Here is a 72,089-nt window from a genome sequence, read left to right as displayed (position 1 = left end):
GTGCCCGGCTGGAGGTGAACGGCCTTGGTTCCATTAAGTGGGGTGTTTAGCATTCATATGCCTGAGCATACTGGTGGTGGTTAATCTGGTAGTGATGGAACCTCTGCTGATCCTGGTGTGGCACCGGTTGCACACCCTAGTCCGTCGGTCATCCGGTGTTTCTTTAAAGAACCTCCAGACTTCTGAAAATCTAGCCCTCACCACGGGAGCTTGACTACGTGAAACATTTGGCGCTGATGCCCCAGCTCTGGCCCTGTCTCTCTGTCTGTCCCCACCACTGCCTTTTCCAACCTGTTCTCGTCGAGGACTCGCCTCCGTCTCAAAAGCACTGTGTTCACCCGGCCTATAAACCTAGCTTGGGTCTGTCACCTCATCATCCTCCGATCCCTCAGTCTGCTCCCCCCTCGGACTTCCTGCCCTGACAACAACTTCACCACTGTCTGTCAACCGTGTCTCCTCATCGTCCGACACCTCTTTACACACTTTTTCCACTACGTCAACAATGTCATCATCACCCACAGACTGCGACCGGTGGAAAACCTGGGCATCGGAAAATAGCTCAGCAGCAACCGGACAAGTGGTTTGTGACTCTGGGAAGGGTCCAGAAAACAGTTCCTCAGAGTATGCTGGTTCAAATGCCAAATTTTCCTGGGAGTGGGCAGACTGGGGGGAAGGAGGCTGAGGTGGAGGAGCTGGAGGAGTGCTGATTTCGGTGACATGGGTGGACTGCGTGGAAGACTGACTGGTGGACAAATGGCTAGAAGCATTGTCCGCAATCCACGACATCACCTGTTCGCACTGTTCTGGCCTCAACAGTGCTCTACCACGAGTCCCAGTAATTTGAGACAAAAACCTAGGGAGTGTAGCTCTGCGGCAATCCCATGCTCCCTCATCAGCAGGTGGTGTCTCACCCTGCCCAGGACCACGGCCTCTGACCACTGCAGTAGTTGGACGCCCTCGTCCTCTACCCCTAGCCCATTTTCAAAATTAAAGTGTAAACTGTAAATTTTTTTAGTGTTTTTTGTGTTTTAGTTTTTTTTAACAAAATGATGCTATCCTATTGCTATGGCTAGTTTCTAACCTACACTGACAGCACACAACAGGATTTTGTGCTGTGCCTGATGACTTTTAGTTTTGAAAAAAAAAAAAACGAAAAGAAAAAGCTGCCTAATTCAATCAAACCCCTAATAAATTGTCCCACTTAGGTGTTTGAAATGGATATGTGTGTCACTAAGAGCTAAACAGAACGTTCGCAAGACTCCTTGCAAATTCGTCACAATATGGTACTAGCTGCACTACTAGTGCCAGCAAGGCCAGGCACAAGCAAATCAACAAAATATATGTATATAACGCTATTGTAGCGCTAAGAAGGCCTGTTGGGTTCTCGAATGGCTAGTTTCTAGCCTACACTGATAGCGCACAACTGGATTTTGTGCTGTGCCTGATGACTTTTAGTTTTGAAAAAAAAAAAATAGGCAGACTGTGCCTAATTCAATCAAACCCCTAATAAATTGTCCCACTTAGGTGTTTGAGATGAATATGTGTGTCACTAAGAGCTAAATAGAACGTTCGCAAGTCTCGCTGCAAATTCGTCACAATATGGTACTAGCTGCACTACTAGTGCCAGCAAGGCCAGCCACAAGCAAATAAAAAAAATATATATATATAACGCTATTGTAGCCCTAAGAAAGTTTCTAAACTACACTGACAGCAGACAACTGGATTTTGTGGTGTGCCTGTCATTTTAAGTTTTGAAAAAAAAAAAAAATCGTCAGACTGTGCCTAATTCAATCAAACCCCTAATAAATTGTCCCACTTAGTTGTTTGAGATGGATATGTGTGTCACTAAGAGCTAAACACAACGGTCACAAGTCTCCATGCAAATTACTCACAATATGGTACTAGCTGCACTACTAATGCCAGCAAGCCCAGCCACGAGCAAACCAAAAAAATATATATATAACGCTATTCTAGCCCTAACAAGGGCTGTTGGGTTCTTGTAGACTCACTCCTCCCTAACAGTAAGCTAATAGAACACCCTAACGTTATCCCTGCAGCAGCAGCAGCTCTCTCCCTAACGGAATCCAGACAGAGAATGATGCGAGCAGCGCAGGCAGGGACTAGTCTATTTCAGGGTCACCTGATCAGGCCAGCCAACCACTGCTATCGACGTGTAAGTGTACCACGTCATGCTGGGTGGAGTGCAGAGTCTCCTGGCTTGTGATTGGCTCTGTTTCTGGCCGCCAAAAATCAAAACGGCGGGAGATGCCATTTTCTCGAGCTGGCGAAATATTCGTCCGAGCAACGAGCAGTTTCGAGTACGCTAATGCTCCAATGAGCATCAAGCTCGGACGAGTGTGTTCGCTCATCTCTACTGATCACCTCTTGGGAATTAATTTTAAACCTGTTGATATCAGCTCCTCCATCTTTTCTATCCTCAGCATATATCCACATTAATTCCATATACTGTACATGGTACTAATGCTTTCTCATTATTCAACACCATTATCCATCAGAGCACACTCTATATATACATTCATATTCTACGTTTTTGCGGAGCAATACATCAAGAGACTCTGGCCACCCATGTACAGCCACGATCGGAGATAGCTATTTGAAAATTTAATAAATTCTATAAAAAGTAATAAAAATGTCATACAGACCTAAAGATTGTAGCATTGAAAAGTTATCAAAAGTCACAACAAATGACACCACCAACAGCTCCATACACCTGAGTATGAAAAAGTTATCGCGAAAAGATGGCAAAATATATATATTTTTTTGTGCAGGAGGTTTTAATTTTAGTAAATGTATAAAAACATTATAGAAACCTATATAAATTTGGTATCACCATGATTGCACCAACCCATAATGTAAAGTAGACATATCTTTTGAGGCAAACAGTAAAAGCCGTAAAATCCACGTCTACAAGAAAACTGCATAAATTTTTCACCATTGTGACTGAATTTGGAATTTTTTTCCCACTTCCCAGTACATGCTGTGGAATATTAAATACCATCACTATGAAGGGCAATTTGTTACGCAGAAAACAAGCCATTACAGAGCTCTTTACATGTAAAAATTAAAAAGTTATCGATTTTTGATGGTGGTGTGTGAAAAATGGAAATGAAAAAATAAAAAAGGGGCAGGTCGTTAAGGGGTTAAAAAGCCCAACTTCTCTTATACATGAGTATAAAAAAAAGATAAACTTAGTGCTCACACTCAAGTGCTAACCCCCGCTGTCCTCTTTTTCCCTCATCTCCTCATCTGCTCCTCGGGTTTCCAGCAGTTCAGGCAGAAGCGTGTCTATGCTCTCTCCTGCACACACTATGATGTGACGGTGTGGCCATCCGGTTCACATAATAGTGTATGCGCTAAGAGGACATAGACGTACCTCTGCCCACACTGCCGGGAACCTGAAGACCAGAAGTGGAGATGCCGGTAGAAAAGGACAACGGGGATAAGAGGCAAAGGGTGAGTACTAAGTATATTGTTTGATGGGACACGGCTGAAAATTTCAACAAATAGGTGGCATGGTTGCTGTTGGACATTTCAATAGAAAGGGGGCATGGCAGGACATTTCATTAATGAGGTCAAGGCTGCAGCTAGACAATTTTCTTAATGAGCAGAAGCTACTGGACATTTTAGCAGCTTATACTTGAGACATTAATGTTTCCCATTTTTTTTTCAAAACTCTTTTTTGGAATGTTTCCAAAAATTTCAACATATGACATAAAAGATACATATGGTAACTGTACATATGAAAACAGCCTCTCTGGCAGGACATTGACACAGAGGTGTCCCAAGGTGAGACAGACAAGCATGTTAAAATAATCTAGTAACGGATAAATGTGAAACAGGAATACAAAATTCAGGTACTGATTAAGTCATGTGAAAACTGTAGTAAACATTTCTAGAAGAGCTGTCATAGGTGCTGTCTTGGTTAAAGTGGGTTTAGGTGAAAAGTGATGAGAAGGGGGATAAAGTGTCGGGGGGGACTCAGAATATCAATGGGACCATGTCTTTTGGGATTCGGCACATTTTCTATTGGCACAAGTCCATAAAGCGTGGCCAAAGTCTTAACAATCTGAGCATCTCTTGTATGACCTGGCACCTTTAAAGTAAACATGAGCTGCAGTGGCTGAGGCTCCCCCTGCCTCTTCAAATGGCCCTACCTATTCCACTACCTTCAAAGTCACAAGGTCATCTTTCTCCCTGTAAATGGAGGAAATGACACCACTAATACCATTACCAAATCAGTCCACACCATCTATTCTATTCTCCATCCTCCAAATAATGGACTGAAAGTTCAAGTTGCACTTACAAGATCTGGCCACTATTGGGAGCAATTTCATATAGCTGACCTTCGAAATGCTCCAATTCAGTCTTGTGGAGATGGACAGCTTTAAGATCTGATGGTGGCAACTGTCCCCCAGTATAAAGTTCTCAGCTGCAACTACTTCTCCTGGCCGGCAGTCCACGCCCTGCAACAACAGGTTGTGGACAAAGTCATTTGTGCACTGTGCAATGCTAATAGTTCTGAGGTGCAACTCACAAATGACACGTGGACCACTAAACATGGCCAGAGACATTATATCTCCTTAACTGCTTAGCTTAATGTGTCGGGGTCGTAATCGACAATATCCTCTTCCCTCAGATACCCCGAATTAGTGAAGCATGTGTGCGCATAGTAAGAAAAAGACAGACACAAGTTCTGTTTTAGTCTTAGCTCATGCTCCTATCTCGCCATGTGGAGAAACAGAACTGAACTAACTTTTATTTCCTGATACATAACTTTTTATATTCATACAAAGAGGCGTGGTTACATACATTAGAATCATTACAATTGGTGATAGCTAAGCATATATGTCTAGCCCCCAACCCCTGCTGATTGGTCCTCAAAACTAGGCCTTGGTTGCTATGCCAGGGGAATTTCCAGTCACCGTTGGTTATAGGGAATCGACCGTTGGTCCGGATGCCGGTGCTATTCTTGAGAAACATCTGCTTTTGATCATAAGACTTGAGTTTCACTGACAAAGCTATATATCTGGTTAGAACTGGTTTAAGGGAAAAGCTCTGTATTTCATAACAAACAGAGTACAAAAATATATAGTGCAAAGGGTACATGTATACAATCATAAAGCATGTAATTATCATAGACATATAATCATTATCTTGACCCTCACAAATGTAGTAGTGGTTGGTCCCACTAGGATTGTCAGACCATTGCTTCCAGTTGCCTCCTACACCACTTTTTCCTCTCCTGCTTTGTCATCCAGTTAGCACAGCACCCATTCAAGCACTTTAAGCAGCCATGGGAAACAGCAGTAGGCCATGTGTGAAACACATTTGTCTGGACAAAGACCACACATTGCTGTGAGCAATGTACTGGGATCCAGGAGCAGATGGATAAGTGTTTTCAACAACAGCTGGATACTTGTAGCAGTTTTGAGTAGAACCAGGTTGATGCATGTACATTGTATTGTCCATTTGCTCAACTTGGTGTCATGGGTGCTCCTGCAACCCATCTCCTGGATCTCAGGCGCACCCGTGCCCCTCTCTGCTGCTCCAATCCACCGGCAAGTCACTCACCTCACAGCCATCCAGCGTCAACTCCGGCAGCGCGGCGCACGCGGCCCCACCTCCTAGGGCACACTTGCACCAGCTTCAGTAAATTTAAAGGGCCAGCGCGCCATTAAATGGCGCTGGCCATTTTCAGAAGATTACTTAAGTCTGTCTCTTCCTACACTCCCTGCCGAATCTATGTGCCTATGGCTCCCTAAAGCTCCCCTGCAATATTCCTGAGTTCCTGTGTGTTCCTGCTCCTGAGTTGCCGTGTTCCCGTTTACCTGTGTCCCAATGTCCCGTGTTTCTGTTCCCATGCTCCTGTGTGTTCCTGTTGCCATGTTCCTGCCTACCTGTTCGTGTGCCTCTGTGTTCCTGTCTGTTCCTGTTTTCCCGTTCCCATCTGCCTGGACCTCCCGTTGCTGACCCCAGATTGGATTTGACCTTGCATCTCTGCTGCCTGCCCTGACCCTGTGCCTTAACCTGATCACGAGACTGTTTTTTTGCTAAGGTGCCTCGAACTCGGCTGCCACTGCGGGCCAGTTGCACCTGTGGAATGATCTGGTGGTACCCTGCCGCAGCAAGACCATGCTGCTTTGCGGCGGGCTCTGGTGTAAACCAGGTGCCACTTAGATTCCAGTGTCGGCTAGTACCACCTCCCGCGGTGGTCCAGAGGATCCACTGATCCGAATACTGACACTTGGTGGTGCAAAGTTTCCTGCCCAATTATGTGTGTTCGATTTTTTTTTTGCTACTCCTGCACTGCGGGGGAACCTTAAACCGGTATCCACCCACCATCATGCCTGATGTACTAACTAGGTAGAATTCTACTCAACATATTCTGGAAAGGGTGTGTGAGGTGCAGCAGGCATTTGTGTACTTATTGCTTCCAATATGCCACAAATACAGTCCCCTCTACCATCCCAAATTTTTCCCCTTCTTGAAGTAAGGACAGCTTGTTCTTTCCCATAGGCAGCCTGGACCACATAAGCCACTATATGCTCCAGTGCATGCACATTGACACATTAGCTAGTCCTAATACTCAACAGTGATGAATATTGAGTGGTCATCTTGGTGGATCCATGCTACAAGGATTAGAGATGAGCGAACATGCTCGTCCGAGCTTGATGCTCGTTCGAGCATTAGCGTACTCGAAACTGCTCGTTGCTCGGACGAATACTTCGCCCGCTCGAGAAAATGGCAGCTCCCGCCGTTTTGCTTTTTGGCGGCCAGAAACAGAGCCAATCACAAGCCAGGAGACTCTGCACTCCACCCAGCATGACGTGGTACCCTTACACGTCGATAGCAGTGGTTGGCTGGCCAGATCAGGTGACCCTGGGATGGACTAGCCGCTGCCCGCGCTGCTCGGATCATTCTGTGTCTGGATGCCGCTAGGGAGAGAGCTGCTGCTGGTCAGGGAAAGCGTTAGGGTGTTCTATTAGCTTACTGTTAGGCAGGAGTGATTCTCCAAGAACCCAACAGCCCTTCTTAGGGCTACAATAACGTTCTACTTTTTTTTTTTTTTTATTTGCATCTAGTACCATTTTGTGAGGAATTAGTAGGGGGACTTGCTACCGTTGTGTTTAGCTCTTAGTGGCACACATATCCACCTCAAACACCAAAGTGGGAAAATTTAGTAGGGGTTGGATTTCAATTAGGCACAGTCTGCCATTTTTCCTTTTTTATTTTACGTTTATTTTGTTTAATAACTCAGTGTCATCTCATCTGGCATAGTAGTGTGCTTTCATACTTGGCTAGAAAATAGCCATAGGAGAATCCAAACGGCTTACGCCTACAGTAGCGTTATATATTTGATTTCTGGTTGATCTGCTGGTGGCTGTACTTGCTGCAGTGCATCTACTAGCCAATTGTGAGCAATTTGTAGTGAGACTTGCGACCGCTGTGTTTTGCGCTTAGTGACGCACATATCCATTGCAAAGACCGAAGTGGGAAAATTTAGTAGGGGTTGGATTTCAATTAGGCACAGTCTGCCATTTGTCCTCTTTTATTTTACGTTTATTTTGTTTAATAACTCAGAGTCATCTCATCTGGCATAGTAGTGTGCTTTCATACTTGGCTAGAAAATAGCCATAGGAGAATCCAAACGGCTTACGCCTACAGTAGCGTTATATATTTGATTTCTGGTTGATCTGCTGGTGGCTGTACTTGCTGCAGTGCATCTACTAGCCAATTGTGAGCAATTTGTAGTGAGACTTGCGACCGCTGTGTTTTGCACTTAGTGACGCACATATCCATTGCAAAGACCGAAGTGGGAAAATTTAGTAGGGGTTGGATTTCAATTAGGCACAGTCTGCCATTTGTCCTTTTTTATTTTACGTTTATTTTGTTTAATAACTCAGCGTCATCTCATCTGGCATAGTAGTGTGCTTTCATACTTGGCTAGAAAATAGCCATAGGAGAATCCAAACGGCTTACGCCTACAGTAGCGTTATATATTTGATTTCTGGTTGATCTGCTGGTGGCTGTACTTGCTGCAGTGCATCTACTAGCCAATTGTGAGCAATTTGTAGTGAGACTTGCGACCGCTGTGTTTTGCGCTTAGTGACGCACATATCCATTGCAAAGACCGAAGTGGGAAAATTTAGTAGGGGTTGGATTTCAATTAGGCACAGTCTGCCATTTGTCCTTTTTTATTTTACGTTTATTTTGTTTAATAACTCAGTGTCATCTCATCTGGCATAGTAGTGTGCTTTCATACTTGGCTAGAAAATAGCCATAGCAATAGGATAGCATCGTTTGGTTTTAAAAACTCAAAAACACAAAAAAAAAAAAAAAACACAAAAAAAAAGTTAAAAAAAAATTAAAGCTATAACTCTCATTTTAAAAATGTTTAACCCGAGGGCTAGGGGTAGAGGACGAGGGCGGGGACGTGGGCGTCCAACTACTGCAGGGGTCAGAGGCCGTGGTCCTGGCCGGGGTGAGACACCACCTGCTTATGAGGGAGCAGGGGAACGCCGCAGAGCTACACTCCCTAGGTTCATGTCTGAAGTTACTGGGACTCGTGGTAGAGCACTGTTGAGGCCAGAACAGTGCGAACAGGTGATGTCGTGGATTGCTGACAATGCTTCGAGCAATTTGTCCACCAGTCAGTCTTCCACGCAGTCCACCCATGTCACCGAAATCGCCACTCCTCTAGCTCCTGCACCTCAGCCTCCTCCCCCCCAGTCTGCCCCCTCCCAGGAAAATTTGGCATTTGAACCGGCATACTCTGAGGAACTGTTTTCTGGACCCTTCCCACAGTCACAAACCACTTGTCCGGTTGCTGCTGAGCAATTTTCCGATGCCCAGGTTTTCCACCAGTCACAGTCTGTGGGTGATGATGACCTTCTTGACGTAGTGGAAGTGTGTAAAGAGGTGTCCGACGATGAGGAGACACGGTTGTCAGACAGTGGGGAAGTTGTTGTCAGGGCAGGAAGTCCGAGGGGGGAGCAGACTGAGGGATCGGAGGATGATGAGGTGACAGACCCAAGCTGGGTTGAGAGGCCGGGTGAACACAGTGCTTCTGAGACGGAGGAGAGTCCTCGACCAGAACAGGTTGGAAGAGGCAGTGGTGGGGCCAGACGGAGAGGCAGGGCCAGAGCTGGTGCATCAGCGCCAAATGTGTCAACTAGTGAAGCTCCCGTGGCGAGGGCTCTTGCGGCGAGGGCTAGATCTTCAGAAGTCTGGAGGTTCTTTAAGGAAACACCGGATGACCGACGGACTGTGGTGTGCAACATTTGCCAAACCAGGCTCAGCAGGGGTTCCACCACTACTAGCTTAACTACCACCAGTATGCGCAGGCATATGAATGCTAAACACCCCACTCAGTGGCAACAAGCCCGTTCACCTCCGGCCATGCACACCACTGCTCCTTCCCCTGTGTCAGCTGATAGTCAGCCCCCTGCCCAGGACCCTGCCACAAAAACCCCATCGTCGCCTCCACGATCCTCCACAGCATCCACCAGCATTCAGCTCTTCATACCCCAGACGCTGGAGCGGAAACGCAAATATAGTGAAACCCACCCGCACGCCCAAGCCCTTAATGTGCACATCTCCAGATTGCTTAGCCTGGAGATGCTGCCCTATAGGCTAGTAGAGACCGAGGCCTTTCGCAACCTCATGGCGGCGGCCGCCCCTCGGTATTCGGTCCCCAGCTGCCACTACTTTTCCCGATGTGCCGTCCCAGCCCTGCACCAGCACGTGTCAGACAACATCACCCGTGCCCTGACCAACGCCGTTTCTGACAAGGTCCACCTGACCACGGACACGTGGACGAGTGCTGCCGGGCAGGGCCACTATATATCGCTGACGGCACATTGGGTTAACTTGGTGGAGGCCGGGACCGAGTCTGACCCTGGGGCTGGTCATATACTGCCGACGCCGAGGATTGCGGGGCCTACCTCGGTCCAGGTGTTTCAGGCCTACTATGCCTCCTCCTCCTCCCACCCCTCCTCCACCTCCTCCTCCGAACTACCATCCGTGGGCACGGCGCCATCAGTCGGTAGCTCTAGGCACAGCAGCAGTGCCGTTGCTAAGCGACAGCAGGCGGTGCTCAAACTGCTGAGCCTAGGCGATAAAAGGCACATCGCCCAAGAGCTATTACAGGGCATCACGGCGCAGACTGATCTGTGGCTGGCACCGCTGAACCTGAAGCCAGGCATGGTTGTGTGTGACAACGGCCGTAACCTGGTGGCGGCTCTGCAACTCGGCAGACTGACACATGTGCCATGCCTGGCCCATGTGTTAAATCTGATAGTTCAGCGTTTCCTCAAGACATACCCCAATCTGCCAGATTTGCTCACGAAGGTGCGCCGCATCTGTGCGCATTTCAGGAAGTCCAGCACAGATGCTGCCACTCTCAGCGCAGCGCCGCCTCCAACTGCCCGCTGACCGACTGTTGTGCGACGTGCCCACGAGGTGGAATTCAACACTGACCATGTTATCCAGAGTTTACCAGCAGCGCCGAGCCATTGTAGACTGCCAGATGTCAACTTCCACCAGAACTGGTAGTCAGGTCAGTCAGCTTCCTCAAGTCTACAATGAGGAGTGGACGTGGATGTCTGATATCTGTCAGGTGCTGAGTAACTTTGAGGAGTCAACACAGATGGTCAGTGGCGATGCCGCCATCATCAGCCTCACCATCCCGCTGCTTGGCCTGTTGAAAAACTCTCTGATCAGCATGAAGTCGGAAGCTTTGCGCTCGTCACAAGAGACGGGGGAAGAAGATTCCCTTGTTGATAGCCAAAGCACCCTTAGGTCTGTTTCTCAGCGCATATCGGAGGAGGTGGAGGTGGAGGAGGATGAGGAGGAAGAGGAGGAGAATGTTGGCGAGACACAAGAGGGGACCATTGTTGAGTCCTTCACTGTTCAGCGTGTATGGGCAGAAGAAGAGGAGTTGGAGGAGTTGGAGGAGGAGGAAATGGACAGTCAGGCCAGTGAGGGGAGTGAATTCTTACGCGTTGGTACTCTGGCGCATATGGCAGATTTCATGCTAGGCTGCCTATCCCGTGACCCTCGCGTTCAAAGAATTTATTCCAGCACCGATTACTGGGTGTTCACTCTCCTGGACCCACGGTACAAGCAAAATCTTTCCACTCTCATCCCTGCAGAGGAAAGGAGTGTGAGAATGCATGAATACCAGCAGGCCCTGGTTCACAAGCTGAAACAGTATTTCCCTTCTGACAGCGCTAGCGGCAGAGTGCGTAGTTCTGCGGGACAAGTAGCGAGGGAGAGTAGGCGAGCAGGCAGCTTGTCCAGCACTGGCAAGGGTACGCTTTTCAAGGCTTTTGCCAGCTTTATGTCACACCAGCAAGACACTGTCACCTGTCCCCAGTCTCGGCAGAGTAGGGCTGATCTTTACAGAAAGATGGTGAGGGAGTACGTAGCTGACCATACCATCGTCCTAAATGATCACACAGCTCCCTACAACTACTGGGTTTCAAAGCTGGACATGTGGCACGAACTGGCGCTGTACGCCTTGGAGGTTCTTGCCTGCCCTGCCGCTAGCGTCTTGTCCGAGCGGGTTTTCAGTGCAGCTGGTGGCATCATCACCGATAAGCGTACACGCCTGTCGACTGACAGCGCTGACAGGCTGACGCTTATTAAGATGAATAAAGCCTGGATTTCTCATAATTTCCAATCTCCACCAGGTGAAGGAAGCTCAACCTGAATAATTGATCCACTCCTCCTCCTCCTCATTTTCCTCCTTCTCCTCCTCTTTGTACAGTAAAGCAGAGGAAACTGGCTATTTTTTGACAGGGCCCACTGGCTCTAGCTATAGTACTTTATGCATTTAATTTTTCTGGAGGGCCACCGACCCGGTCCTCTGTTTTAAACAATTTTTGGGAGTGCCACATACAGGCACTCAATCTATTCAATTTTTCTGGAGGGCCACCTACCTGCTCCTCTGGTTTGAAAACTTTTTGGGACTGCCACATACAGGCACTCAATCTATTAAATTTTTCTGGAGGGCCACCTACCTGCTCCTCTGGTTTGAAAACTTTTTGGGACTGCCACATACAGGCACTCAATCGATTCAATTTTTCTGGAGGGCCACCTACCTGCTCCTCTGGTTTGAAAACTTTTTGGGACTGCCACATACAGGCACTCAATCTATTCTATTTTTCTGGAGGGCCACCTACCTGCTCCTCTGGTTTGAAAACTTTTTGGGACTGCCACATACAGGCACTCAATCGATTCCATTTTTCTGGAGGGCCACCTACCTGCTCCTCTGGTTTGAAAACTTTTTGGGACTGCCACATACAGGCACTCAATCTATTCTATTTTTCTGGAGGGCCACCTACCTGCTCCTCTGGTTTGAAAAATTTTTGGGACTGCCACATACAGGCACTATCCAAATTAAATTGTCTCCATAGCAGCCTCCACACGTTGTCTCCATTGCTACCTCCAAAAGTCGTCCATATAGCTGCCTCCATACATCGTCCCTTTATCAAACGAGGTGTGTCAGGCAGAAATTTGGGTTGTTTTCATGGATTCCACATCAAAGTTGTTAACTTTGTCGCCACCCAGCTGTATTATCCACAAAATATACTAATAAACTTTTATCATTTACCAATATTATTTCAGCGCTTCTTGCGCATCTGTTTACATTCCCCTCACCCGCCATATCCCAAACTTATAAGAACGCTACTACACTTGATCTTATACAAAAGGTTCTTAGAAGTGCTGTTTGGGGAGTAGCCTAGAGACAGGGGCTTGGATTGGCGAAAGCTCGCCTGGCTGCGGAGCGCCAGCTCCATCCCAAGATCCAACTAACACAGTTTTAACTGCAGCACCTTTAATCTACTACTAGTTCACTGCCTCCATAATAATAATAATAATCTTTATTTATATAGCGCCATCATATTCCGTAGCGCTTTACAAATCATAGGAAACAAATACAAATGTAATGTAACAGAGCACAACATTTGTATGGAACAACAGGAGTGAGGTCCCTGCTCGCCAGAGCTTACGGTTTATGAAGATGATGGGGTAACACGAGGTAAAAGAATATTTAATGGTCAAGCCATTCTTCTTAGGGAATAGAACAAAATATAATAAATGGAATTGCTGTCGCTTGAACCACTCATCTTATATACCAGGTCCAGGGTGAATGGGACTGTAGAGAAGTCTGGTGCCTGTTGGTTGCTGGATAACAGATGGGAGGACGACACAGGACGGGTTAGTAGAAGAGTTAAAACTTCATGCAGTTAATGAGTGTTATAGGCTTGCCTAAAGAAATGGGTTTTAAGAGCACGTTTGAAACTTTGGAGGTTAGGTATTAGTCTGATAGTCCAGGGCAGAGCATTCCATAGAATTGGTGCAGCTCTAGAGAAGTCTTGGAGACGCGAGTGGGAGGTCCGCACTAGGGTAGAGGTTAATCTAAGATCACTGGCGGATCTAAGAGCACGGGTTGGGCGATAGACTGAGATAAGAGAGGAGAGGTAGGGGGGTGCAGCATTATACAGAGCTTTATGGATGAGGGTTATTATTTTAAACTATTCGAAAGGAGACTGGCAGCCAGTGCAGCTACTGGCATGAACTGTAAGCATACATGGTCCCCTTATCAAACGAGCTGTGTCAGGCAGAATTTTGGGTTGTTTTCATGGCTTCCACAACAAACTTGTTAACTTTGTCGCCACCCTGCTGTGTAATCCACAAAAAATACTGGCAAACTTTTATCATTTACCGATATTATTTCAGCGCTTCTTGCGCATCTGTTTACATTCCCCTCACCCGCCATATCCTAAACTTATAAGAACGCTACTACACTTGATCTTATACAAAAGGTTCTTAGAAGTGCTGTTTGGGGAGTAGCCTAGAGACAGGGGCTTGGATTGGCGAAAGCTCGCCTGGCAGCGGAGCGCCAGCTCCATGCCAAGATCCAACTAACATAGTTTTAACTGCAGCACCTTTAATCTACTACTAGTTCACTGCCTCCATACATGGTCCCCTTATCAAACGAGCTGTGTCAGGCAGAATTTTGGGTTGTTTTCATGGCTTCCATGTTAACTTTGTCGCCACCCTGCTGTGTAATCCACAAAATATACCGGCAAACTTTTATCATGTACCGATATTATTTGAGCGCTTCTTGCTCACCTCCTTTGGTTCCTCTCTGCCACCCATTGGTTTGAAGCCTGAGTCCATTTAGGGTATGTCGCCATGACACTCTCTACCCTGCCGCTGCTGCCTCTGCATGCCGTCCCCTATAGTGTCAGGGTCAATTATTGGATGTTTTAGATGCTATCTAGCTTCATTCTGTCACTCTGTCATGGCCATGCTGTTGCCCATAATTTTGGCATAATGGTGCGATTATGCAGCCTCAGAGGCATCCATGCATGCTGCCCCTGCTGTTTCCTGTCCATTTCCGTGGTGTTTCCATCCTTTTCTGAGGTTCCCAGGTGTTTGGCCAAGCTTCCCTGTGCAGAGCCTTGGTCCCCTTGAAAAATGCTCGAGTCTCCCATTGACTTCAATGGGGTTCGTTATTCGAGACGAGCACTCGAGCATCGGGAAAAGTTTGTCTCGAATAACGAGTACCCGAGCATTTTAGTGCTCGCTCATCTCTAACAAGGATATCATTAAAGAATGGCTGTTCCATTTCTGTTTTTTCCACTTTTTTATGTAAATAACTGCAGCTGTAACTAAGTGACCCTGGACCAGCAGCATCTGACTCTGCCTTGTTACTTACTTTTGGTAGAAAAAAAAATCGGTGAAAATAAATTTAGTCTGTACAGTATCCTTATCTTCCATTGTAAAGTAAGTATGTTGCAGGTGGGGAAAATCAGTGCAAGGCAATTGCTTGTGCAACACCTCTGCCAATGCATGGGCAACGTGGTAGTTGCGAAAGGGGCTATAGGGGGACTGTTCATCTCTCTAGGAAGCCTTTTGGTGTTGGAGTACTAAGTATTTGCAACTGTAGCTACTGTCTGGCAAGGGAACAGTTAACCCTGTGACATGTGAGTGTTCAATTATGTTCTTAAAATACAAGCTGAAAGCTGATTGGAGAGGTGCTACCACCTGACCAGTGAGTATATAAAACCCTGCTGGGTGGAAACACATGGTTCTTAGTTGAGATCATAGAGTCTGCAGACAGCCCCAGACCACAGGGTCTGTCTGCAACATCCACTTTCCTAATTCCAGGAACCACAGGTGTCTCAGGCCCTTGCCTAGAACCCAGGGGAAGTCTGGAAACTTAAGCCCAGAACTGAGATCCACCACCGGACTCTTTCCATCTTTTCCAGTACAGCCTGAAATTACTATCAGGCTGCATGTAACCTTCCTGTGGACTTGCTCCATGACTCTTCCAGCTTCAGAATCTGCTATTAATCGTTTGCCCGTTGTCTGCTGTTCAATAAAGAACTGTAAGTTGATTTGCAAAACTTTGAATCTGTCTGATCCCTGGATCCAGGCTGCTCACAACCATGGGCTTCCCTATGCATCACCCAGGGATTCATCCTACAGACAACTCAGGAGTTTTCCCAGGGAGAAACCATTGAATCAGCCTTTCCCTCCTTATTTCTTGCACACACCTTCTAAAGACCTGCAGGCTGTAGGTCAGCCCCCCGGTCCCAATACCAAGTACCGTGACCACAGTGTGCCCAAGGCCGTACTAGCTGCCTCTAGGCTCCCATGAAAAGGCTAGGCCTTGGTAGGAGATGTTGCAGTTGCCTGGATCCTGGTGTTGCACATGGCCGGGTGGAGAAGGAAGCTGGAGTGCTCTCCACCCTTCCCCTCTCCATAAAAAGCTGAGCCATCACAATGAAAATCCTGCAAAATATATGACATGTCCAATATTTTGCGACACAGAAGCCCGGCTCCTCATGGTGAGATGAGATATGATGTACTCACCACACCGTGACTGAGTGCCATAAACCTCTAAAGGGCTGTGATGTTGCCACACAATTGACGGGCCTCCATTGGATTGTGAAAGGGGCCTGATAGAAAGATACGATTTGTTGTGGTGATGTGGCGAGGCTTCCTGAGCTTGCATCAGCCTTCAAGACACAGATATATCTTAGTGGTCGAGGCTGGTGGTCTTATGCCATAAAGGGGTTCATAGGAACTTCCTTCACCATCAAGTATGTGTGAGAATTCTTCTATGTTACATTTCTTGGCCACAATGGGCCCGTTCTAATACCAGGGCCCCTATGCATCTAAACATACAATATATCTGCCCCTCATAAGGTGCATTTTATGCGTCAATATCTTATATATCATTGAGCTTCACTTCTTCACCTCTGTCCTTTGCTGCTTTAGTATTCGGAGATAGGAGTTCGAATTGTCATCTGACAATAAGACCAGCAACATCCATCTGGAATAATTCTTTATCCTTTTTTTTACAAAATTGATTGAGTTTAAAACAAAATACAATAATGGAGAAGAAAAGATTCATTTTTTCTGTTTTGCTTTTGATGTTTCTTTTAATCTTAGAAGATATAAACATGGATCAAATATAAATAACGAGAAGCCGATCCGTTTATATGATGAAACAGATGTGTCCAGGATATAATTAAAGATCTTTCTCTCGGTCTGTTTTTTTCTGTGTAGGAGCTGATGTATAAAAGCAGCGGCCGCCGGTCTCCTCTCCCCTGTGCCGGAGATCTGCAGGGAGCATGCCAAGTGCGAGGATCTCATCTGCTTCTTACTATGTCTCTTATTCACTTCTTACACTGTTATCTGCAATATCTAATGTAAGGGCAGCAGCTCCGTGCAGTCTGAGAGCCTGGAAGCTTGGGATGGAATTTGAGTATTATAAGAACGGAGATGTCATAATTGGGGGTCTGATTTCTGCTCATGAAACTGTGATGAGGTTACACTATACTCACATGCGTGACTATTGCCGGGAGTAAGTTTGTTTCTTTGTGTCACTTGTTATTTTCTGTGCATTTATACACATTTCAGGTTACATTATTTATGTTTTTCTTTATATTTTGTAAATAAAGACAAAACACTTTATTTTATAAAACCCTATAACATAGATTTTTTACATGAGGTTTTCAATACCAGTCTGTCGCAGATCTCTCATCTGGTATTTAAAAGTAATCTACTATCAAAATCCATCCTGATAAACCAGGGACATTACTCATGGATCCAGGCAATGTGACTGCGGTAATTTTCTTATATTTTTTAAGGGCCTCCTTCTATCTAAAGTCCAATTTTAAATTTATGACAGAAGTGTTCCTTTTTTACCAGAGACTTCCATGCTGTGTCTTTCTTATGGTAAGTGTCTTATCAGTTTATCATGCTTGATTTTGATGGTAGATTTATTTTTTTATTAATCCTGTCCCCTATACCTCAAACACATCTCACATCCTTCCTCACCAATGTCACTGATGAATCATTACTCCAGACCCTGATAATGTCTACCAGACCTCTGTAACTTCCAAGTGATCAGTAACCTACCAAACAACCCGGATCATTCTGTCTTGCAGTTATACTCGCTCTTCTGACCTTTCCTTTATTTCACCCGTTACCTGCTTCTTTAATAAAATCCAATCTATAAAACTTTCAACATTCTGCACCATTGTCAAGAAACTGTCAGAACCGGTCCATCAATCCCCAACATGACTTGGCTCAAGCCAGACTTATTTATTATATTTAGCCTGTGTAGGGTAGCCAGGGACTCTAGCAAGGAGTTTTCTTTAGCTGTGTGTACCTTTATGGCGTGGGATGCTTGTTTTATAAAATGACCTCGAAGCGTAGCTTTATGGGCACACTACAATATTGGCTCTGATACTCTACTATTATCATTAATGCGAAAATATTCTTCTAACGCTTGAGAGGTAGCAGGATAGTACTCAGCGTGATGTAATACATAATTGTTAATACGCCAGACTGACTTAGGGACACAATTGTACTCTTCTCTAAGGACCAGGGTAATAGGAGCTTGGTCTGACCACAAAATTGTCCCTATGGAGGCTTCTTCTACTAAATCTAATAACTATTTGTTGATAAGAAAGTATTCTATTCTAGAATAGACCTTATGAGGGTTGGAGAAGAAAGTAAAGTCCCTTTCAGTAGGGTGGTGAATGCGCCATATATCAAATAGTCCATACTTGAACAGAGTATTAGCGTAAGGGGTGGGCTCATGATGGATACTCCCTGACGTTGAATCCATTGACGGCCACACAACCTGGTTAAAGTCCCCTGTTAATATTAAAGGACCAATGGCAACTCTTGAGATTTTTGCAAGCACTTTCTTCATAAAACTATGTTGTCTAGAATTAGGCCCATATAATGAGACAATGGAATAAGGAGCATTATTAATAGAGCATAAGATAATGAGATAACGACCCTTCAGATCCGCAATTATGTCATGTTGAAAAAAGGATAAAGTGTCCCTAAAGGCTATAGTGAGGTCCATTTGGTTGGCATTGGGCATTAAGTAGGAAAAGTAATCGGTGAGAAATTCTATGGGGTCTTCTGGCTTGACTGTCTCAGGAATTCCCCTAAATTGCAGGTTGTTCCTGCGTGAGCGATCTTCAATATCAGCTAGCTTTGCTCTAAGGGCCTCCAGCTCTTCCTCTATTGAAGTTGTCACATCCAGACTTTCGTTTCTATATGAGAGGTACGGTCCCGCAATGAGTCAACTTCTGACCTGAGGGTTTGGATAGAAAGATGCAGCTCCTTGGTAATGTTGGCTTGCAAATCTGCAAAGTTTCATGGAATGCATAGTTAAAGCTGCTTGGTTTGAGTCCCCTTCTAAGACAGGCTGATTAACAAGGTTGTGTGTAGCCGGGGTTTCCCAAATACCTGCCGTTTGATGGGACCTGTCTGCTGGAACCAGCTGCGGGGTGGTTCTAAGCGGCGGTGTCGGATTTATCGGTACCTCTGTATCCAGCACCGACTCCTGTCCTGCTGGAGATGCTGGGCTACTGACTGAGGAGTCCATCGATAGCAGTGGCTCCGATAGTAAAAGTTCAGCTTCAAGTTCTGGAGGAAGTGAGGGAGGCGGCTCGCTGCCTAGCTCTGAAGAAGCTGCAGAAAGCACGCTTCCGGCGCCATCTTGGATTGACTCGGCCGCTGAGAAAAACTCTGTAAGATTCAGCGGGCTTTTCTTTTTCCGCCCTTTAGCCATATCCTCTGCTTACCCCAGGGTAAAGGTATAGGGAGTGTTAGGGTGAGAAATCCGCCTGAGGGTTGAATGTTGAGTGCCGCTATTGACCACCGTGCAACGGAGCCAGAGCCTCACACGTCTTTCTCCATGTGCAGCAGGACACGCCCTCCTTTAATGTTTTTTTATCCTAATCCTGGATTTTCCTGTGTTAACTTACATAATTTTGTTTTTGACTGGACTACAGGGGAATTAGTTAAAAGCGGTCCAGTGTGTTCTTCTTATTGTACTGCTTTGTTGAAAGGGTTTGCCCATGAATAAAAGTTCTCCAGTATTATTCACCTAGTGAATTTTAAACAATAAACTTTGCATATAACCCTTTATTTAACAATTTTACAATTGAACAATTAAAAAAAAGCTATTTTACTGCTCTTTCATCTCCTATAACACAGTGATGATCAGTGAAAGATCCCAGAGTATGAGTGCGGACTCTCTAAGCAGACACATTATGATTCCTCTGTGCTAAGAGATGCTGTGTGCTGACAATATGCTTAGACTATCAGGGTACAGGTCTATCTACATTTTCATTTAGCTTTTGAACATTGTACTAGTATGTGACACATACAAAAGAGAGATGAGACAGATCATAATTGAGAAATGATGAGCTCCATGAGATGGATATAAAACACAATGACACTCTCATCTCTGTTAACTCACCTATAACACAGACAGAGTCAGCTCTGCTATATGCCTCCCTTAGTTTTGGTTGCGCTGTTTGTTGGACAAGTTTTTGCACTTTCTATTTACTGCACTGACTCTCATCTCCAGGGATTCTCCAATACAACCCCCAAGACCAGTATACTTGCTGCTAACATTCCCTGGGTAAAGCATGCCTTCATTCTTTAGAAATTGGGACTAACTTCTATGTTTACAGGTTCAGTGTAGGACCATTTATCCAGGGATAGTTTCCAGTCGGTGCGACAGTCACTTAGGACTGAGGCTCCGAGGTCAGGAATAAAAGACCTTCCTAGTCAATATACAGGGCATTAACAGGGAAAGAAACCCTTGTCCCTGGTTTCACTACCACTATATCATACCTGTGACTGCACTTTCCCTATACATTTCCTGAACTGCTATAATGTCCTATGCATATCCTCCTTTATCTTGATTAACAACACTTGTAAGGATTTATGAGATAAGTGAACACCTGACACTACACTAAGCATTGATAGGGGTAAGTGCGTGTAGACTTTTGTTCTATAGATGTGATTTATTTATTTGGATAGAACCAAATGTCAATACATTTTTTAACAGGAAGTCTATTTGTGATTTTTGTAATTAAATTTCATCACTCGAAATCATAAGTGAGTTTTTAAAAAAAAACGATTTGAGTAAAGTCATGTTTTAGAACACCAGTTGTATTGTTCTCACCACATTTCATAGGTGTTTCTGATGGGAGTCCTTTTATTTCTCTCCCTATATATTGGAATTTTTACTTAGGTGAGAAAAACCTGATTTAATTCTATACCTACAAAATCCTTGAGTCCTAAACTGAGAGAAACAAATTTTCTGTTATATTTGATATCAGATACAGGACTGTGTGGAGGGGTAAGGAATTCTGCACTGTAATAAGATGGTCATTATATATTGTGGGATTTGTATTATAAAGCACTTTTTTTTAAAATTTAATCTGTTTTCTAGTGTTGCCGTTGAGAAGTACAGAGGCATCCTGTCATTTATTTTTGCTGTTGATGAGATTAACAGAGATCCCGACCTTCTCCCCAATATAACGCTGGGTTATCACATAATGGACACGTGTAGAGATCCAGTGAAAACTATTCAATCTGCCTTTCACATCCTGACAGGAAAATACAAAGGAGACAATGAGGTTCCCAGTTATTCCTGCACAGATGGTGGGGAAGTTGTTGGATTTTTGGATGATTCTACTTCTGGTTTCAGGCCGTTAGCTCAATTGCTAAGCACCTACGGGTACCCACAGGTAAGTGAACATTCAGGTAGGGTGGATAATGGATAGTTAATGATGTCACAGAGTTTCTATCTTCAGCAGCACACTGACATTGTAGGGGAACAAACTGTGTTACTTTGTTTAGCCATCATCATCATCAAGATGGAGAGTCCAGTCCTTTAGATCCTCTGCAGAGGTTGTGCTGTTGCTAACGGTAACACTCTATTTTAAAGTCTAGGATTGTGAACCCTTTGCAGTAATCGCTGTATCCAACAAGAATTCCTTCTACTGCTCTGATCTGGAATTTGGTGAGTTTTTCTTGTGAAATATATACAAGTGCTTTGGAACCATAAACCCTCAAATACTCAACGCTTGGCTTCTTGCCATGCCACATTTGGGGTTTTCTCTACAGTTCTAAAAAAAAAGTCTATTTTGTAAGTAGGAGGCTGTCACCTCTTCACCCTACCACAGTATTGTTCAGGTAATCAGTTGGCATGCATCTGATCATTTCAGTCAAAAGTTCTGTTCTTTCTTTCAGCTACCCCATGTTCCCCAGGTGTATAAGGCACAGTTCTGATGTTCCATCCCTTGTTGTCTCATGTAGGTTTCTATTTTGTGTCCAGTAAATTCCCCTCCATTATCAGTTCAAGAGGATTTCTCTGAAACGTATTGCTCGTCTTTCTTACATAGTCTCATATCTGAAACCTCATATTATCATAGTTTTTATGGTTGAAAAAATTCACATGTCCATCAAGTTCACCCAAGGGAAGGGAAGGGATTGGATGAGGAAAAGATTTAGGGGAAACAACACATCTTTGTTCTTCATCAGGTAAAAGACTGTGAACATTGAGTTGTCATCTATGAAGGTCACTATAAACCTGTGGCCACTGGATGTAGGCACTCTCGTAGGGCCGCAAACACTGTTGTCTTAGTGGATTTGAGCCTCTGGTTTGGCTTTCCTTAATAAGATAAAATATCAAAAGAAGAAGCAAAAGAGGAAAAGAAACACAAGGCTACAAAATGAGTAATGGAAAAGTGATAATCTTTATTACATATCAAAAGACATAAAAAACATATAAAAAAATAAAAGATAAATGCATCACAGGATGAGATACATAATGTACGCCAGGTAATAGGTCCTGATAAAGTAAAGTATCAAAAGAGTAGTACAGATAATAAGTAATATAAAGTCACAAAAGCACATATAATCATAGACACTAGTATACGTATACATGCTTACAAAAAGCAATAAGGTGAGGAGTGTACCATAGCTACCAACAGATGTATGTCCAAAGTGACAAAAAACATAACATGATCAGTGATAGATAAATAAATGCCAAAAAGTGGCGAAAATAATGTTGGAGAGACAATAACAGGACAGACTATTACCTGGCGTGCAACCCTGATGCGCGTTTCAACCGCAGCAGGTCTTTTTCCTTAATAAGTGTTGCCCTTGTAGCTTTAGATTTTTTGCAACTTTCACATCTAGCAGTAGACAAGTGGACACTACAAAATCTTATGTTATGGTCTGTCTTTGCAGCTGCCTGGATGTCTGTGGCCTAAATGCCTCATTGGGGTTATTTATCATACGGTGCTTGTGTGCTATTGGTTCTCTTGGCTTTTCTGCTGGTCACATGATGACTAGAAAAGGACAAACTTTTACGGGCGACTCTCTTTGGCGCAAAAGAAGTTGCAAATGTGCAAATGTTCCTTTGTGGTTCTAGGGTGATAGAACTGCTCATCTGCTTTGGCAATGGTAATCACTCTCCTTATGTTCAGGATGACATAAACTTTGCCTTGAAATTTGACAGTAAATCATTTTACTGGCGTTTCACAGATAATCTTCCCCCGTCTAGGTTGGGAAAATAAAGCAAGTTATGCTATGGGACACACTAAGATTCCATGCCCCAGATCCCTTTGCATTTATTCTGCTTCCATTTTTCTGGATAGATTGGTTCTTTGTTAATTGAGTCAAGTTCTGTAAAGAAACTGTCATCACTTGTCATGAGACTTGCTCTGGAGTTGATGCACCAGCCTTGTAATATCTGACTGTTTGTAACTTAAAAGGTCCTATTCCAGTGATTTATACATGAATCATAGATTGTGGTTTTGATGCTATGGGGGATATTTATCATACGCTGGCGCTTCTGCCTCTTGATGTATCGGGCTGCCAGCAGCGCAGCGTTTATCCTACGCCAGGCAGGGCCTAGCGTAGAAAAAAACGCAGCCGGCGACTTTTCACGTTTGAAAAGTCGCCGACAGCAGCGAGTGCGCAGGCACGGGGACAGTAACGCCCCGCGCCGGCCCACTCCCCCGCTCGGCCGGCCGCGCCCCCCCTTCACGCCCCTTCACGCCCCACTGGCGTGAAGGTGGCGGATTGGGGAAAATAAACGCAAAAGCTAGCAATATGCTTTCCGTATGGTACATTCCTTCTTTATGTGTTCCCACTCCTTACATCTAAAACATATGCAACACCCCTGCCAATGTATTGGCTAGGGAGTAGTTGTAAACAGTGCCCTCTCCAGGTTAGGAGCTGTCGGAGGGAGTCATGAACCTTCTAGAAAGTTCTAACACTGGGTTTTGGGTTATTAGGTAATCAGCAGCTGTAGATCCTGCGTGACTAGGCAATGGTTAAGTAGATGTGAATTATCAGCCAATTGTATTGCACCATGTACTCTGGGGTGTGCTTGGAGTGTTAACCACCACCTGACCAGGTTAATTAAAAAAACCCTGAACAGGGCGAGGCGGGTCCTCTGTCGAAGTCAATCAGTTCCAGAAAGAGCTTAGAGCACATGCTCTGACCATAGGCCTCTTAGGCCCTAGCTCCCATTAGAGAGCACATCCTGTAACACAGACAGAGTGAAGAGAGAGAAACAATGTTAGTCCACCATCAGTGCTAATTCAGCTAAACCCAGGACAAGAGCTGCAGCATCCACAACTGGACACAGCTCCATCCCAGCCTGCATCTACTACCAGGCTAGTGAACCAACTCCTCCTAGTGAACCAACTCCTCACTCTCCATGCCACTCCAGTACCAGTTCTGCTGTGAATCGTTCAGGCCCATTGTCTGCTGTTGTTCAATAAAGAAACGTGAGTTATTTTGCAAAACATTGGCTCTGTCTGATCCCTGGATCGCGGGCTCCCCATCCATCACCCAGGGACATATATCTTATGGACACACAGGGGGCTGTCAGACAGCCCTCCGGTCCCCATACCAAGCACCGTGACATCAGCGTGCCCTAGGCTGCAATCGTCAGCTACTCTGGTATTCTGGGCCCTGGCTGCCTCCAGGCCCCAAGAACATGCTAGGCCCCGGTGGGGGATGTTGCACATGCTCTTGTTTCCTTTTTGTTATACCTTGTCTCTGTAGCTTTAAGGGTTACTCCACTGTCAGCTTCAGGTCTTGTCTCCAGCACATTTATCAGTGCACTGTATGAGCCAAGTAAGAGAGATTACCTAAAGCATTGCATTAATATGCCACTTCATGTACTGTATATTGAGCCTCATCTGGTCTGTATTTGGTAATAATCTCCCACAGGTCATCCATGGGCAGTAACATCTCCATATTAAACCTCCATAGCTGATAGTTTTCATTGTTTAGCTCGGTGACTGTCTGTTTTAGCTCTGAGCTGCCGGCCATCCTTCTTTCTATATGTATAGACTGTGGGGCTCATTTACTAAGGGTCCAAATCGCGCACTTTCGTTGAGTTTCCCGACAATTTCCGATTTGCGCAAATTGCCCCCCGACTGGACCGGGTAAGTAAATGTGCCCCTGTGTCTCTTACTTGTATATAGAAGATGCTGAAATGAAGATGCTGTTGCAGTGTTTCTCTCTAGCAGCACACAGACATTGTAGGATAAGAAACTTATACTCAGGTTTAAGATGATTTTTTCAGCACAAAAAATGTGCTGAAAAACTCAAACTCGGCTTATAGAAAAAACAGGGGTCCATGCTTACTTGTCCACATATCAGTTGTGATGTGCACCATGCAAACAATGGCATTGCATAGTGCACACCTAATTTTCTCCACAGGGCGGGGCTAACCTGCCCAGAAAAGTAGTGGCTACTGAGAATGGCATATTGTGGGAGAGCTACCGCCATAACATTTTTAAAGTTGTCAGGAATGGTAACTCTATCAAAGGTTAAAAAAAATTGCAACCATCTCAGTCAGTTCTAGGGCTCATGGAAGTGATGGGTCAAACTTACGCTTTTTCTCCAAAGTTTGAGGGCATAGAAAGCTGCACGATTCCCAGAATCACTGTGAGCTGCTCCAGCACTAGTGATGTCAGAATTAGTGACAGAGAACAGCTGACAGGTTTCCTTTAACCCCTTCCCGACATTTGACTTAGTATTACTGCATGGCGGGACATGTGTTCCTGCAATATGCAGTAACACTATGTCATGCTTCTGGCCCCGGCTCCTCAACGGAGCCGGCGCCAGAAGCTGCGGGTGTCAGCTATATAATATAGCTGACACCCGCCTCTAACACCCGCGATCGGAGATTACTCCAATCGCGGGTGTTAACCCCTAGTACGCCGTGGTCGCAGGGGCATTTAACTGGAATCAGACCCCCCGCACTTACCGGGGGGTCCGCTGCTCTGACTGCCAGTGTCCCGGGGCTGTGTAATCCTATTCCGGGGAGCCGGGTCCTGCCTTCTTCTTCTGTGTAACATAATACAGTGTAATACATCTGTATTACACTGTATTAGGTGACGAATAGCTTGAACAAGCGATCACAGGATCGCTTGTTCAAGCTTACCTATAAAAGTGAAGAAAAAAAGTTAAAAACACTAATTAAACACACTTTTTAATAAAAAAGAATTAATTAAATATAGTTAAAGTCCCCTAAACACAAACATTCCCTATACACATCTAATAAAGTAAAAATGAAAACCACCAAAACCCTCTACATATTTGGTATTGCCGCATCCGTAAAAATCTGTATAATAAGTCAGAGACATTATTGGACCCATATGGTGAACGCTGTAAAAACAAAACCCGAAAAACTCGCTAAAAATGTACATTTTTCATAAAATCCCTTCACAAAAATGTTCCAAAAAGTGATCAAAAAAAGTTATGTGCACCAAAATGGTACCAATGAAAAGGACAACTCAACACGTAAAAAATAAGCCCTAAACCAGCTCTATCAACAAAAAGGAATTAAAGTTATATCTCTGAAAAAATGGCGATGCAAAAACAAATGAACCTGACGTTCAAAGCCCCATAACATCTTACAAAAATGAGAGTATGTTTAAAAAACCTCCGAGGCATAAAGTAGACATTCAAAGAATGTCAGTTATTAAGTTTTTTGCTGTTATGTGTGGAAAAAGTAGAACATTTTGAATTTCGAAAATTGAGAATTTTTCCAAATTATCACCAAATATCTGATTTTCTCATAAATAAATGCAAAACATACCACCAACATTTTTTAACTAACATGAAGGACAATGTGTCATGAGAAAACAATTTCAAAATCACTTGGATATGTTAGAGCGTTCCAAAGTTATAAACACTTATAGTGACACAGGGCAGATCTGAAAAAATGGGCCGTGCGAGGAAGGTGACAAGTGGCTTAGTCGTTAAGGGGTTTATGGTATTATGTGATGATATATATTAGGGTCTCAAAAACAACCACACGGGCAAAACCTGGCCTTGTCCTGTCTGGCTCTGGTTCCTTGCCCCTATGCTGCATAAGTCAAAAAAGCAGCTTTTGGACAGGGCACTCTACCCCATTTCCCTGAATATAAGACCTAGTACAATTTGTTTTGAAGCTTAGAAATATAGGGCCTCTCCTGAAAATAGGACCTAGTGGCAGTCATTACTACAGCTCCCCCCACACCATACATTAGGATAAGTAGATAATTTAGATACTGCAAGAGGTTGTGACGTGGGTGAAGAATTCAAGGGATAAATCACTGACTGTTGCATTGAAAATGCGCTATGAGCAGCTACTTGGACTAGAAGGGGCCATTGAAGGAAAGTGCTAATGCTAAACATAAGCCAATGGTGAAGAAATTCACCATGAAATTCTGAGTTTGGAGAGTTATAAGGATGTGGGAGAAGTTGTTAATTTTTTGTTCATGGGAAAATAAGACATCCCCTGAAAAAAGACCTAGTGCCTCTTTAGGAGCAAAAATTAATAAAAAACCACTTGGGCGCATTTACAAAGGGTCCGCGGACTGCACTATCATCAGATATTCCATCGACTTGCGATGTAGCATTTAACTGGGGATTTGGGTGCACGCGATCTGATTTTCGCACATCGGCGCTGGTTTTCTTGCGACACAAATTGGGGGGGGCAGGCCGTCGGACAATCCGACTGATTCAGACTGAGCGCAGGACTTAACATTTAAATTGTGTTGCAAGCCAAACACTTACATGCACCAGGAATAAGAAGGTGAACACCTGATTGGGGAAGCGGCAGATGCAAGATATTGGGTGCACAATCTAAGTGAATCGCGGCAGCTTTGCATTCTCGTCAGGGAAAGCACCTCGGGGATCGCACAGGGAAGTAAATGTGCCCCACTGTCTTATTTTCGGGGGGGAAACACTGTAATACTCACCTTTCCCAGCACCCTGAAGCAATTGCAGACTTCTTTTGTCGTTATTCCTGTGAACAGTAACTGTGAGACTGTGCCATCTGTAAATTGGCAGACGAGATGATGTCACATCTGAAGTCTTCATATTCGGCACATACAGCCCTCACTCACAGGAATAACGGAGAAGACTCCAGTAGCTTCGGAGTGTGGGGGAAAGTGAGTAAATCTTTATTTTTTTCCACAGCAGGAAATGGCTGCTGGCTGCTAAGGGGGCACTGCTATGGGGAGGCACTTTGGTCATATGGGGGGCACTCTGGCTGGTAATGGGGACACTTTGGCTACTATTGGTGGGCACTCTACTATGGGGGGATTATGGCTGCTATGGGAGAACTCTGACTATTTGCTGCTGTGTGGGGGCACAGTTGCCATGGTGGTGTCTCCGGTCATTTAACAAAATGTTCGGTTGTGTGATTGCCCTCAGGGGGCTGATTGAAATACAAATGCTGTATAAATGTATCTACTAAACACATGGAGTAGATACATTTATACAGTAATAAAAAGACATTCGGCCACTTTAAGTCAACCACGAGGCTGATGTGGCCCCAGGTCAATGAGTTCGACCCCCCCTGATGTATAGTGTTTTATTCCCACAGATCAATTATGAAGTTGATGAGCCAAACTTAAAAATGAGTGTCTTATCTCCGACTACATATCGCTTTATTCCTGATAATCAGGCTCAGTATGAAGTTCTTGTTAAGTTTCTGAAATTCTTTAAATGGAATTGGGTTGGAATCATCACAGAGGTAAATAAGGAAACAGGTCTAAGTGAACTGCGGAAACTGATGGCTGAGCATGAGATTTGCATTGAGTTTATAATATATCTGAGTGACAAAAATGTTTACAGTAAGATGTCTGTGGTGGACCAATCATCTACAAATGTTACACTGATCCTAATCCACTACTCAATGTTGTATGCACAACTATTTGATAATTCTAAAGTTCTGCAAGACAATATGACGATCATTTTCCATGAGTCCTGGGCCACCAGATTCATGTATCGGCCGATATATCTGAACTACGGTTTAAGCTTTAAAGTTTACAGACCAATATTACCCAAAGTTCAAATATGGATTAACAATGTGACTCCATCAACCCATCAGAATGACCCCCTGCTGCAGGAAATCTGGTTCAACGTTTTTCTATGTGCGAGTAATGATCCAGTAATGAATGAATATTTGAAGTCAGCGTATAGAGTTGGGAATCCACTTAACTGCACGGAGACACGTTTCATTCCACCATCCCTGTATAATACCAAGGATACGGCCTTGTACTTTACATATGTATCAGTGTATATTCTGGCTCATGCCATACACAAAATGAATTTAAGGGGAAAAAAAACAAGGTCATACAAAGTACAAAAGAAGGTAATGTATAGAAATGCAATGTTTCTGTGTATTTCATTAAAGGGAACCTGTGACCAGGAGACCCATTTTTAGCTCTCCCCCAGTCCCCACAGAGCATAGTACATATACTGCCAAAGTGTTTTTGTATAAAAAATTGGTTTTACAGAAAAAAAGATTTGTGATATTGTACCTTTCATTAGCATGTGCTGTGTTACTAGGCAGTTGCCTAATGGGAGGGTCTGGAAAGGATCAGTTCCCCCCCCCCCCCACCCTTGGGAAACAAGTGACCTTTTCAAATATATGAATAACTCCCCACACTCGGGATTGGCTGTAGAGGAGCAGGGGGCGTCGCTAAGCCAAGTGATGGGTGTTTTCATATATTTGAAAAGGTCACATAGAGTAGCTGTTCCCCAAGGGTGGGGGGGAACTGCTCCTTTCCAGACCCTCCCATTTGGCAACTGCCTAGTCACACAGCACATGCTAATGAAAGGTACAATATAACATATATTTTTTTCTGTAAAACCAATTTTTAATACAAAAGCACTTTGGCAGTGTATGTACTATGCTCTGTGGAGACTGGGGGAGTGCTAAAAATGGGTCTCCTGGTGACAGGTTCCCTTTAACCCCTTAAGGGCGCAGATTATTTTTGTTCCTTTATCGCTCTTCACCTTCAAAAATCTATAGCTTTTTCATTTTTTTTGTGTGCAGAGCTGTGTGAGGGCTTATTTTCTGTGTAATAAATATTACTTTTAAGTGACGTTCTTTATTATTCTATGCCGTGTACTGGAAAGCTGGATAAAAAATTCGAAATATAGTGAAGTTGGTGAAAAAAAAGCATTTTTGTCATTTTCAACTGATTCGTACCAAGCGCCATATTTAACTCTCGAATTGTGTCACACGCCCTATGATAAAGGTACGCCACAAAAAAGATGCCAAACTCTGTCTGGCCAGTGCGGGGAAGCAACACATTCTTGATTTTTGGCGCACTATCTTAGTGAATCGCGGCACACAGCATTATAGATGGACAATGCACTTTTAGTGAACTGTATTGATTTTGTAAGTAAATGTGCCCCAATGTCAGGTTCTCTTAATTTTTTTCTGAATTCTATATTGCTAACAAAACTGGTGTCACAGCTCCAGTGCTTGGCCAGAGATGGCTATATCAGTAACTTACTGCCTTTCTTTACATAAAGACTGAATGTATAGCAAAAGTTCTAGATCATAGGGACCACACACATCTCCGAAAATGGGTCCTTCCCAAAACCAGGATACATGGCTACTCTCTGTTCAGCTCTATAGCAGCATTGAGTGTACAGTATCATTTTGTCTCCTGTCGGAGTTCTCATAAAGAGAATGGCCGTGCATGAGCAGCTCTGTAACTTGAAATTGGCACTTTCAATAAATATATGTTGTCGTAAACTAAAAGGGAATCTTTCGTGTGGTGTTGTGACACTTAATCACCCACAGATCATTATGGACTAGTGGTTTAGTGTTTCAAATCGCCCCGTATGATTACTGTTCATTTTCCTGGGTCCGGGGGCTCTCAGCGCCTGTGTGATGCTGCTAGTGAAGTCAGAGTTGTACAAAATGGCTTCAGTAAACAAGAGCTGAGTACAGAGATGTCTCCTATAGGATAGTAGGGTATGATTATTAATAAAGAGGGTGGAGTTTAGCCGGTATCTAGCACTGTATGGTTACTGTATGCTGAGTTTTACCCTCCTTATGCTGAAGCCCTAGCTACACCTATGAATATAGTTGAATATGTGGTAGGGTATGTGAATACCCTTTAAAAATGTTATTGTCTTTGTATGGTAAAGTTGGATGGTAAATCAACAAGATCACAATGCAGCTCTATAAGAAAGAGTAACTTGTATTAATTATATAAAGCTAGAATTCAACTAGAAGAAAGTGTATCATGTGATGTGCAAATATGCGTGCTGTATGTGCATACAGTGTGTATGCTCTGTGATATATATTTGGGCTGTATGTACATGTGTATGATCTGTGTAATGTATGTTTGTGTGCTGTACATAGACGTGTATGCTCTGTGTAATGTATGTTTGTGTGTTGTATGTACATGTGTATGATCTGTGTAATGTATGTTTGTGTGCTGTACATAGACGTGTATGCTCTGTGTAATGTATGTTTGTGTGTTGTATGTACATGTGTATGCTCTGTGTAATGTATGTTTGTGTGCTGTACATAGATGTGTATGCTCTGTGTAATGTATGTTTGTGTGTTGTATGTACATGTGTATGCTCTGTGTAATGTATGTTTGTGTGCTGTACATAGATGTGTATGCTCTGTGTAATGTATGTTTGTGTGTTGTATGTACATGTGTATGCTCTGTGTAATGTATGTTTGTGTGCTGTACATAGATGTGTATGCTCTGTGTAATGTATGTTTGTGTGTTGTATGTACATGTGTATGCTCTGTGTAATGTATGTTTGTGTGCTGTACATAGATGTTTATGCTCTGTGTAATGTATGTTTGTGTGATGTATGTACATGTGTATGCTCTGTGTAATGTATGTTTGTGTGTTGTATGTACATTTGTATGCACTGTGTAATGTATGTTATGTGTACAGTATTAAAATATGTGCATACTCTTTGTATAGTATATTGTGTGTACTGTATGTGGACATGATTGTGGACATAATTATTTATAATTATTTAGACATATGTACTAAAACTAAAAATTAAACTTCAATTCAACTCACTTAACATTCAGGCTTCAGGTTAATGTTCAGAAAAATGTGGCAAGTTCATTGCTCATTGCTTGCCTGCTGAGCAGCCAATTAACAGATTTAGCATGCCTATGATTGGCTAGGAAGGACATGTGTGATCACATATCTAGATGCAAATACAGAAAAGAGAAAGAGCTGGGAAGTGGCTCCTGGCTGTGATTGGGTCAGCCTCCCTGTTCTGGGAAGTTAGATGAGAAAAGGAGGTTGCTGTTATAAGTGACAGGTAAAAATCTGAAATAATTGCCCTTTTTAAGACACTTTAACAACTGCATGTTGCTACACGTAGGCTGCTATAGTGCACACCCAGTCCTAGAGCTGTCTGCATTTCCTGCATGATAAAGTAAGACCTGCATTAGAACAGTCAGAATTACACATTTGTACCTGGTGTAGCTGAGCTCATAACTACTTTGTAGACATATGAGTAGAGAGTTCTTGCCGTCTGGGGTCTGCTCCTCACCTTGTATCCTTTTTGGGGTCCGTTAAATTGTAGAAAGTTTGTAAAAAAAAAAGAAATGGAGAATCGAGAGTACTCCATGTGTCCCTGCACTTCCAATTGTTAAACCGTATAGAAACACGCTTAAATGTATGTTCTAAGTCTATTTTTATTTTATTTTTTAAAACAAATAAATATAAAAACAATAAAATAGGATTACAAAGTCGTATAGCTCAGCTCTTTTACAAGCTGATTAAAAGATAAAGATGTGCACTGTCTGTTCTGGCTTCTGTCTATCCATATGAAGGGGTAAATGGCACCAACTACACTATACAACCCCTCTCCTGTGTATAATTCTGGGAACATATGGCCTGGAATTGGATTTTTTTTAGGATGATCCAATTTTTTTCCAGAGCTTTTTTGATTTCCTGTTGTTGTGAGTTATATGTGGTGATGAAATTTGTCTTCTATTTCTCTGTTGTGTCCACAGTTTTGGTTTCTGGATTTAGGTGTGATTTTTGTGTTTTTGTGGCTGCTCGCCTATATGCATCTTGTATTACGGTTTTGGGATATGATTTTTCCTTAAATCTATGTTTCAGTATTTGTGCTTTTTTTGTAAATATCATTATTGGAGCTATTCTTTTTTTACACAGAGAAATTGACTGTTTGGTATGTTATTACACCATTTTTTGTTATGCTCACTCGTATAATCCAGGTAGCTGTTTGCATGCTTTAAGTTTACATTTTTTAAAATGTGTCTCTGTGTATATACTGTTGTTTACGTTTTTGATCGTTATGTGCAGAAATTCAATCCTCTTTTTGTCATATGTAGCTGTAAATTGTAAGCCCCAAATGTTTTTGTTCAAATGTTCATGAAAGCTTTGGGTTAAAGTTATTAGTCCTTTCCAGATCGGAAAGAGATCGTTGATGTATATTTTTTACATGACAATATTTTCTGACCATTGTGAATTGTCCCAAATGTACTCTTTTTTCGAAGCACCACATAAATGAGTTTGCACAGCTGGGTGCTACCCTGGTCCCCATAGCTGTCCCAAATTTCTGTAGGTAGTATTGTTGGTTGAATGTAAAGTAATTGTTGTGTAGAATAAATGTAAGACCTTCCAGTAGGGATTCTTGGATTTATGGGACTCGTTGGCCCTGTATTAGGAAGTGTTCTACACATCTTATACCCTTATACCCACATCTTATCATTGTTAGAGTATAAAGCAGACAGATCGCACATAAGAAAAGTGTATTTGTTTTGCCATTGTATTTCCTGTAGTTCCTTTGATTGAAATCCTTAAAATAGCTGTGTAGTTTGGACATGTGCTGTAATATTATATCCAGATATTGTGAAAAATTGCTGGTTAAAAAAATGACTCACGAAATAATCAATGGACCTGCAGGATTTTTTAAGGATTTTTGGTAAATGATAGTAGAAGGAAGCAAAAGGGTTAGAAATAGTTAAGAAACTGAATTTATTCTTGGTAAGTAGTTGCTTTCTATGTGCTTGTTTTAGGAAGTCATGACATTTTTTTCTAATTTTGGAAACGGGTTCTCTTTGATTTTTTGATAATAGACAGGGTTGTCTAGAATTTTGATTGCTTCATGTACATATTTTTCCATGTCCTGTATTACAGTGCCCCTGTCCTTGTCTGCCGATCTTATTGTGATTAGTTTATTGTCCTGTAAATTTTGGATGGCTTCTCTCTCCTCTTTAGAAACGTTGTGATTAAGTAGGGGTTTCTCAATGATTGTCTTGGAGTACCATTTCACTAAAAGTAGCGAGATGATGGCCATGGCTATTGATGGGATAAAACCTAGATTTAGGTTTGAGTGAATTTAGTGAATTCTGGGTGGGGTAGAATTTTTTTTAGATTGTTCATAGTGGTGTTCATATTTTGGGATGCTATTCTGAATAAATTGCTGAATAAATTGCTCTGTTCTGGTATGGTTAAGTTGATGAGTTTAACCCCTTAAGGACGCAGCCTGTTTGCAGGTTAAGGCTCGCAACTTTTTTTTGAAATTTGACCAGTGTCTCTTCCTGTGGTAATAACTTTTGAACACTGTTACTTATCAAAGCGATTCTGAGATTGTTTTTTCCCCACATGTTGTACTTCATTTTAGTGGTAAATTTTGGCTGATAAGTTTTGCGTTTATTTACAAAAAAAAGAAAAAAATGATGAATTTTTTGAAAAATTTGCCATTTTCGAAATTCTAAATCACCGCGTTTTCAGGCAGATAGATTTACCACCTAAATAACTTGCAGAATAACATTTCCCATTTGTCTACTTTACATTTTCATAATTTTTGAAATGTTTGGATAATTTATTTTGCCGTCACGCGGCCTACAAATCGAATAGCGATTTTCCGTATTTTCGGAATTGACTATTTTGGGGATAAATAACCCCCTATATATCCAACCCATTTTCAAATCTGCACCCCTCAAACTATCAGAAACAGCATTTACAAAGATTGTTAACCCCTTGAGATCTTCATAGTAAATGGCGGTGAAATTTAGAATGGTCAAATTTTGTCGGTTATACGTTCATTTAGCCCTAAAATTTACACATTTCCAAAAGATAAAAAGAGAAAACTGACCATAAAATTTGTTCTACAATTTCTCCTGAGTGCAGCGACCCCCCACATGTGGACATTACTTGTGTTATGGGGGCACAGCAAGGCGCAGAAGGGAAGGAGCACCCTGCAGCTGCCAGGATTTTAGTTTTCTGGTTGCCCCCTTTTGAAGGCTATAAAATTTTCGCTTTTCCGTTATTTGGGTCATGTGACGGCATTTTTTTTTGCAGGACGAGATGCTTTTTCCAGTGTTGCCATTTTGGGGTTGGTATCACCTATTGTTGAAAATTTTGGAACTTTTTTTGAGGTTATGAGTAGAAAAGCATCAATTCTGTACTGGATTTTTTACTTTTTTTTTTTTTCGTGTACACCGTATAGCCTAATAATCCTGTTATCTTTATTCTATGGGTCGATACGATTACGGGGATACCAGACATGAATATTTTTTCTTATGTTTTACAAAATTTACCAAATAAAACCCTAATGTGGGGAAAAATCTATCATTTTTGCATCGCTGTCTTCCAAGTGGCATAACATTGTTACGTTTTTGGCTACAGAGCTGGTTGATGGCTTGTTTTTTGCGGGACATGTTGTTCTTTGCAACAATATCATGGAGTACATCTGGAGTACATATGTTTTGTTGATCACTTTTTATTGCATTTTTAGTGGGATATAATAGGTAAAAATCATAATTTTTGGCGGGTTTTTAGCGTTTTTTTTTTACGGCGTTCATCATATGGGTTCAATAGTTATTTTGTTTTATTCTATGGATTGTTACGGACGCGGTGATACTATATATGTGGGGTTTGTGTTATGATTTAGACTTTTTTGAGCGTTATATGTCTCTTTATATGTTTTGGGGCTTATGGGCATTTTTAGTGATTTATAAAGTAATTTTTTATTGAAAAACATTTTTTTTTTACTTTTTTTTACATGATCCACCATGGGATATGAACAAGCAATCATCTGATTGCTTGTTCTTGATAATACTCTGCAATACTAATGTATTGCAGGGTATCATCAGTGCCAGCCTATGCAGATGCATAGGCTGACACTTTGCCTTTAAGATGCCTTAAAGGTAAACCCTCCAGGCTTCTCTGGGGTCCCGATCGGACCCCAGAGCTGCCAAAACAGTGGTCGGCCCCCCCGAAAACGGTGCGGGGGGGCCGATCGTGGAGTAAAGACCCCCAGAAGGCATGTTAAATGCCGCGGTCGCGTTGACCGCGGCATTTAACGGGTTAAACACCCGCGATCGGAGCCCACTCCGACCGCGGGTGTTAGCTGGGGATGTCAACGGTAGATTACCGTTGAAATCCCGCGGCTAACGATGCCGGTTCGGCTGCTATACAGCGCTGAACCGGCATCGTCTCTGCGCAGTAGCTGTACTGCGCTGAGCGCTATTCGCGGGACTCAGCGCAGTACAGCTACGGCGCAGAGCGCTAAGGGGTTAAATGAGCATTCTGACAGGGTTTTATGTAGCAATTTGTACGTTTTTGAAGGTTGGTTCATAAATGAGCCTGAGTCCCCTAGGGATGATTTTATCTTTAATGTATAGTTGAAAAAATTTCATAATGCTTTCATAAAGCAAATATTTGTTCCCCCTCCCCCTATCACCCTTCACCCTATCAGGTTATAGAAAATATTGATATTGTACAGGTTTATAGAAGAATTTGATGACTCCAAAGCATAACATTCTTATTGCCTTTTCACAGCTACAGAGGTACATGAGACATGTCCAATACACAGATCCCGATGGGAGGAAGATTTCCTTAAATGGAAGACGCCAAGTGACTTTTCTATTGAAATTAGTAAACTGGAAGCAAAATGACGGGACATATACAGAAGAGGTCATAGCTTACGTGAAAGAAAAACAAGAAAACTTATTAGAAAATAAAGAAGCAGAAAAAATCAAATGGAAAAATGGCAAAGTAGGTAAAATTTGATTCCTAGCTTGTGTTTCCTAGAGAACTCACAGGCATTTTCATTCGGGTGCTCAGCATACAGAAGTGTGCCATGAAAGAAGCCAGACCACACTTTTGCTATGAGACACACAGGGGGGATTTATCAGAGCTTGTACTCCAAGTATCTTTCATAAAATCCCTGAAATAAGCACATTAACTTATGCACAGCCAGGAATTGAATATTTACCCCCTTATGCCAACTCAAGGCCAAGAGGCAGTGAAGAGGACCTCAGTAAAAAGAAAACCTTTTTCCAGCTCACCTCCAGCCTCTATGCATTCCGGAAACGGCACGGACTTCACCTCGTTTGTTGAGGTCTCACTTGCATACGAAAAAACTCTCGACAGTCCAGCCAAATTCCAAGAAAAACTTCAAGACTTTATTTGGTCAGAATTCAAACATCCACAGCATTGTTTTTCAATGTTCCCTTTCTCAATCCAACGCGTTTCGAACGGGTTAACCGTTCTTAATCATGGTGTATCTGAAGAGGACCTGCCTGCCAGTGGAGTGGGCCACCATAAATCCTTTGTGCCCACACTTGTGCATTACCTATATCCTGCACCAGGCATAGAACTGCCCAATAACACTCTAGCTGCCACAGAAAAGAGGCGGTCCAAGATTCCACACAGATCTGGAGGCGGGGCAAACATTTAGATTCCCCCCCATAGTTATTAACCCACTAAGTGCAGACTTTCCAAAAACTAATAGTGAAAAATAGAAGTATCCAGGCTATCTGCATCTTTAAGATTTATACCGAGAGTCACGCAATAGAGAAAGTTGTGCTCACTCTGTAAAATCGGTGGTTTGATAATGTCACCCGCATTTTGTCACAGAAGCAAGAACATTAGAGTTTGGCAGATATAATTTAGTGTTATTTTCTGGGGTGGTACACAATTGTGATGAGTTGCCTGTTTAGTCTCAAATCTGGGACTTTTTGTGTTGTGCGGCTTTTAAGTTCCAAATAGTAGTTTACCAAAAGTAAGTCTGGGTCTAGCATGCTCTGTTTTAGGACTTATTAGGTGCAATAATGGGATAATTCTAAGCCCAAATCTCGCACAAGTTAAACAAACATCTGGGATAAAAAGATAAATAAAACGCATTGCACTAAATCTTTGAGGCAGCAAACTTTGGAAGGCTGCTTGATTTTGCATCTAAAAAGTGAAAAACTGTGAAAAGTCTCACAAAAAGTTGCACAGAAAAAAAGAAAAAGAAAGCAATAGGAGTGATACATGTCCCCCATAGGCTGCTATAGTGCAGGACCACTGTTCGCCAATTTGTCTTTCCATCATCATACAGCAATATCTTAATGAATAAGTTTTTACTGTTAGCAGTTCCAGCAGCATACAGTGATATATTAATGGAGCAGTTTAAGTGTTATTTGCAATTGCAGCAAGTTTACAAAATGCATGGTTAATGTGATGTTAACACATGCGTGAATGTGAGTTTATATTGCGTTTTGTAAGCGCATAAGTTAACAGTAATGTAATTACATTAATGTGTTTAAAAACGCAATTAAACTGCAATTAAAACGCAAGAGGTGACCTCACCCTTAGAAGTAAACAATACATTTGAAAAAAAAATTCAGAATTTGCAAAAAGGAGGTTACTTTGCAAAATTTTAAACATTTAAAGCATGTTAAATAATTCCTATTTACATGTTAAAATAGGGTCCATAAAAAAATCCTGCCTTTGCACCTGTCCTGGACCAGGTGCAAATTTGTGTCTAAAACATCGCAAAAACAGGAAAAACAGTGATACATAAGTGAAAAGTCACACGGAACATCTGGAAAACAAAGATACATAAGGCACAAGGTTCAGACCAAGGCGTACTGGAAAAACCACAGCAAAAGTTGCAGAGAGAAGTGAGATTTTATCCTCTACTTCTCTAACAGATCCAACAAAGTATTTAGCAGATTCCACCATACATACAGTTGCTCTCTTATCAAAAAGAAAATGTGGACATGGTCTGGGTGTGATGCATCAAAGTACGTAGGAGTCTATGAAGGACACACACACAAACAAAACTTCGGGCACATTTTTTCTTCCGATATATACCCACAACAACATAGGATGAGTATCCTCTTCCTGATATATGGGGACGTATTGTAGCAGTGTACTGGTCCTGTACACTGCACCATAATAGACTCACTGGGGGAGATTCATTACCAGAAAACTTAATATCCCCGTCCCCTTGTCGGAGCAAAACCAGGCAGTGACTGGGGTGAGAGGAGGTTGAGCCGGACATCCAAAACTGTCTCAATTAATCCCCATTAACTATATATATATATATATATATATATATATATATATATATATACACTCACCGGCCACTTTATTAGGTACACCTGTCCAACTGCTCGTTAACACTTAATTTCTAATCAGCCAATCACATGGCGGAAACTCAGTGCATTTAGGCATGTAGACATGGTCAAGACAATCTCCTGCAGTTCTCCCGAGCCTCAGTATGGGGAAGAAAGGTGATTTGAGTGCCTTTGAACGTGGCATGGTTGTTGGTGCCAGAAGGGCTGGTCTGAGTATTTCAGAAACTGCTGATCTACTGGGATTTTCACGCACAACCATCTCTAGGGTTTACAGAGAATGATCCGAAAAATAAAAAACATCCAGTGAGCGGCAGTTCTGTGAGCGGAAATGCCTTGCTGATGCCAGAGGTCAGAGGAGAATGGGCAGACTGGTTCGAGCTGATAGAAAGGCAACAGTGACTCAAATCGCCACCCGTTACAACCAAGGTAGGCAGAAGAGCATCTCTGAACGCACAGTATGTCCAACTTTGAGGCAGATGGGCTACAGCAGCAGAAGACCACACCGAATGCCACTCCTTTCAGCTAAGAACAGGAAACTGAGGCTACAATTTGCACAAGCTCATCAAAATTGGACAGTAGAAGATTGGAAAAACGTTGCCTGGTCTGATGAGTCTCGATGTTGCTCATCTTCTGCTGCGACATTCGGATGGTAGGGTCAGAATTTGGCATCAACAACATGAAAGCATGGATCCATCCTGCCTTGTATCAACGGTTCAGGCTGGTGGTGGTGGTGTCATGGTGTGGGGAATATTTTCTTGGCACTCTTTGGGCCCCTTGGTACCAATTTAGCATCGTTGCAATGCCACAGCCTACCTGAGTATTGTTGCTGACCATGTCCATCCCTTTATGACCACAATGTACCCAACATCTGATGGCTACTTTCAGCAGGATAATGCGCCATGTCATAAAGCTGGAATCATCTCAGACTGGTTTCTTGAACATGACAATGAGGTCACTGGACTCAAATGGCCTCCACAGTCACCAGATCTCAATCCAATAGAGCATCTTTGGGATGTGGTGGATCGGGAGATTCGCATCATGGATGTGCAGCCGACAAATCTGCGGCAACTGTGTGATGCCATCATGTCAATATGGACCAAAATCTCTGAGGAGCTTCCAGCACCTTGTTGAATCTATGCCACGAAGAATTGAGGCAGTTCTGAAGGCAAAAGGGGGTCCAACTCGTTACTAGCATGGTGTACCTAATAAAGTGGCCGGTGAGTGTATATATATATTGCAAAATAGGCAGCACTCCAAAGTAAGTGTGAAAAAACAGGTACTTGTTTATTCCAACATGTGCCAAACAGCTACGTTTCGGCTCCTGTGGCCTGGAGCCTTTCTCAAGCAGGAGCCGAAAAGTAGCTGCTTGGCACATGTTGGAATAAACATTTACATGTTTTTTCACACTTGATTTGGAGTGCTGCCTTTTTTGCATTGTATATTGTGGAAGGATTGAATGGTCCAAATCCTGGGACGTGCACCCGAATACCATTTTTCTCCATACAAAGCCGTAAGAGTGCTGCTACTGCTATATATATATATATATATATATATATATATATATATATATATATATACATATATATATATATATATATATATATATATATATATATATATATATATATTTATATACAGTATATAGTGGTATTCATTCTCCATTCTTTGGTATGTCAGGTTTGGTGCTAGGGCCCCCTGACACTGAAGGCCCCATAGAAGTTGCTATGACTGCTACTGCTCTGCTGTAGTTTCACCCCTGCCTCCTGCAATCTGCTCTGTTCAGCAACAGTTAATGTTTTGATTGAAAGACATCAGCTCCAACTGCCTACAGCAGTCTCCTGTACGTGTTTGGATTATATTCGGTCCAGTGCTGATTTTAGTTTTGCTTGACCCAGTTATGTTCTGTTAAATTACTCTATTTCCTGATAATTCTATACATTTGATATTTTAGTTTTTTGAATCTTGACTTTCGTACTTTTGACTATCCCTTTTGTGCCTTATACTGTATGCCATTTCTGCTGTAACCTGCACCTCTGACCAGTTATTATTGTGTTTTCTGTTTTTAGGTTTTGTTTTCTGTCCGCACAGTGACCTAGGAAGGGAACAGCTTCTAGTTGTTCCATATGAACTTAGGACTCTAAGCGGCAAGCAGGAAGGTTTCTGTTTTTCAGGGCTCAGTTTAGGGTTCGCTATCCTGTCTGTCCTTCACATCCAGAGCCCACATAACAAGAGTTTATACATTTTTATCAGATTACAGACAGTCCTTAGATTACGTGTAACATAACATATTTTATAATGTAGCAAACAAACAAAGAAGGTGCCAGCTCACCGTTCAAGGCTCCCGCAGCAATCCTCCAGGTGCACGGACAAAAGTGTAAGCCATACACAGACAAACTCGAGTTTCAAGGTAGAGGATTCCAGCACAGTCACGGAGGATGCAGGTAGGTTTCAAGTAATCTTTATTCCAGCATTAAAAGCTTGGTCACACAATACATGCAGCAAACGGACAGTCTGCCTACCTCTGTCCGTTTGCTGCATGTATTGTGTGACCAAGCTTTTAATGCTGGAATAAAGATTACTTGAAACCTACCTGCATCCTCCGTGACTGTGCTGGAATCCTCTACCTTGAAACTCGAGATATTTTAAAATGTAGATCCAGACAAAAATGTTTTTGGGCCCAGTGACAATTTTTTGCTGTAATGGGACCATGGATTATCAAAAAAGCTTCATTACAGCTGATCATTGCAGTCTGGGACTATAGGAAAGCATCCAGAGAGCTTCACCAGAGGTCACAGTGGGCAGAGGGCTCCGTCTTTAACTAGGGGTTGTCTGTAAGTCAGGTGTCCTTAAGTAGGGAACCGCCTGTAATCTGTTTGAAAACAGAAATATTTGTTTTGCATAGAAAAAATAAAACAAAAGACTTTCTCCTAAGAGTCCAAACTGTGTGTGTTTCTAGAAGCTAATAAAAATAAGCCCCCAGCCATTGTTTCTTTTGTGACTTTTAGCCTTTCAAGGATTGTGCTGCTATTTTGTTCTTCTTTTGTTCTTCACCAAAAAAGAGTAAATGCTTTTATATGTTTATAAAGAAATTCTTTACATTTGGCAACCTGATATCTTATGCACAACATTTCTTATAATGTGAGTTTCTGATTATATAAATGATATTTATGGTTTCTGATTCCCTTCACATACAAGAAGCCACAGTCTCGCTGTAATGCTCCATGTTCTCCAGGATCCAGGAAGGCTCCTAATGGAGGACATCATGTCTGCTGCTATAACTGTGTCCCATGTTCCAAAGATGAAGTGTCCAACACAACAGGTGAGGCTGTGTACTCAGATTCAAAGTTTGATACAAAATATACATCAGATTTTATTTAACTCTGTCGCCAGTGCTGATTACTTTAACCCTGCTCCCACGCTAAAATGGTCAAAGGTGACAGGAAATGTTTCAAAATGTAAAATTTTTCTTTTACATTTTTAAAGCATAATAAATAGAGATGAGCGAACATGCTCGTCCGAGCTTGATGCTCGGTCGAGCATTAGGGTACTCGAAACTGCTCGTTGCTCGGACGAATACTTCGCCCGCTCGAGAAAATGGCAGCTCCCGCCGTTTTGCTTTTTGGCGGCCAGAAACAGAGCCAATCACAAGCCAGGAGACTCTGCACTCCACCCAGCATGACGTGGTACCCTTACACGTCGATAGCAGTGGTTGGCTGGCCAGATCAGGTGACCCTGGGATAGACTAGCCGCTGCCCGCGCTGCTCGGATCATTCTGTGTCTGGATGCCGCTAGGGAGAGAGCTGCTGCTGGTCAGGGAAAGCGTTAGGGTGTTCTATTAGCTTACTGTTAGGCAGGAGTGATTCTCAAAGAACCCAACAGCCCTTCTTAGGGCTACAATAACGTTCTACTTTTTTTATTTTAATTTGCATCTAGTACCATTTTGTGAGGAATTAGCAGGGGGACTTGCTACCGTTGTGTTTAGCTCTTAGTGGCACACATATCCATAGCAAAGGCTGAAGTGGCAAAATTCAGTAGGGGTTGGATTTCAATTAGGCACTAACTCAGTGTCATCTCATCTGGCATAGTAGTGTGCTTTGATACTTGGCTAGAAAATAGCCATAGGAGAATACAAAGAGCTTACTTACGCCTACAGTAGCGTTCTATATATTTGATTTCTGGTTGATCTGCTGGTGGCTGTACTTTCTGCAGTGCATGTACTAGCCAATTCTGAGCAATTTGTAGTGAGACTTGCGACCGCTGTGTTCTGCGCTTAGTGACGCACATATCCATAGCAAAGACCGAAGTGGGAAAATTTAGTAGGGGTTGGATTTCAATTAGGCACTAACTCAGTGTCATCTCATCTGGCATAGTAGTGTGCTTTGATACTTGGCTAGAAAATAGCCATAGGAGAATACAAAGAGCTTACTTACGCCTACAGTAGCGTTCTATATATTTGATTTCTGGTTGATCTGCTGGTGGCTGTACTTTCTGCAGTGCATGTACTAGCCAATTCTGAGCAATTTGTAGTGAGACTTGCGACCGCTGTGTTCTGCGCTTAGTGACGCACATATCCATAGCAAAGACCGAAGTGGGAAAATTTAGTAGGGGTTGGATTTCAATTAGGCACTAACTCAGTGTCATCTCATCTGGCATAGTAGTGTGCTTTGATACTTGGCTAGAAAATAGCCATAGGAGAATACAAAGAGCTTACTTACGCCTACAGTAGCGTTCTATATATTTGATTTCTGGTTGATCTGCTGGTGGCTGTACTTTCTGCAGTGCATGTACTAGCCAATTCTGAGCAATTTGTAGTGAGACTTGCGACCGCTGTGTTCTGCGCTTAGTGACGCACATATCCATAGCAAAGACCGAAGTGGGAAAATTTAGTAGGGGTTGGATTTCAATTAGGCACTAACTCAGTGTCATCTCATCTGGCATAGTAGTGTGCTTTGATACTTGGCTAGAAAATAGCCATAGGAGAATACAAAGAGCTTACTTACGCCTACAGTAGCGTTCTATATATTTGATTTCTGGTTGATCTGCTGGTGGCTGTACTTTCTGCAGTGCATGTACTAGCCAATTCTGAGCAATTTGTAGTGAGACTTGCGACTGCTGTGTTCTGCGCTTAGTGACGCACATATCCATAGCAAAGACCGAAGTGGGAAAATTTAGTAGGGGTTGGATTTCAATTAGGCACTAACTCAGTGTCATCTCATCTGGCATAGTAGTGTGCTTTGATACTTGGCTAGAAAATAGCCATAGCAATAGGATAGCATTGTTTGGTTTTAAAAACTCAAAAAAAAACAAAAAACACAAAAAAAACAAAAAACACAAAAAAACCCCAAAAAAGTTAAAAAAAAAAAAAAGTTATAACTCTCATTTTAAAAATGTTTAACCCGAGGGCTAGGGGTAGAGGACGAGGGCGGGGACGTGGGCGTCCAACTACTGCAGGGGTCAGAGGCCGTGGTCCTGGGCGGGGTGAGACACCACCTGCTGATGAGGGAGCAGGGGAACGCCGCAGAGCTACACTCCCTAGGTTCATGTCTGAAGTTACTGGGACTCGTGGTAGAGCACTGTTGAGGCCAGAACAGTGCGAACAGGTGATGTCGTGGATTGCTGACAATGCTTCGAGCAATTTGTCCACCACCAGTCAGTCTTCCACGCAGTCCACCCATGTCACCGAAATCGCCACTCCTCCAGCTCCTGCACCTCAGCCTCCTCCCCCCCAGTCTGCCCCCTCCCAGGAAAATTTGGCATTTGAACCGGCATACTCTGAGGAACTGTTTTCTGGACCCTTCCCACAGTCACAAACCACTTGTCCGGTTGCTGCTGAGCAATTTTCCGATGCCCAGGTTTTCCACCAGTCACAGTCTGTGGGTGATGATGACCTTCTTGACGTAGTGGAAGTGTGTAAAGAGGTGTCCGACGATGAGGAGACACGGTTGTCAGACAGTGGGGAAGTTGTTGTCAGGGCAGGAAGTCCGAGGGGGGAGCAGACTGAGGGCTCGGAGGATGATGAGGTGACAGACCCAAGCTGGGTTGAGAGGCCGGGTGAACACAGTGCTTCTGAGACGGAGGAGAGTCCTCGACCAGAACAGGTTGGAAGAGGCAGTGGTGGGGCCAGACGGAGAGGCAGGGCCAGAGCTGGTGCATCAGCGCCAAATGTGTCAACTAGTGAAGCTCCCGTGGCGAGGGCTCTTGCGGCGAGGGCTAGATCTTCAGAAGTCTGGAGGTTCTTTAAGGAAACACCGGATGACCGACGGACTGTGGTGTGCAACATTTGCCAAACCAGACTCAGCAGGGGTTCCACCACTACTAGCTTAACTACCACCAGTATGCGCAGGCATATGAATGCTAAACACCCCACTCAGTGGCAACAAGCCCGTTCACCTCCGGCCGTGCACACCACTGCTCCTTCCCCTGTGTCAGCTGCTAGTCAGCCCCCTGCCCAGGACCCTGCCACAAAAACCCCATCGTCGCCTCCACGATCCTCCACAGCATCCACCAGCGTTCAGCTCTCCATACCCCAGACGCTGGAGCGGAAACGCAAATATAGTGCAACCCACCCGCACGCCCAAGCCCTTAATGTGCACATCTCCAGATTGCTTAGCCTGGAGATGCTGCCCTATAGGCTAGTAGAGACCGAGGCCTTTCGCAACCTCATGGCGGCGGCCGCCCCTCGGTATTCGGTCCCCAGCCGCCACTACTTTTCCCGATGTGCCGTCCCAGCCCTGCACCAGCACGTGTCAGACAACATCATCCGTGCCCTGACCAACGCCGTTTCTGACAAGGTCCACCTGACCACGGACACGTGGACGAGTGCTGCCGGGCAGGGCCACTATATATCGCTGATGGCACATTGGGTTAACTTGGTGGAGGCTGGGACCGAGTCTGACCCTGGGGCTGCTCATATACTGCCGACGCCGAGGATTGCGGGGCCTACCTCGGTCCAGGTGTTTCAGGCCTACTATGCCTCCTCCTCCTCCCACCCCTCCTCCACCTCCTCCTCCGAACTACCATCCGTGGGCACGGCGCCATCAGTCGGTAGCTCTAGGCACAGCAGCAGTGCCGTCGCTAAGCGACAGCAGGCGGTGCTCAAACTGCTGAGCCTAGGCGACAAAAGGCACACCGCCCAAGAGCTATTACAGGGCATCACGGCGCAGACTGATCTGTGGCTGGCACCGCTGAACCTCAAGCCGGGAATGGTTGTGTGTGACAACGGCCGTAACCTGGTGGCGGCTCTGCAACTCGGCAGACTGACACATGTGCCATGCCTGGCCCATGTGTTAAATCTGATAGTTCAGCGTTTCCTCAAGACATACCCCAATCTGTCTGATTTGCTCACGAAGGTGCGCCGCATCTGTGCGCATTTCAGGAAGTCCAGCCCAGATGCTGCCACTCTCAGGGCAGCGCAGCGCCGCCTCCAACTGCCCGCTCACCGACTGTTGTGCGACGTGCCCACGAGGTGGAATTCAACACTGACCATGTTATCCAGAGTTTACCAGCAGCGCAGAGCGATTGTAGACTGCCAGATGTCAACTTCCACCAGAACTGGTAGTCAGGTCAGTCAGCTTCCTCAAGTCTACAATGAGGAGTGGACGTGGATGTCTGATATCTGTCAGGTGCTGAGTAACTTTGAGGAGTCAACACAGATGGTCAGTGGCGATGCCGCCATCATCAGCCTCACCATCCCGCTGCTTGGCCTGTTGAAAAACTCTCTGGTCAGCATGAAGTCGGAAGCTTTGCGCTCGTCACAAGAGACAGGGGAAGAATATTCCCTTGTTGATAGCCAAAGCACCCTGAGGTCTGTTTCTCAGCGCATATCGGAGGAGGTGGAGGTGGAGGAGGATGAGGAGGAAGAGGAGGAGAATGTTGGAGACACAAGAGGGGACCATTGTTGAGTCCTTCACTGTTCAGCGTGTATGGGCAGAAGAAGAGGAGTTGGAGGAGTTGGAGGAGGAGGAAATGGACAGTCAGGCCAGTGAGGGGAGTGAATTCTTACGCGTTGGTACTCTGGCGCATATGGCAGATTTCATGCTAGGCTGCCTATCCCGTGACCCTCGCGTTCAAAGAATTTATTCCAGCACCGATTACTGGGTGTTCACTCTCCTGGACCCACGGTACAAGCAAAATCTTCCCACTCTCATCCCTGCAGAGGAAAGGAGTGTGAGAATGCATGAATACCAGCAGGCCCTGGTGCACAAGCTGAAACAGTATTTCCCTTCTGACAGCGCTAGCGGCAGAGTGCGTAGTTCTGCGGGACAAGTAGCGAGGGAGAGTAGGCGAGCAGGCAGCTTGTCCAGCACTGGCAAGGGTACGCTTTACAAGGCTTTTGCCAGCTTTATGTCACCCCAGCAAGACACTGTCACCTGTCCCCAGTCTCGGCAGAGTAGGGCTGATCTTTACAGAAAGATGGTGAGGGAGTACGTAGCTGACCATACCATCGTCCTAAATGATCACACAGCTCCCTACAACTACTGGGTTTCAAAGCTGGACATGTGGCACGAACTGGCGCTGTACGCCTTGGAGGTTCTTGCCTGCCCTGCCGCTAGCGTCTTGTCCGAGCGGGTTTTCAGTGCAGCTGGTGGCATCATCACCGATAAGCGTACACGCCTGTCGACTGACAGCGCTGACAGGCTGACGCTTATTAAAATGAATAAAGGCTGGATTTCTCAGAATTTCCAATCTCCACCAGGTGAAGGAAGCTCAACCTGAATAATTGATCCACTCCTCCTCCTCCTCATTTTCCTCCTTCTCCTCCTCTTTGTACAGTAAAGCAGAGGAAAATGGCTATTTTTTGACAGGGCCCACTGGCTCTTGCTATAGTACTTCATGCATTTAATTTTTCTGGAGGGCCACCTACCCGGTCCTCTGTTTGAAACAATTTTTGTGAGTGCCACATACAGGCACTCAATCTATTCCATTTTTCTGGAGGGCCACCTACCCGGTCCTCTGTTTTAAAAAATTTTTGGGACTGCCACATACAGGCACTCAATCTATTCCATTTTACTGGAGGGCCACCTACCTGCTCCTCTGGTTTGAAAAATGTTTGGGACTGCCACATACAGGCACTCAATCTATTCCATTTTACTGGAGGGCCACCTACCTGCTCCTCTGGTTTGAAAAATGTTTGGGACTGCCACATACAGGCACTCAATCTATTCCATTTTACTGCAGGGCCACCTACCTGCTCCTCTGGTTTGAAACATTTTTGGGACTGCCACATACAGGCACTCAATCTATTCCATTTTACTGGAGGGCCACCTACCTGCTCCTCTGGTTTGAAAAATGTTTGGGACTGCCACATACAGGCACTCAATCTATTCCATTTTACTGCAGGGCCACCTACCTGCTCCTCTGGTTTGAAACATTTTTGGGACTGCCACATACAGGCACTCAATCTATTCCATTTTACTGGAGGGCCACCTACCTTCTCCTCTGGTTTGAAAAATGTTTGGGACTGCCACATACAGGCACTCAATCTATTCCATTTTACTGGAGGGCCACCTACCTGCTCCTCTGGTTTGAAAAATTTTTGGGACTGCCACATACAGGCACTCAATCTATTCCATTTTACTGCAGGGCCACCTACCTGCTCCTCTGGTTTGAAACATTTTTGGGACTGCCACATACAGGCACTCAATCTATTCCATTTTACTGGAGGGCCACCTACCTGCTCCTCTGGTTTGAAAAATGTTTGGGACTGCCACATACAGGCACTATCCAAATTAAATTGTCTCCATAGCAGCCTCCACACGTTGTCTCCATTGCTACCTCCAAAAGTCGTCCATATAGCTGCCTCCATACATCGTCCCTTTATCAAACGAGGTGTGTCAGGCAGAAATTTGGGTTGTTTTCATGGATTCCACATCAAAGTTGTTAACTTTGTCGCCACCCTGCTGTGTTATCCACAAAATATACTGGCAAACTTTTACCATTTAGGGATATTATTTCAGCGCTTCTTGCGCATCTGTTTACATTCCCCTCATCCGGCATATCCTAAACTTATAAGAACGCTACTACACTTGATCTTATACAAAAGGTTCTTAGAAGTGCTGTTTGGGGAGTAGCCTAGAGACAGGGGCTTGGATTGGCGAAAGCTCGCCTGGCAGCGGAGCGCCAGCTCCATGCGCATCATGCGCTTCTTGCGCATCTGTTTACATTCCCCTCACCCGCCATATCCCAAACTTATAAGAACGCTACTACACTTAACTTGGTGCAGGCTGGGACCGAGTCTGACCCTGGGGCTGGTCATATACTGCCGACGCAGAGAATTGCGGGGCCTACCTCGGTCCAGGTCTCAAAGGCCTACTATACCTCCTCCCACCCCTCCTCCACCTCCTCCTCCTCCGAATTACCATCCGTGGGCATGGCGCCATCAGTCGGTAGCTCTAGGCACAGCAGCAGTGCCGTCGCTAAGCGACAGCAGGCGGTGCTGAAACTGCTGAGCCTAGGCGATAAAAGGCACACCGCCCAAGAGCTATTACAGGGCATTCCACATCAAAGTTGTTAACTTTGTCGCCACCCTGCTGTGTAATCCACAAAATATACTTGCAAACTTTTACCATTTAGGGATATTATTTCAGCGCTTCTTGCGCATCTGTTTACATTCCCCTCACCCGCCATATCCTAAACTTATAAGAACGCTACTACACTTGATCTTATACAAAAGGTTCTTAGAAGTGCTGTTTGGGGAGTAGCCTAGAGACAGGGGCTTGGATTGGCGAAAGCTCGCCTGGCTGCAGAGCGCCAGCTCCATGCCAAGATCCAACTAACATAGTTGCAGCACCTTTAATCTACTACTAGTTCACTGCCTCCATAATAATAATAATAATAATCTTTATTTATATAGCGTCATCATATTCTGTAGCGCTTTACAAATCATAGGAAACAAATACAAATGTAATGTAACAGAGCACAACATTTGTATGGAACAACAGGAGTGAGGTCCCTGCTCGCCAGAGCTTACGGTTTATGAAGATGATGGGGTAACACGAGGTAAAAGAATATTTAATGGTCAAGCCATTCTTCTTAGGGAATAGAAAAAAATATAATAAATGGAATTGCTGTCGCTTTAACCACTCAGCCGTCATCTTATATACCAGGTCCAGGGTGAATGGGACTGCAGAGAAGTCTGGTGCCTGTTGGTTGCTGGATAACAGATGGGAGGACGACACAGGACGGGTTAGTAGAAGAGTTAAAACTTCATGCAGTTAATGAGTGTTATAGGCTTGCCTAAAGAAATGGGTTTTAAGAGCACGTTTGAAACTTTGGAGGTTAGGTATTAGTCTGATAGTCCGGGGCAGAGCATTCCATAGAATTGGTGCAGCTCTAGAGAAGTCTTGGAGACGCGAGTGGGAGGTCCGCACTAGGGTAGAGGTTAATCTAAGATCACTGGCGGATCTAAGAGCACGGGTTGGGCGATAGACTGAGATAAGAGAGGAGAGGTAGGGGGGTGCAGCATTATACAGAGCTTTATGGATGAGGGTTATTATTATTTTAAACTGTATTCGAAAGGAGACTGGCAGCCAGTGCAGCGACTGGCATGAACTGTAAGCATACATGGTCCCCTTATCAAACGAGCTGTGTCAGGCAGAATTTTGGGTTGTTTTCATGGCTTCCATGTTAACTTTGTCGCCACCCTGCTGTGTAATCCACAAAATATACTGGCAAACTTTTATCATGTACCGATATTATTTGAGCGCTTCTTGCTCACCTCCTTTGGTTCCTTTCTGACACCCATTGGTTTGAAGCCTGAGTCCATTTAGGGTATGTCGCCATGCCACTCTCTAGCCTGCTGCCGCTGCCTCTGCATGCCGTCCCCTATAGTGTCAGGGTCAATTATTGGATGTTTTAGATGCTATCTAGCTTCATTCTGTCACTCTGTCATGGCCATGCTGTTGCCCATAATTTTGGCATAATGGTGCGATTAGGCAGCCTCAGAGGCATCCATGCATGCTGCCCCTGCTGTTTCCTGTCCATTTCCGTGGTGTTTCCATCCTTTTCTGAGGTTCCCAGGTGTTTGGCCAAGCTTCCCTGTGCAGAGCCTTGGTCCCCTTGAAAAATGCTCGAGTCTCCCATTGACTTCAATGGGGTTCGTTATTCGAGACGAGCACTCGAGCATCGGGAAAAGTTCGTCTCGAATAACGAGTACCCGAGCATTTTAGTGTTCGCTCATCTCTAATAATAAAACTTCATAACTAAGTCAACATCTGCAAAGAGTTTATATGTTCTCTCCGTGTTTGTGTGGGTTTCCTCCGGGTCCTCAGCAGCGCTGAGTAATCTGTAGGTGCTTTATATATATAGAATTACTATTTTTATTATTATTATTATTATTATTATTATCTACAAGATTGAACTGACCCAAAGAATGAAAGAGACACATTCAGTAAGTGTCACTGTTTTCAAAACTCCAATAGAGATAAGAAATACGTTTAAAAAAAGTCCTATTTACCACAACATCTCATGTTGACTGGCCTATGGGTGGGTAGAAAAGTCGTCGCAAAAAAAAAAAAAATCCCACTTTGCTATTACAGAGGAAAATAAAGTTGGGAAGAGAAGAATGGCACTATTCTGCCTGCAGTCATATTTGAATCGCATGGCCCCCATAACCCCTACCCTGATCCAAACCTATAGAGCAGTGACCTTAGCAAGAGGTAATCCATTTTAACATAGCTTCCTGTGACCACTATAAGACTGGTGGTATAAAAATTTGTATATTGCAAATCTATCAGTATGACATTTTTTTATTTTAGACAGTGAAATCTGCCATAAATGTCCTGAAGATGAGTGGCCTGATGAGAAGAAAGTGAAATGTATCCCAAAAACCTACGAGTTCCTGTCTTATGAAAAGGATATTTTGGTTTCAGTTTTCATAATAATTTCTTTATTTCTCTGCATTATAACCTTATTTATATTGGCAATCTTCATCCATTACTGGGACACTCCAATTGTTAAAGCCAATAACCGGACTGTGAGCTTCATCCTCCTGGTCTCCATCTTGCTGAGCTTCCTCTGTGTCTTCTTCTTCCTTGGTCGTCCAGTGGACATCACCTGCTTACTGAGACAAGTATCATTTGGGATCTTCTTTACTCTAGGAGTTTCTTCTATTTTGGCCAAAACTATCACAGTCTGCATTGCCTTCAAAGCCACAAAACCTGGAAGTTCTTGGGTGAAGTGGCTTTCATTCAAAGTGTCCAATTATGTGGTGTTAGTTTGTTCTTCTGTACAAGTTCTTATTTGTGTTATTTGGCTGCTGGTCTCGCCTCCTTATGTAGAGTATAACCATCACACGTATCCTGGGAAGATCATCATTCAGTGTAATGAGGGGTCAGATATCTGCTTCTACTCCATGTTGGGTTATATGGGGCTCCTGGCAGCTGTGAGCTTTGTACTGGCTTTCATGGTGAGGACATTACCGGACAGTTTTAATGAGGCCAAGTACATCACCTTCAGCATGCTGCTGTTCTGCAGTGTCTGGATCGCCATGATCCCGGCTTATCTGAGCACCAGTGGGAAATACATGGTGGCAACTGAGCTATTTGCCATATTGTCCTCGTGTGCTGGAGTTGTTGGTTGTATATTTTGTCCTAAGTTGTATGTCCTGATTATAAAAACAGAACTGAACTCAAGAAACATTATTCTGGACAAAATCAGAAGATGAAATGTTTTCTAATTTTTAAGGAAAGGAATTAGCTGCTTATTGGAGATTAATGACATTTAGGTAGAATAAAACAACAGAATATTAAAAACCAAAAAAAACAAAAAAATGTTTAAAAAGAATTTCTATGCTAAATGGTCTCGTAATGCTGCATCATATTAACTTGATAAGTACATAGATTTTTTAAATAACCCAGTAAAGTAAAATAATATGAAAAAAAATCTAGATTTTGCTCCTGCTCAGATTTTGACAGAAATCATTGAGGGACATTTATCTTATTTTTTTTTTTCCTTTGGTATAATTGAGACTTTTGGAATGTCTTTTTGTGCCTTATGTATGATCAAGACTTTTTTCTTGTGATACATATTTACTTTTTTCTGTGGTGCTTCCTTTTACTTTTTGTTGGAGACTTTTTGTGGAAAATGTCTCAAATCCACACAAGCCATATGAGGGGTTATATACAGGAGAGGGTACAAGCCATGTGAGGGGTTATATACAGGAGAGGATACAAGCTATGTGAGGGGTTTTATACAGGAGAGGGTACAAGCCATGTGAGGGGTTATATACAGGAGAGGATACAAGCTATGTGAGGGGTTTTATACAGGAGAGGATACAAGCTATGTGAGGGGTTATATACAGGAGAGGGTACAAGCCATGTGAGGGGTTATATACAGGAGAGGATACAAGCTATGTGAGGGGTTTTATACAGGAGAGGGTACAAGCCATGTGAGGGGTTATATACAGGAGAGGATACAAGTAGAGATGAGCGAGCACTAAAATGCTCGAGTGCTCGTTATTCGAGACGAACTTTTCCAGATGCTCGAGTGCTCGTCTCGAATAACGAGCCCCATTGAAGTCAATGGGAGACTCGAGCATTTTTCAAAGGGACCATGGTTCGGGAATAAAATGTGTTAATTAATTGAAAAAGAATGTCTTCTGATAAGTTAGCATATGTATGCAAACATCTGCAATCTATTCTTCACTGTTCCGCGCGTATATTATCTCCCGACAAGTTAACAGATGTGAAGAACAGTGAAGAATAGAATAAAAACAGTGACCACATGATCATTTAAGTGAAAAACACAGTGAAGAATAGATTGCAGATGTTCTGCACATCTGCTTACTTGTCGGGAGATACGCTGTCCCGGGATCCGCTGCTCTTCTTCCACTGAAGTCTCCCCGATGTCTCCGTGCCCCGATGTCTCCGTGCCCCTATGTCTCCGTGCCCATATGTCTCCGTGCCCATATGTCTCCGTGCCCATATGTCTCCGTGCCCCGATGTCTCCGTGCCCATATGTCTCCGTGCCCATATGTCTCCGTGCCCCGATGTCTCCGTGCCCATATGTCTCCGTGCCCCGATGTCTCCGTGCCCATATGTCTCCGTGCCCCGATGTCTCCGTGCCCATATGTCTCCGTGCCCATATGTCTCCGTGCCCCGATGTCTCCGTGCCCATATGTCTCCGTGCCCCGATGTCTCCGTGCCCATATGTCTCCGTGCCCCTATGTCTCCGTGCCCCGATGTCTCCGTGCCCCGATGTCTCCGTGCCCCGATGTCTCCGTGCCCATATGTCTCCGTGCCCCGATGTCTCCGTGCCCATATGTCTCCGTGCCCCGATGTCTCCGTGCCCATATGTCTCCGTGCCCCGATGTCTCCGTGCCCATATGTCTCCGTGCCCCGATGTCTCCGTGCCCATATGTCTCCGTGCCCCGATGTCTCCGTGCCCCGATGTCTCCGTGCCCCGATGTCTCCGTGCCCATATGTCTCCGTGCCCATATGTCTCCGTGCCCATATGTCTCCGTGCCCCGATGTCTCCGTGCCCATATGTCTCCGTGCCCCGATGTCTCCGTGCCCCGATGTCTCCGTGCCGCTCCCCGATGTCTCCGTGCCGCTGCCCGATGTCTCTGTGCTGCTCCCCGGTGTCTCTGTGCTGCTCCCTTGTGTCTCCGTCCTGCTCACCGTGTTCTGCAATGTCTTCTTCACACATATATATTGTTCTTCACATGCTATTTTGTTCGCACCGTTCCGCGCGTATCTTCCGACAAGTAAGCAGATGTGCCGAACATCTGTAATCTATTCTTCACTGTGTTTTTCACTTAAATGATCCTGTGTTCACTGTTTTTATTCTATTCTTCATTGTTCTTCACTGTGTTTTTTTAATTAAATGCTCGATCTCGAGCAGGGGAAATACTCGTCCGAGCAACGAGCCGTCTCGAGTACCTTAATGCTCGAACGAGCATCAAGCTCGGACGAGCATGTTCGCTCATCTCTAGATACAAGCTATGTGAGGGGTTTTATACAGGAGAGGATACAAGCTATGTGAGGGGTTATATACAGGAGAGGGTACAAGCCATGTGAGGGGTTATATACAGGAGAGGATACAAGCCATGTGAGGGGTTATATACAGGAGACGATACAAGCCATGTGAGGGGTTATATACAGGAGAGGATACAAGCCATGTCAGGGGTTATATACAGGAGAGGATACAAGCCATGTGGGGGATTATATACAGGAGAGGGTACAAGCCATGTGAGGGGTTATATGCAGGACAGGATACAAAACATGTGAGGGGGTTATATCCAGGAGAGGGCACAAGCCACATGAGGGGTTATATACAGGAATGGATACAAACCATGTGAGGGGTTATATACAGGAGAGGACACAAGTCATGTGATTGGTTATATACAGGAGAGGACACAAGCCATATGAGGGGTTATATACAGGAGAAGGAGAGGATACAAGCCATGTGAGGGGTTATATACAGGAGAACAGTGGCATAACAAGACCCTAGTGGGCCCCGGTGCAAACTTAGAAATGGGGGCCCACATATACCTAAACCCTCGCTGCTTGCTACACACACTATACTACTAGAACTAGTATAATACTGCCTCCTATGTACAAGAATATAACTACTATAATACCGTCCCCTATGTACAAGAATATAACTGCTATAATACGGCCCCTATGTACAAGAATATAGCTACTATAATACTGCCCCCTATATAAAAGAATATAACTATTACAATACTACCCCCTATGTACAAGAATATAACTACTATAATACTGCCCCCTATGTACAAGAATATAACTACTATAATACTGCCCCTATGTAAAACAATATAATTACTAGAATACTGCCCCCTATGTACAGGAATATAACTACTACTTTATGCCATATAACAACGCCAGCCACACCCCCCAGTATACAGCCAGACTTCCTTTATATAGACAGACAGCCCCCCTTTTAAATAGCCAGACAGCTCCCCCAATATATAGCCAGACAACTCCCCCCAGTATATAGCCAGACAGTACCCCCAAGTATACAGCCAGCCCCCTCTGTATATAGTCAAGCATACCCCCAGTATACAGCCAGCCCCGCCTGTATATATCCAGCTAGTCCCCCCTGTATATTGCCAGACAGGCCCCCAGTATATAGCCAGACTGCTCCCCCAGCATATAGCCAGCCCCGCACTATAGTGCCAGCCCCCCAGTCTAAAGCCACCCCCTTCCTGGTATACAGCGAGACCCCTCTGTATATAGCCAAGCAGACCCCCCAGTATACAACCAGCTCCCCCTGTATATAGCCAGCCAGTCCCTGAGAATAGCCATACAGTCCACCCCAGTGTACAGCCAGCCTTTCCTCCCCAGTATAAAGCCAGCCGGCCCCCCCAGTATACAGCCATCCTTCCTGCCTGTCCCCCTTAGTATATAGCCATCCAGCCCCCCTGTATAGAGCCAGCCTGCCCCCTTCAGTGTACAGCCAGCCTGCCTCCCCCTCTCAGTATAGAGCCAGGCTGCCTGCCCCCCCCTTCAGTATACAGCCAGCCTTCCCCCCTTAGTATATAGCCAGCCTTCCCCAGTCAGTATACTGCCAGCCTACCCCCCAAGTATACAACCAGCCTGACCCTCTCAATATACAGCCAGCCTACCCATCTCAGAATATAGCCAGCCTGCCTGCCCCTTAGTATACAGCCAGCCTGCCCCCCTCAGTATACAGCCGGCCTGCCCCCCACAGTATACAGCCGGCCTGCTCCCCCTCAGTATCTAGCCAGTCTGCCCCCTCAGTATACAGCCAGCCTGCCCCCCTCATTATACAGTCGGCCTGCCCCCCTCAGTATACAACCAGCCTGCCCCCCTCAGTATACAGCCAGCCAGCCCGCCCCCCCCCCCAGGATACGGCTTGCCTGTCCCCCTCAATATATGGCCAGCCTGCCCCCCTTCAGTATACGGCCTGCTCCCCCCCCCCCTTCAGTAGAAAGCCAGCCTGCCCCCCTTCTGTATACAGCCAGCCTACCCCCCTCAGTATAAAGCCGGCATGCCCCCCTGAGTATACAGCCAGCCTGCCCCCCCTCTGTATACAGCCAGCCTTCCCTCCTCAGTATACAGCCAGCCTGCCCCCTCATCTCAGTATACAGTATACAGTATAGGGCCAACTCCCCCTTAGTATACAGCCAGCCTGCCACCCTCAGTATACAACCAGCCATCTTACCCCCCTCAGTATGCAGCCAGCCAGCCTACCCCCTCAGTATACAGCCAGCCTACCCCCTCAGTATACTGACAGCCTTCCCCTTCTCAGTATACAGTCATCTCCCCCTCATTATACAGCCGGCCTGGCCCCTTCAGTATACAGCCAGCCAGCCTACCCCCATCAGTATACAGACAGCCAGCCTACCCCTCTCAGTATACAGACAGCCTACCCCCATCAGTATACAGCCAGCCTAGCCCCTCAGTATACCGACAGCCTGCCCCCTCTCAGTATATAGCCAGCTCCCCCTCATTATACAGCTAGCCTGCCACCCTAAGTATACAACCAGACAGCTTACCCCCCTCGGTATGCAGCCAGTCAGCCTACCCCCCTCAGTATACAGCCAGCCTACCCCCTCATTATACCGACAGCCTGCCCCCTCTCAGTATACTGCCAGCCTGCCCCCCACAGTATACAGCCGGCCTGCTCCCCCTCAGTATCTAGCCAGTCTTCCCCCTCAGTATACAGCCAGCCTGCCTACCCCCCTCAGTATACAACCAGCCTGCCCCCCTCAGTATACAGCCAGCCAGCCCGCCCCCCTTCAGTATACGGCCAGCCTGTCCCACTCAATATACGGCCGGCCTGCCCCCCTTCAGTATACAGCCTGCCCCCCTCAGTACAAAGCCAGCCTGCCCCCTTCTGTATACAGCCAGCCTGCCCCCCTCAGTATAAAGCCGGCATGCCCCCCTCAGTATACAGCTAGCCTTCCCCCCTCTGTATACAGCCAGCCTTCCCTCCTCAGTATACAGCCAGCCTGCCCCCTCCCCTCAGTATACAATATACAGTATAGGGCCAACTCCCCCTCAGTATACAGCCAGCCTGCCACCTTCAGTATACAACCAGCCATCTTACCCCCCTCAGTATGCAGCAAGCCAGCCTACCCCCCTCAGTATACAGCCAGCCTACCCCCTCAGTATACTGACAGCCTTCCCCTTCTCAGTATACAGCCATCTCCCCCTCATTATACAGTCGGCCTGCCCCCCTCAGTATACAGCCAGTCAGCCTACCCCCATCAGTATACAGACAGCCAGCCTACCCCCTCAGTATACAGACAGCCTACCCCCATCACTATACAGCCAGCCTACCCCCTCAGTATACCGACAGCCTGCCCCCTCTCAGTATATAGCCAGCTCCCCCTCATTATACAGCTAGCCTGCCACCCTTAGTATACAGCCAGCCAGCTTACCCCCCCCCTCGGTATGCAGCCAGCCAGCCTACCCCCATCAGTATACAGCCAGCCTACCCTTTCAGTATACCAACATCCTGCCCCCTCTCAGTATACGGCCAGCTCCCCCTCATTATACAGCCAGCCTGCCCCCTCAGTATACAAAATAGAAGATGTAACATACATGCTAACATAGTGTTAGCATAGTGTTAACACGTGTCTTTTGTAAAAGCCATGAAAACTGCAATTTAACAAATCTGCTCTTCTGAACTGTTGTAATGCATTTGAAAATTCATCTGTTAAATCCACGTGTCACAGCACCCTTAGAAGTAGCCAATACATTTAAAAAAAAATATAAATGCAAAATGAATGAATTAAAAAAAAACTGTCCACACTTTCTATGCCCAGCATGTTAATGTGCAAAATTTTAAACATTTAAAGCATGAAAACAGAGTCCATGAAAAGAAATCCTTCCTTTGCACCTGCCCCAGACCAGCTGCAGATTTGCAACTTAAATGTCGCCAAATTAAGCATAAAAATGTGATACATAGGTGAAAAGTTGCCATGAACATCTGGAAAATAAAGCTACATAAGGCACATTGGAGTACCTCAAAAACGACTTAAAAAACTACAGCAAAAAAAACAGTGAAAATCGCAAAAATTACAAAAGTCGCAAAAATGGGACACTTAAACTAGCAGAAATAAAGATACAGATAACCCCCAGTGAATCATACCCAAACATGAACTTACTGATGATGGAGGTTGGCAGTAGCTTTATTAGAGACTTTCCTGTAAACCCTTGAAGTATAGGGTCAAGAATTATCCTACTTAACGGGGTTGTCTTGGATCAAACTTTTATACATTTTTTGTTCTCTACTATGTACCAGCTGCTGATGACAAATATACTTCATTTACCTCTTTTATTCTGTTCCTCTGATTTACAACTTGATCACATGACTTGCATTGTTTCCCTATTGATATCAAATGGTCTTCCTCACTCCCACTAATATGTTGTATCATATCCATGATAGAATAATGTGTCAGAAGAGTTAAGTGATAGGTCTATTCAAGTAGTAAAACTGTGAGGATTTGTAATACATTTGTTCAATCAGCCATTCCTTTGATTACTCAAAATAAGGTTCCACTGTATTTTCATGAATTATATTATTATTCCTTCTGATAAGCAGACCTGAACTGTAAAGTGTGGAATTATGCACCCCCACACCAAAGCTCTATTGATGTCATTATCCCTGTGTTTGGGAAAATGCACAAAGCTAACAGCCTCTGAGCAACCACAGAAATGTCCTCTGTAGGCATGCCTGTGATTTGCTGAGATGGACATATGACTATGACTCTTTATAAGAGCAGAGTCAAAAGTCCAGATGACATTACACACATGACAACTAAGAATAGCTTGCTGCTTGTTGCTTATTGCAAAGTTAATCCTGTCAGTGAACAGCACAAATACATGCATCTGAAAAGTAGTGTTGTCACAGAGTAGAACACACTGATATTTGCATCAGAAAAGTGATGTTGTCATAGAAGGTAAACACGAATACCCACATTGGACAATTTATGTAACGTGGAATTTATGTATTAATGTAACGTGGAATTCATACATTTTTCAATTCTGCATCAGTAGATTTTTTCAAAATTTTTTTCAAAAAAGGCACCTGTTTTCAATTCCATATAAATGGAACTTGGAATTCAAAAGTCTTCATTCCTTATAAATGGAACTTAGAATTCAAACATTTTTCAATTCTTATTATATTATTTATATTATTTCAAAAGATTTTTTTTTCAATTGCAGTATAATGGAACCTCAAATTCAAACTTTTAATTGTGTATTAATAAATTACAAATTCTAAATATTTTCTATTATGTGTCAATAAAAATTCACACTTCAAATTTTTCATGTTAATGAAATCTCAAATTAAAAAATGTTTTAATTCCAGATTAACAGAATTTCAAAATGTTCAACTACAGATTAATGGAATTTAAAATTTTTCAAATCTGTAGTAATCAGACTTCAACATTTTTTGCAGTTCCACAATAAAGAAACTTAAAATTGAAAAGAAATTCAATTTCAGATTGATTTAACTTCAAATAAAAATTTCTCAATTATGGATTAATGAAATTTATCATTTAATTTTTTTTTATTTTGAATTTAGGGAACTTAAAATTTAAATGTTTTAATTCCAAATTATCTATGATTTAAACTTTTTTCAAATGCAGAAATTTAAATTTGATAGAACTTTGAATTCGAACTTTTTAATTCTTTATTAATAGAAATTAAAATTCAAAAGATTTTATTGGAACGTTAAATTAAAAAATGTTTCTATTTCATGTTAATTTAATTTAAAATAAAAAAATTAATTCCAGTTTAATAAAAAAATTTAGTAAATAATTTTAATTCTAAATTAATGAAATTTCAAATTATAATTTGTCAACTCTGAATTAATGAGAATTCAAATTTAAAATTAACATTTTGGATTAATGGAATTCATTTTTAAAAAATTTAATTCTGGATTAATAAAACTTCAAATTACATTTTTTTTTAATCTGGAATTTTAAATTGTAAAACTTTTCTATTCCGAATGAATGAAATTTAATAAAAAGTTTGTCAATTTAAAATTCATTTAACTTCAAATTGAAATGTTTGTATTTTGAATTAGTGGAACTTCAAATTCAAAAATTAATTAAATTCAAGGTTTATATTTCTTCAATTTTTAGATTCTGAATAAATGGTACTATAAATTTGTGCATTTTCAAATTCTGCATTCTTAAAATTAAAATGTAATTTTGAATTAATGTAATTTATAATTGTTTAAATCATAAACTTTAAACTTTGAATTTATTGGAACATTGATTCAAATAAATATTTCAACTCTGCAATGATGGAGCTACAAATTAATAATAATAATAATAATAATAATAATAATAATTCTTTATTTATATAGCGCCTACAGATTATGCAGCTACAGATTTTCAAACGCTGCACAAAGCATATAAAATTGGTCAAATACACTCTTTTTCAAATCTGTATTAATAAAGATTGAAATTCATAAACCTTTCTATTCATCAATTAAAGATTTTTTCAATATTGTATTTTATTGAAATTTCAAAGTCAGATGTTTTCAATTCCGTATTAATGGAACTTCGAATTCAAATGTATTTGTTCTATATTGAAGGAACTTCAAATTAAAACATTTTTCAATTTTGCATTTATATCATTTTAAATTATTTTTTTTCAATTTTAGTATGATGGAAATTCAAATTCAAAGCTTTTAATATTTCATATTAATGAAATATCAAATTTAAAAATGTTTAAATTCCAGATTAATAGAACTTTAACATTTTTAATTACGAATTAATGGGATTACAAATTATTTAAAACTGGAGTGATGGAACTTCAACATTTTTTACAATTTCACAGTAAATAAACTTCGAATTTAAAAGAAATTCAATTTAATTTAAATACAAATTTCTTAATTATGGTTTATTGAAATTTATAACTTAAAAATTGTTTTAATTCTGAATTAATGAAACTTCAAATTTAAATGTTTTAATTCAAAATTAATGGAATCTATTATTTAAAACTTTTTTCAACTGCAGAACTTTGAATTTAATAGAACTTTTAATTCAGAAATGTTAGTTCTTTATAAATAGAAATTAAAATTCAAGAAATATTATTGGAACTCTAAATTCAAATATGTTTTGATTATCAGTAAATTTAACTTATTATTAAAAAAATTTAATTCCAGTTTACTAAAAATTCTTAATAAGACCTTTTCAATTCTAGATTAATGAAATTTCCAAGTATAATATCTCAACTTTGGATTAATGAACTGAAAATTTTAAATGTAACATTCTGAATTAATTGAATTCATTTTTAAATGTTTTATATTTAAGATCAATAATACCTCAAATTACATTTTTTTTTTATTCTGGAATTTTAAACTGTAAATATTTTCTATTCTGAATTAATGAAATTTAATAAAATGTTTCGAATGTTTTCGAATTTGTGGAACTTCAATTCAAAAATTGTTTGAATTCAAGATTTACATTTAGATTCTTAAATTTCTCATTCTGAATAAATGGATTTATAATTTCATACATTTTTAAATTCTGTATTTATGGAATTTCAAATTCAAATGCAATTTCGAATCAATGGAATTTATTATTTAAACCTTTTAACTTTGAATTTACTGGAACATTGATTCAAAAAATATTTCAATTCTGCATTAATTTAATTTCAAATTCTAAATCTTTTCAATTCAGCATTAATGGAACTTCAAATTCACTCTTTCTTCAAATATGTTGTTAGGGTTGGGTAACACAGAAGACAGGGGATAGTGTGCCCTGAGCTGGTAAACTAGTAAAGAGTGGTAAACTAGCCGGAGTCACAACGATACAGATACAGATACAGATACAGAGCTAGTCAACCTAATGCAGAGAGTGGCACCTGGCACAGGTGACTAGTGAGACTGCAATTTATGCAGCCAGTACCCCACCTCCAGAACCTGATGGGAGCTGGACAACTTCTGGGAATTAACCCCTCATGGTGCAGAATAATCAGGCACCATGCAGAGGTACCACAAGTTCCAGCAGTTCTGAACACAACTCCTAGACAACGCGAGATCTTAGCAGCCGCTGCCCGGGACGAGAGGTGGAGTTTGCGCGGATACGCGCTGGGGGTCAGAGAACGCTGCTAGCACCACCAGAAGAACCAGAAGTCCCAGCATTCTCCCTAGCGAACCTGACAGTACCCCCCCCCCCTGACGGGGGCCTTCGGACCCCTAGATCGTAAAGATGGCTTCTGAGGTTAGGCCTGATTAAATTACCTGAGTAACCGCGGAGCATGAACATCTCTAGCCAGAACCTAAGACCTATCCTCAGGACCAAAACCTTTCCAATGGACCAGGTACTGCAGGGAGTTACCTACCCATCTGGAATTTACAACTTTTTCCACCTTAAATTCCAGATTCCCCTCCACAATAGATGGAGAAGGAGGGTCAGGAACATAGCGCTTCAGAAGACTCTTATGGAAGGTGTTATGTACCCGCCACCCTGCTGGAAGAGTAATCTTGAAGGAAACTGGGTTAACAACTTGAGTAACAAAAAACGGACCTACAAACCTGGGCACAAACTTCAAAGAGGGGACCTTTAATTTAAGTTTTTTTGTGGATAACCACACTTTATCCCCCTCCACAAACTTATCGGAGTTAGTGCGCCTTCTTTCAGGCTGTTGGACCATAGAATTTTGTGCCCTCTGAATATTCTCCTGAACTTGTGACCAGAGCGTGCGCAACTTGGATGTAATAGCTTCCGCCTGAGAAATATTAGAGACAGGCTTAGATGAAAAAGAGAAACGAGGACGAAAAGCATAATTGCAGAAAAACGGAGAAACCTGAGTGGAAGAACTACAGTGATGATTAATAGCAAATTCTGCCAACGGAAGGAATTTCACCCACTGGTCCTGACTGTCCGAGACAAAGGGTCGCAGATATTGAATCATCTCCTGATTCATTCTCTCGGACAGACCATTAGACGCAGAGTGAAACGCCGATGAGAACGACAAATTCACTTCTAGTCTAGAACAAAATGCTCGCCAAAATTTGGAAACAAATTGTACGCCCCTAGCTGCCAGCACAACACCTGGAGACAAAATATTACTGTCAGTAGCCTCTGAAAGCTCAGGAGTCCCGAAGCTACGGGACAAGGCATCAGCCTTCACATTTTTTGACCCAGGTCGGTAGGTGACAACAAAATTAAAGCGAGAGAAAAACAAGGCCCACCTAGCCTGACGAGAGTTCAAGCGCTTAGCAGTATCCAAATATACTAAGTTCTTATGATCCGTGAGCACAGTTATCGGATGAAGAGCTCCCTCCAAAAAGGGTGGCCAGACTTCAAATGCCCACTTAATGGCAAGGAGCTCTCGATTACCAATATCATAATTCCTCTCACAAGAAGAAAACTTTCTAGAGAAATATGCACAGGGCCTAAGTCTGGTGAGAGTGGAGGACCCCTGAGACATCACTGCACCTACTCCAACCTTGGAAGCATCTACCTCCACAACAAACGGTAGAGAGAGGTCAGGTTGAACCAAAACTGGGGCTGACGAGAATGCCACTTTTAAAGTTTCAAATGCAGAGCAAGTGGCAGGGGACCAATTGCTCGGATCAGCACCCTTAGATCCTAGATCCGTGAGGGGTTTGGCGATCACGGAAAAGTTCTTAATAAAGTTCCGATAATAGTTAGCGAAACCTAAAAAACGTTGTAAGGCCTTAAGATTGGTAGGACGAACCCAGTCCGTGAGCGCCTGAACCTTACTCTGATCCATCTGTAGATCAGAGATAGTAACAACATAACCTAAGAAGGAAACCTTCTGGACACAAAAAACACACTTTTCCAGCTTAGCGAAGAGGTGGTTTTTGCGCAACCTGGTAAGTACTTGGCGGAGATGTTGCTGGTGAGAAACCATATCAGGAGAGAAAATCAAAATATCGTCCCGATATACCACCATAAACACACCGATGTAGTCATGAAAGATGGAGTTCATAAACCCTTGAAAAACCGCTGGGGCATTACTCAAACCAAAGGGCATAACCAGGTATTCAAAGTGTCCCAAAGGTGTATTAAATGCGGTCTTCCACTCATCGCCCTCCCGGATCCAAATCAGGTTATAAGCCCCTCTGAGATCTAATTTAGAGAAAACTTGGGCCCCAGAAACCTGATTTAAGAGATCCGGGAACAAGGGGAGAGGACCTGAGTTTTTTACCGTTATCTTATTTAATCCTCTATAATCAATACACGGCCGTAAACCACCATCTTTTTTCTCAACAAAAAAGAACCCAGCCCCAGTGGGCGACTCAGAAGGACGGATATGTCCGATTGCCAAACTCTCAGTGACTCCCGTTCTGGTACTGACAGGTTATATATACGACCCTTTGGCAATCTAGCATCAGGAAGAAGGTCAATTTTACAATCAAACTCCCTGTGTTGAGGAAGGACTTGGGACAAGGGTTTTGAAAACACATCTGAGTAATCAGAGAGAAAACCTGGAAGACTCTGATCTTCCGCCACTACTGTACATAATGAAACTCTGGTCAGGTGATCCTTACAGTGAGGACCCCAATGAACCAGCTCCAGAGTTTCCCAATTAATTACCGGATTATGGATCCGGAGCCAGGGTAGACCAAGAATGACATTTTCAGACAAATTTTCCATAACTGGGAAAGAACACCATTCTTCATGCATAGCTCCTACCATAAGCTTTATCTGCGGGGTTCGGAATTTAATCAACCCTGCCTGTAGAGAGGTCAAATCCGCACCTGACATCCGGAAAGGAGTGGACAATGGAATCAAGGACACATATAACTGAGAGGCAAAATTATAATCAATTAAATTAGTTGCAGCACCTGAATCCAAGAAGGCGCGACCAGTACAGGAAACAGATTGAAACGTAACCGTATAAGGTAAATACATTCTAGAAACAACTGGGAGTACCTGAGCTCCTAAGCAGTCCCCTCGATTACTGCTTAGGAGCGGAAGTTTTCCTGCTGCTGCCTCTTGGAACAGGTGTGTATCTGATGATCAGGACTTCCACAGCAGAAACAAAGATGGTGTCTTATTTGATGTTGCTTCTGCTGTGCAGGAGAGATGCTATCCAGCTCCATGGATTTCAATTCTTGACGGCCTGGAGACAGACTGGCCACTGGCTGACAGTCAGTGGACACCCGAGGTGATCGCCTGGATCTTAGGCGATGATCAACTCGGATGACCAGAGTCATAGCTTCATCTAATGTCTGAGGCTTGGCATAAGCTAAGACTAAGTCCTGTACTCGTTCTGACAGTCCGGACATAAATTGGTCTTTTAGGGCACAGTCGTTCCATTGCAAGTCAGTCACATACTGTCTGAATTGGGCACAATAATCTTCTGCCGTCAGTTTTCCCTGACACAGAGATCTAAGGTGGGAAACTGCAAGTGCTCGGCGGTCAGGTTCATCATAAATCTGGCCTAAAGCAGAAAACAAAGCGTCAAGAGAAGAGCGGGGTGGAGAGTCAGGTGGGAGAGAGAAGGCCCAATTTTGCGGATCACCGCGCAAAAGAAAAATGAACACGCCCACCATTTGTGTCTCAGTGCCCGATGAGTGAGGGCGTAAAGAAAAATAAAGTTTACATCCCTCCCTAAATGAAAAAAATTTCTTACGGTCACCAAAAAACAATCAGGGAGTGGAACCTTAGGTTCTGGTGCAGGTGGCGGTGCAGCCTGCGGTGTTGTCTGCCCTGAAACCTGCATTTGAAGACGGGCATACAGACTCTGAACATGCTTAGTTAAGGTCTGGACATGAGCGACCACAGCTGACAAAGGCTCCATGGAAGGAGTGAATGTAGCAGGTCGGATACAGGATGCAGACCTATGTGTGGGCCAGTGTTTCTGTTAGGGTTGGGTAACACAGAAGACAGGGGATAGTGTGCCCTGAGCTTGCCCCAACCTCTGTCCCTTCCTATAGCCCCCCCCACGCTAAACCGTGGGGCGACTACTTGAAGACTCGAAATACACTGGATAAGTGTGGGAAGGGAATCACAAACAGACTGACAAACATAAACCACAAAAGAGTGGTAAACTAGCCAGAGTCACAACAAGATGGTACGTCAAGAACAAAGTCAGTTAGCAAAGAGTCAATGTCAAAAACTAGCCGAGGTCACAACGATACAGATACAGATACAGAGCGAGTCAGCCTAATGCAGAGAGCGAGTGATGAAAGGATTTCAAACACTGGCACAGGTGACTAGTGAAGCTGCAATTTATGCAGCCAGAACCCCACCTCCAGAACCTGATAGGAGCTGGACAACTTCTGGGAATTAACCCCTCATGGTGCAGAATAACCAGGCACCATGCAGAGGTACCACAAGTCCCAGCAGTTCCGAACACAACTCCTAGACAACGCGAGATCTTAGAAGCCGCTGCCCGGGTCGAGAGGTGGAGTTTGCGCAGATAAGCGCCGGGGGTCGAAGAACGCTGCTAGCTCCACCAGAAGAACCAGAAGTCCCAGCATTCTCCCTAGCGAACCTGACATATGTACTAATGGGGCTTCAAATTTAAATGTATTAGTTCTGTATTAATGTTACTTCAAATTCATAAATTTAAAAATTCCGCATTAATGGAATTTTTCTAAATATTTTCAAAAAATATTTTCAATTTATTGTGTCAATAAAATTTTAAAGTCAAATATTCCATATTAACCCCTTAACTCTATGGCGCAGAGGTATAAGGAGTGTATGAAGAGGGCTCACGGGCTGCGTCCTCTTCATACAAAGGTGGGGGTTTTTGCATACTGCAGCAAACCCCCACCGCTAATAGCCCCGACCGCGGCTATTAACCCTGTCATTGCAGCCGGCAAAGTCGCGCCCCCGAACGTCATCAGGGGTATGGTAGCCTCGGGTCTTCATTTGACACGAGGCTACATGGCTTCTGCAGATTCGTTACAATGAGCCAGTGGCTCATTGTAATGAATGAGCTGCAAAAATGCCATATATTGCAATACAGAAGTATTGAAGTATATGGTAGGAGTGATCTGACCATCTAGGGTTAATGGACCCTAGATGGTCTAAGAAATAGTGGGAAAAAAAAGAAAAAAAATGTTTTAAAAAATAAAAAAAATTAATAAAATATTAAAAATTCAAATCACCCCCCTTTCCCTAGAACTGATATAAAACATAATAACCAGTAAAAATCACAAACGTATTAGGTATTGCCGCGTCCCAAAATGCCCGATCTATCAAAATATAAAAACGGTTACGGCCGGCGCTGACCTCCGAGGCGGGAAATGGCGCCCAAATGTCTGAAATGCGACTTTTACACCTTTTTACATCACATAAAAAATGAAATAAAAAATTATCAAAATGTCGCACGACCTCAGAATGGTAGCAATGAAAACGTCGGCTCATTTTGCAAAAAAATGACACCTCACACATCTCCGTTCACCGAAGTTTGAAAAAGTTATTAGCGTCAGAAGATGGCAACTTTTTTTTTCTTTTTTGTACACATTCGTTTAATTTTTGAAAATGTATTAAAACACAATAAAAACTATATATATTTGGTATCACCGCGATCGCACCGAACCAAAAAATAAAGCTGAGCTGTTATTTTGAGTGCACAGTCAAAGTCGAAAAAACTGAGCCCACAAGATTGTGACACACGTGCGTTTTTTTTTCAATTTTTCCACATTTGTAATTTTTTTTTCAGCTTCGCAGTACATGGCATGTTAAAATAATTAACATTACGGGAAAGTAAAATTTGTTACGCACAAAATAAGCCCTAACAAACGTCTGTACACGTAAAAATGAAAAAGTTATGGATTTTTGAAGTTGGAGAGCGAGAAATGAGCGGAAAAACCCTGCGTCCCTAAGGGGTTAATGAAATCTCAAATTAAAAAAATGTATTAAATTCCAGATCAATGGAACTTTAAAATGTTCAATTACAGATTAATGGAATTAATTTTTTTTTAAATTTGGAGTAATGGAACGTCCATTTTTTGAATTTCAATTTCAGATTCATTTAATTTTAAATGCAAATTTTTCAATTATAGATTAATGGAATTTATCATTAGTTCTGAATGTATGGAACTTCAAATTCAAATGTTGTAATTCCAAATTAATGGAATCTATAATTTAACCCTTTTCAACTGCTGAACTTGAATTTAATAGATCTTTGAATTTAAAATGTTTAATTCATTAGTAATACAAATTAAAATTAAATTTTATATTGGAACTCTAAATTTAAAAAAATGCTTCTATTACAGGTTAATTTAACACATATTTAAAAAAAATAAATACATTTCAGATTAATAGAAAATCTTAATAAACCTTTTCAATTCAAGATTAATGAAATTTAAAGTTACATTTTTTCAAATCTAAATTAATGGAATTTAAATTTAAAGTTTTGAATGTCTGATTAATGGAGTCCTTTTTTGAATTTTTTAATTCTGGACTAATAAAATAACAAATTATAATTTTTTTAATTAGGGAAATTTTAAATTGCAAATATTTTTTATTCTGCATTAATAAAAATTAATGTAATATTCAAATTCTAGATAAATGGAACTTAAAATTGAAAAGTTTGTAAATTCATAATTAATTTAACTTCAAATTAAAATGTTTCTATTTCGAATTAGTGGAACTTCAAAAATAGTTAAATTCATGATTTATGTATCTTCAATTTTTAGATAATAAATAAATGGAACTGTAAGTGTATATAATTTTAAATCCCACATTAATGGAACTTCAATTTCAAATGTAATTTCAAATTAATGGAATTTATGATTTAAACCTTTAAACTTTGAATTCATTGAAACTTGGAATTTTAAATGTTTAATTTAATGAATTATAGATATTATAATTTAAAATTATAATTTCTCAACTCTAGATTAATGAAACTTCAAATTTAAAAGTTTGAATTTTCTCAACCATTGGAATTCATTTTACATTTTTTTAAATTTGGGATTAATGAGATCTCAAATTATTATTTTTTTTAAATCTGGAATTTCAAATTACAAAAATTTTCAAATTTTGCGTTAATAGAATTTTAAAAATGTTACAATTATAGATTAATGGAACCTTAATTTCAAAAGTTTGTAATTTTAGTAATTAATTTCAAATAAAAGTTTTTTCTTTTCTAAATTAATGGAACTTATAATTTAAAGACTTTTGAATGTTCAATAATTGAATTTCAAATAAAAACATTTTTGAAATTGAACAATGGAGCCTTAAATTAAATTTTTTTAAATTTTGCATTCAAACATTTTCCAATTTTACTACACTGGAACTTCAAATTCAAATCTTTCAATTCAATATTAATGGAAGTTTTTCTATTTTAAAAACAATGTGCATGAATATAACTTCAACTTTTTACGTTTTTCATTTCTGCAATAATGGAATTCCAAATTCAACCATTTTTAACTTCAGTGTAAATGGAACTTTAAATTCAAAAATGTTCAGTTCTGTATCACAAATTTAAAATTATCAACTGCAGATGAATGGACCCTTTTTAAAATTCTGCCATTTCAAAATGCAAAAAAAATAAATTTTGTATGGAATTTAAAAAAAATTTCAATTATTAGTTAATTGAACTTCAAATTCAAAAGTTTGTCAATTTAGAATAATTTTAACTTCAAATTAAAATGTTTAATTCTGTATTTATGGAACATCAAATCCAAATCGTTTTCATTTCCACATTTGTGAAATCTCAAAATAAAAATGTTTTAATTCCAAATTATTAGAACTTTAAATTCAAAATTTTAAGTAACAATATAATGAAACTTCAAATTCAGCATATCAGCTGTAACCAACACCTGCAGTTGAAATGAGTTTTGATTGCAGGCGTTTTAACCTGTTAAATGCCTGTATGTGACATTGTAAGCATATTTGTGACTGAGCTAATATCATTTGATCGCTTGTTGGATATTGCAGAGTATTATGAGAAACAAGCACTATCTTATTTTCTCCTTTTATCTTTTGTGAATTTATAAATTTTAGGGCTAGATGAATGTGTCTGAAAAAAAGATTTTTTAGAATATTAACAAATTAAAAGTACTGCACGGGCTCCTGCGATTAGCGCTCAGTGCTGTACTAATGCGATGCTGAGCAGATGCTGTTTCGGCTCTGCACTGGAGCTGAGCTGGCATTGGGAGTCGTGGGGAGTCAGTGGTAATGTACGGCTGACATCCCTGAGTAACAACTGCGGTTGGCGTAGGCTCCGATGGCGGGTGTTTAACCTATTAAATGCCACCATCAGTGCGACCGCGGCATCTAACTTGCCTTTGGGAGTCTTTCCCCCACGATTGTGCCGCCCCCCGCCACCCCACCCCCCCGCGCCGTCTTCGGGGGGTACTGATCGTAGCTATGAACTGCAGGGCTGCTTGCAGGCAATGCCATTAAGATAGTGATGATGGCTTGTTCATGTCCCATGGTGGAACTAATAAAAAAAGTAAAAAAATAGTAATTCAATAAAAAATAAATTGATAAATTAATAAAAATGCCCATAAGCCCCAAAACATCTAAAGAGACATATAATGCACAAAAATAAATAAATAAATAAATATATATATATATATATATATATATATATATATATATATATATATACACTCACCGGCCACTTTATTAGGTACACCATGCTAGTAATGGGTTGGACCCTCTTTTGCCTTCAGAACTGCCTCAATTCTTCATGGCATTGATTCAACAAGGTGCTGGAAGCATTCCTCAGAGATTTTGGTCCATATTGACATGATGGCATCACACAGTTGCCGCAGATTTGTTGGCTGCACATCCATGACGCGAATCTCCCGTTCCACCACATCCCAAAGATGCTCTATTGGATTGAGATCTGGTGACTGTGGAGGCCATTTGAGTACAGTGAACTCATTGTCATGTTCAAGAAACCAGTCTGAGATGATTCCAGCTTTATGACATGGCGCATTATCCTGCTGAAAGTAGCCATCAGATGTTGGGTACATTGTGGTCATAAAGGGATGGACATGGTCAGCAACAATACTCAGGCAGGCTGTGGCGTTGCAACGATGCTCAATTGGTACCAAGGGGCCCAAAGAGTGCCAAGAAAATATTCCCCACACCATGACACCACCACCACCAGCCTGAACCGTTGATACAAGGCAG

At 42.7% G+C, this 72,089-nt stretch overlaps 1 protein-coding gene across 1 annotated transcript; it reads left to right on the top strand.

Moving 5' to 3' along the window:
* Window positions 1-20,924: 20,924 nt before the first annotated feature.
* Window positions 20,925-52,724, top strand: LOC140130377 (vomeronasal type-2 receptor 26-like). Its single transcript, XM_072150811.1, has 8 exons — window positions 20,925-21,116; window positions 21,322-21,391; window positions 27,739-27,839; window positions 28,277-28,843; window positions 36,495-36,710; window positions 41,363-41,468; window positions 42,294-42,380; window positions 51,817-52,724. The coding sequence occupies exons 1-8, from the start codon at window positions 20,925-20,927 to the stop codon at window positions 52,722-52,724; spliced, it is 2,247 nt and encodes a 748-aa protein (XP_072006912.1).
* The last annotated feature ends 19,365 nt before the right edge of the window (window positions 52,725-72,089 follow it).

Source organism: Engystomops pustulosus, chromosome 1, assembly GCF_040894005.1.
Source record: "Engystomops pustulosus chromosome 1, aEngPut4.maternal, whole genome shotgun sequence".
Classification (NCBI taxonomy): Eukaryota; Metazoa; Chordata; class Amphibia; order Anura; family Leptodactylidae; genus Engystomops; species Engystomops pustulosus.
Note: the sequence above shows the minus strand (reverse complement) of the source record. Positions and strands in the feature narration are given on the sequence as shown.

What these genes read in the sequence shown, in the direction of transcription:
- LOC140130377 (XM_072150811.1), top strand. Translation starts at nt 20,925, where the DNA reads ATGGACACGTGTAGAGATCCAGTGAAAACTATTCAATCTGCCTTTCAC. An exon ending in GCACCTACGGGTACCCACAG is followed by an intron (nt 21,117 to 21,321) that starts GTAAGTGAACAT and finishes TTTAAAGTCTAG; the next exon opens with GATTGTGAACCCTTTGCAGT. An exon ending in GCTTCGGAGTGTGGGGGAAA is followed by an intron (nt 27,840 to 28,276) that starts GTGAGTAAATCT and finishes TTATTCCCACAG; the next exon opens with ATCAATTATGAAGTTGATGA.